This window comes from Brassica napus, chromosome A10 (assembly GCF_020379485.1).
Source record: "Brassica napus cultivar Da-Ae chromosome A10, Da-Ae, whole genome shotgun sequence".
Taxonomy (NCBI): Eukaryota; Viridiplantae; Streptophyta; class Magnoliopsida; order Brassicales; family Brassicaceae; genus Brassica; species Brassica napus.
This window is the reverse complement of record NC_063443.1, coordinates 6961431-7033519: the sequence shown is the minus strand read 5'-3', so window position 1 is coordinate 7033519 and position 72089 is coordinate 6961431. Positions and strand designations below refer to the sequence as shown.

Here is a 72089-nt window from a genome sequence, read left to right as displayed (position 1 = left end):
TACTACAAGTTAATTAACTCGCCTGTCCATAGGGCGGATTTACCCTAGTTTATTTAACATAAACATTCCTTTTTCGCAAGATTTTGTTAGATAAAAATGGAAATCTCGTCTTTATATATATGTTGAATCAGAGAGAACTCTTTTGACCTAGAATAATGAAATAAATATGTATTCCAAAATGAAATTAGAAACTTACCAGACAAAGAGGTTAAAGATAAGGATTTTTGTGAAATATTTAGTCATATTGCATATGAAAAATCTTTGATCCTCTTCAGTTGTGATATGAATGTTATTTATGACATACATAGTTCAGGATGTGGTCTGGTGCGAGTTAGATTACCCTAGCGTTGTTGCAATTGATGAGAGGGTCTGATGAGGACATCGGTTTTGACTTTAAGCCCTCACCTAACCAAAAGAACTCAAGAAAATGGTCATGGAAAACAAACTCAACCAAAAAGAACCATAAACGGAGCAACAACTCGATGTTCATCAACCAAGAAACCAAAAATAATCACTTTGATCAAAGGAGATTGACCCAGAGTTGGTCTTATCAAAAATATGGCTCATAACCTATCTATTTGCCACCCATGAAGCTACAAAGGGCCAAACCTGACCAGAACCCTCTAAATATGATATGCCCTAGTTCGACAAACACTTGGATTATCCATAGGAGCCTCTTTGTTATCCAAACTTGCTATGGATATTCGGTTCTCGGTTTAGTTTCAGGTATGTTCTTTTGGTTCTAGATGTTTATGATCCATTTAGAAACCATCCTATTTTCGGTTTGGATCTGTTCGGTTATTTTGGTTTTTGGATCAGTTCAAGTATTGATAGTGGAAAATTTCCAAAAGCCAAAATAGTTTCAGTTTCTATTCGCTTCATATTTGGTTTAGTTTGTAGTATAATAACCAAACAAAAATCCCAGAAAAGAACAGAAAAACCGTAAAATATAAAAACCAAATAACCTTTTACATTTTTTCGATAAAAAAACAAAAAAAGTAACCAAAAGAACCAAAAAATAAACCTAACCAAAATCGTAAAAACAAACATGAAAACATAAATTATCCAAAGAAAAGTACAAGCATTATCATTCAAGCAAAGTACAAGCAAACAAAAGTTTCAAGTTTCAAACATACGTCTTATTCTCACAATCTGATAACAAACGTAATCTTATACCAAAACTCAAACTCCAGTTCAAACTCCATCTCCAATCTCCAAAGCTTTGAATAAGACTTCAGCGAAAACTCATTAAAAATATAATTCTATACAATTAAACAAATCATGTTTTTCAGTTCAATGGCTTAGAAATGAAAGCATTACCAAAGTCATTCACAAGGAGAAGTCTTCAATCTTAATTCTTCACTAGCTTTTGGCCTGCGCGCCCGCGCGGATGTGTTTCTAAAAATAAATATGATGCTATTTTTTCTATGTCACTATTTAGGGTTGGGAAAAAAATTCGAATTTGAAAAAACGAACCGATACCAATCCGAATAAGTAGTACCAAATCAAAACGGAAATTGATTAAATATCTGAATTATTCAAAATTTTGGTATTTGAAGTACTGAAACCTAATCCGATCCGAACCGAACTATTTTGAGTATCCAAAATAGATTTATATACTTATATATATTAATTGTTTTTAGATTTAATATATATAAAAACATCTAGAAAATATATGATACTTTTAAGTTCATTTAAATACTTGAAAATATATACAAATAATCAAACGTAAATATCTAAAATAGTTAAAATATACTCAACACTCCAAAAATACTTAAATAATTATTAATTTTTATCCAAATTTTTAAACCAAACCAATTTATATGTTAAGTTAGGTACTCTGACATATGTTATTCAAATTTATATGTAATATTATACTGTTTATAGATTTTTCAAAAATTAAAGCATATAATAATTTTTAAATTTTTAAAAATAATTTAAATTGATTATCCAAATCCGAACCGAGTCCTCAAAGATCTGAACCGAACACGAAATCCCAAACAGATCCAAAAACGAACCTAAACGCCCACCATTAATCAATATTATATATCCTATATGTGTCATCATAGGTTACAAAAATATGTGTTGTCATATAATTAATCATATTTTATAGTACCTATAAAATAAGTAATCTTATAATTAATAATATTTTATGCGTACAATCATATAAATAATCACATATATATTTCTTTTAAATTTCAGTGTGAAATATAAAAACCATAATTTAAGTTGGTGTTTGAAGTTGGGCTTTGTATTGTATTTTTCTTATATATATTGAAAATATTTTTATAATGGATACTGAAAATATGTGAGTAAAACTCAATTTTTGAATATATGTGTATTTTTGAATGAATTTTTGATATAAATCAATTTTAAATTATTATTTTGATTTGAATATGTATATCAAGTAAAATAAGCCAATTACTTATTAATACTCCATGTAATGTACTTTAATTTTTTTTAAATAGCATAAACCCATTTTTTTTTTCCCTAACTTACTGCTATCCATGTTTTCAAACAGCAATATATTTATTTTTTACTACTATCCATGTTTCCAAACAAATACTAAACGTACTTCTACTTTAATAAGATACTAGATCTTGACCCGCGCCGGGGCGCAGGTGTTGGATTTAACTTGCGTTCCATGTAAATTTATAAACTATTGATTTTAAAAAATGTCCATTTTTATGTTTTGTAAAATATATTTAGAGTAGAATATATTATATTATAATATAGATGTTTCATAATAATTTTTTATCTGTACGTAATATTATATTTATAATTTTATAATTTGATGCAATTGTAATATTCATATATTAACCTATTTATTTTTTTGTTTATTTATTTAAAATGATTTAATTTTTTACAGTAGGTTTTTATGAATTATTATTAATTTTATGATATTTGGTTATCTTGAAAATTGTATTGTAGCAGATTAATATATACTATATATTACAGTTTGTGTTTTTATTTTCAGCAAAATGAAATAACAATTCATTGTAATTATTTAAGTTTTTTGATTTTAAGTGGAGTGGCAGATTTGTAAATATTAAAGAAATACAATGGCTAAATGTGTAAATAAAAATAATTATTTAATCTGCTATCCGTGTTTCCAAACAATTCTCATTTAATCTGCTATCCAAGTTTCCAAACGACAGAATCTGTAAATGAGAAAGAAATACAGTAACTAAATATGTAAATAAAAAAAATATTTAATCTACTATCCTTGTTTCCAAACAACTTTCATTTAATCTACTATCTAAGTTTCCAAATAGTACCAAAAGGTACTTCAGTTTTAATAATATAAATATGTCCGATTTGTCTCACTGACTCTCACCTCTTACACAAAACACAATAATAAAAATTTGAAATAGTTATTTAGATAAAATGGAACTCAAACTGAAAAAAAAAACGAAGTTATCTTGTTCATCTTGTGATTCAATAAATGAAAGCATTTATTATATACTAACGACTCCTTTCTCATTTAACTGATATTCACACTTCAGCCACTTTTCGATGCACATCAATACCTCAATCATGTAGTGTGTCAAGCAATTTCTACTAGGTTCTAAGATGTGCCCACTTGTGCTAAATGCAGAGACAAAAGCGACAAAAGATACTTACATTGTAAGTACATCCCTTGCCATTTCTGACAAAATAGGGAACTTAGGCCTACTGTCTCTCCACCATCCCAAGATATCATATTCTGTTCGGCATTTTTTTTTTTGATAAAAATGGAAATCTCATCTTTATATATGTTGAATCAAAGAGATAACACTGATCTATATCCGACCTAAAATAATGAAATAAATATGTGATTAAAAACATACCAGACAAAGAGGTTAAAAATATGTTTTCTTGTGAAGTATTTTGTTATATTGCGTATGAAAAATATTTGATCCTCTTCAGTTGAGATGTGAATCTTATTTATGACATACATAGTTCAGGATGTGGTCTGGCGCGTGTTAGACTACCCTAGCCTTGTGGCATTTGATGCGAGGGTCTGATGAGAACATCAGTTTTGACTTGAAGCCCTCACCAAACCAAAAGAACCCAAGAAGACAGTCATGGAGAAAAAACTTAAAACTAAAGGAACCAGAAATGGAGCAACATCTCAATATTCAACGACCAAGTAACCAAAAATAATCACTTTGATCGAAGGAGATTGGCCCAAAATTGGTCTTATCAAAAAGATGGCACATAACCTATCTATTTTCCACATGTGCAGATACCAAGGCCCAAACTTGACCATAACCCTCTAAAGATGATCTGGTCTAGTTCCACAAACACTTGGCTTATCCATAGGAGCCTCTTCACTATCAAAACTAGTCCTGGATATTTGGTTATCGGTTCGGTTAATTTTTTGGTTCTAGATGTATAGGATCAATTTAGAAATCATCCTATTTACAGTTCGGATCAATTCGGTTATTTTGGTTTTTGGATCGGTTCGGATATTAATAATGTGAAACTTCTACAAACAGAACACACCACCTAACTCTCCTGGTTAGAAAGACTTTCGATACAAAAGTCATAGTATATCATGTTGCATAATAACATCCTGAGACATTTCTAATGCCTTTAGATTCTAGACTACCAGAACCTTCATCAGTGTAAGAAGATTTGATTCAAATACAAGATACATGAGAAAGCATTTCTCCACCTGAGACGAGAACTCTAAGTTCCCACCGATTCATTTCAGCAGAATGTCCATGTGTTACAATCAACACAAATCTGCACAGACCATGAATCTTTGATGTTGACATCTTTTCAAAATTCTTACACTTTTTATAACAAGACTCATGCTCTTTCCAGTACACACTCAAGCTCACAAGAGCACACACTTCCTTGCATTGCCTCTAAAAATAGCAAGGAAGTTGAATGTTATCCCTTCTGATTTCACAGAACATTATCAGACTGCAACTAGAGCACAATCTCATTGCATTTCCATCTGAAAACACTAACTTGGTAGCTTCACGTTCCCTAGTGACCAGCCAATTGTAGGCTCTTACAAAGATCTATAAGGTTACCCACAAAGATAAATCTTCAGTAGAAACACCTTTCAAAACTCAAAACCACTGAAATTTCCATGTATGTGTAATGACCCTCCCGAGCCAATGAATTTTTGGTCGAGAAAAATCTCGCTCGACCAGTTTGAAGATTGGTCGATTAGAATTAAAAATAAAAACTGACCCAGTAAATTAATGTCTCGACAGAACAGTCTTGTGGTCGATAGACCTTCCGTTGATAGTTCTGACCGAGTGTTAATTAATATGGACGAGTTTTATTTAAGCTGGACGAGTTTATCCAAAAGTAGGACGAGAACCGAGGGACAGGAAACGTTTAGTCGAGAGCTGGTTGGGAATTATTTCTGCTGTTTGCACCTTCCTAGTTTTCTTGCTGTTGTAATTAATCAGTCTTGTGAGTTGCACCGGCTTGCTTGGTCAGCTGCTCCATTAAAGTCACATGAAAATCACAAGCTGCCTGCTTGCTTCCTTGCTGGACCAGAACATGTGTAGAGCACATGTCTGGTGGGAGATTTCTTCATGGTAAGGAAAGCTCAGATGTGAGAGTGCTAAAGCTGGTCACCACATGTCAGCCCACTGTCTTGTTTTGTATAAGAGAAAACCCTCAGCTGAAGCAACTCCTTATGTTATAAAACATCATCTTCTCTCTTCTGGTCGTCTATAACCTGCAAGAAAAGCCAGAGAAAAATTGTGAGAGACTGAGAGAAAAAATCAGAGAAAAGAAGAGAGAAAATCAGAAGAAAAATCAAGAGAAAATTGTTGGTGATTTAATCTTCAACCTCATACCATAGCTAAGACGTGTTGCCATGATCTGTTCTGTTTGAGATTGAACTGAACCTTACTTCTCTTGTTTGATGTCAACCGGGTGTTAACCTTGAAGAAGAGAATTAACGGAGACCATATAGACCGTTGTTTCATCTCAGTAAGCTCTAGTCTCTTGCCTCAGTCATGTTCTTAATAGGACAGAGTGTTCGATGGTGAACAAAATGTCTGGATCAGTTGTCTAAGTTGTTGTTTGGGTCAGCTTTGTTTAATTTCAGTTTGAATCAGACACTTAGAACCGCTAGCTCAGATGTTATGGACTGGTTGGAGTAAAACCGAATTGAACTCAGTATGATCTTGTCCTGAACTGCTGTGAACTGATTAGAACTGAGCTGAGCTTTCTTGAACTGATTAGAACCAGTCTTAACTGAGCATGAACTTAGCTGTTATGAACCGATTTAGATTATTATAGCTTGAACCGAACTGATCTTGTGATCCAAACCACTCTGTTTCAGGTCAGTGGTTGAGATAAGCTTAAAGGATCAAACCTGTTCATCCAGTAGAGCCATCTCCTGTTTTGGTTCAGTTGGTCAGAAGGAGTGTGAAGATCAGTTTGATTATCACTGGTTTACTTTGATCTCTTGTTGGTCGAAGAGACTGAAATGAACAACCGGATCATGCCTTGTCCTCATTCTTTTTTTGGAGTGATCAGCAACTGGTGAATGTATAGTTGAGCTCAAGTCTAGTCTTCCTTAGCCAATCTCATGGATTCAAAGATGAGTCTAGATAGAGGATTGATGAGTTATGAATGAGTGTTGCTTGACTCAGAGAGAGAGAGAGAGAGAGAGAGAGAGAGAGAGAGAAAACCACATGATAACACTGGCTATATACATAACCAAATCAAGACATTCTCTCTTTTTGAAACGAAAGTTGCATATACATATCAAGGGATAGCGAATATATAAATAAATGTTAGGAAAATATAAACAAATACCCATTGTGATTTTCCACAAAGGTATACTGTCTTTCTTGCTGTATGACGTGGTAATTTCTCACATAAGATGGTTTGAAATGAAAAGTAAGATATATGATTACACTTTCAAAAGTAAAAGGGTAAATGGTGCAGTAATTGTCTTATTGTATGAGTTTTTGAGTGCTCTAATGAAAATGTAACAAGCTTTAATATTTGTGATGTTTTTTGTTTGAGAAATGGCATAAGAATCAGATCATCAAAGAATAATATTTGTGATGCTTGTTAAACTGGTATTAGTTCTTATTTGAAGTAGTTTCATTTATATGTCTGTTTAATCTTCTGAATTCCTTCAGTATGTAACATCTAATCTTATCACAAAATTTTCAGGTATAACTCAAATTAGTATTGAGTTGTATATATATGAATTAAACATATATTTTAGTTTAATGATTTTGAATGATTAATCTATTATATATTAAATACTTTTAAGTGATCATATATAATGATAAAAAAACTGTTATATGTAATGTAATATTACTATATAAACATAATTTGATGGGATGACTGCATATTCCCCTCTGTAGAACCTAAACCCTATGCAATCCTCCCCCAGACTACTAAGCTCATTACTAAACCCCTGAATATATAAATTGCTTTATACTAACCCCTAATAATTTTAGCTATGCTCAATTAAACCTCTGTAATCAAACACGATTATATAGAGTTAAATATTGTTAAAATTATATACTTTAATTAAAATTAAGATAAAAAGAAATGTTTGCAAAAAATGATAAAAAGAAACTACGAAGAACTTGAACTCTAAGATAATCAACTAGGTTCTTATATGTGCCATGTGCAACTTTTTAAATCTTTTTCTTTCCAGTTTAGTTTTTAGGGATTAAAGTTTTTACTGATAGTAATATGTTAAAATAATTTCTGATTTAATTATATATAGATTGTAGTTTTGTAATGTCAAATATATTCAACGTGTGAATATATGAAGAGTACTTTTTAATAAAAGTTACAAATATCTATTCCCTATTTTGTTATATTATAATATGTACTGCATGGATATAATTTTAAAATAAATATAATATTTTACTTTCACAAGAATAGTAATTGTAAACATTATAATATGTGAGTATTTTGAGTTAGGTTAATAATAAGTATGTGTATAAAATTTACGGATTAATTAAAATATAAATTAGTTATTTTAGTTACCCGAAGAGAATTATATCAACTGTCAATATTCAAAATTTGTATAACGTATGTAATATCAAGGCGAATTTTCTACAATCCGAAAAATTGATTTGATATAAATCTAATAAAAAAATTAAATTCTAAATATTATATAATATATTTTTAATATTTTGATTATGTATCTAATTTAAATTTCATGTAAATGTTATTAATAAATGATATCATGTAAGAGTTAATTTAAGTGATAGTGAGAGAGTGCGTATAAATGAGAAATAGTTTATGATCACTAGAGAGTTTTTCTGCATACATCTTTTAACTTTATTTGTTTTTATTTTATTTTTTCTTAGTTGCTTAATTATTTTTAATTTAATACTTCAATAATTTTTGTACTTTATTTTTTATGAAAGGATAATATTTTATTTTAATGCTATTTGTTCAATATATCAAATCAAATTTTTAATTTTAAAATAGGATTATATTTTATGAAACAAAAAAAAACCACGACAATACGGATTATGAAGGTAGAGAAAGATATTTTTTTCTTCTCTTTCGCAAAATTCTGCTTGTTTCTCATGTGGGATGATGTAATATTTTTTTTTTATATTCTAATATTTAATTTCTATTTTTAACTTCTAACAATTTTTATAAATTTAATTGTATTATATGAAAAAAATGAAATTCCAATAATTTTTGTAATTCTTATAGATCCACCAATATGTTAATTATTTTACTTAAATTCTTAGCTAATTTAAAATCTAGGAATTGTTCATTTAGAAATTCTAGGAATTTATTTTATTTTATTATGACATATTTTAAGTGATCATTTGGATAATTTATGATCAATACCTTTAAGAATGTTAATAATATATATTCCAAGTTTATTTGTAATTTTTTGTTTAATTCAATTTTTGTAAATCATCAATTTATTTGTGTCACATTGAGTTAGAAACTTTGTATATTTTATTTCTATATTTTTCTTCAATATATGTGAGAGTTTAAATAAAATTTAAGATAACAGTAATTTAAGATAACAATAATTTTTGATAGGGAAAATCACTTTTTTAAACGGAAGCTTTGAAAATTAGTTTCTGCTATTTTACTTAGTTAATTGTTCATAATTTTTATTATTTTGTTTTTAAATTATATCATACAACTAATGTATGATGATGACTCTTGTTTCTATCAAGTCTTGAAGTTAATCACTATACTTCTTTATCATTAATAGAGAATCAAAATAAAAGAGTAACATTTATTTCAATACTTATTTACATCAGTGCCATGCTGACATGGCGGCTTGACATCTCTTCACGAGCCATATTTAAAAGTACCATTCACTTACTAGATTTATTACAGATTTTGCCATTGGTACTACTCATAGATATTGAAATACAATAGGTTACAATCATGTTAATAAATATTGCCATTTGGTCCATGGTTAATAAATATTGCTATTTGGCCCATAGATTTATTACAGATTTTGCCATTTGGCCCATGGTTAAACTATTTTGTTTATAATTTTTTAGGCCCATAATCATTATACAACTACTATTAATTAATTCAAATTTGGCATGAAGCCATAAACATACAACGAACAACATTTGTTTTTTCTGCTAGCAACAAACATCAAGAATGCATGCATTTAGTTTTTTTTCTTATAAAATCTAACCTGTCATCCCCCATATATTACACAAACAAGTAACCATTTTCTTATAGTCATTGGTTAATTTTCGTATATTAGTAAAGCAAACAACTTTAAAATAATAATGAAGGTTATATAATTGTCTTTTACTGTTTCTAAATATTTTTAAAAATAGTTTGCATAAAAATAAGTAATTTATATTTTGGTTAATAGTATCCAAATGGAATACAAAACTTGTAGAATTTTGATGATTGATACCTATATGTACACTATGGAAAGATGATTAATAAATTTTTAAGATTATGTGGTGCGAGAAGTTCTCCATCAGCTATGCTTTATGTCGATTCCATCCCACATGTTTAGTTTTCTGAACCAGTTGGACCAGCAGAGTAGTTTAGATGTTGTTGTCAATTTTTTTTTTTAAAAGATTATGTAACACTTACTCCTTTCATTCCACCAAGATTGTAGTTCTAGAATTTTCATTTCACATATTTTAAAAATAAAATTTTGTATTCCCAAAATAACCATACTTTGATACATAAATTTTTAAATATAGTATTATATGTAGTAATTGTTTTAAGAAAAATGTTTTACCCTGCACAAAGTGCAAGTTTTAACCTAGTAAGAAGATTATATGAAAAGAAAAAAAACGTAACATGGCCTTTAAAATTTTTCTCCAACTTCAAATATGAGATGCTTTTCACTATAACTATCTTAAACCCATGATATTTTTTAATTGATAAACTGGAAGGTAGAAGATCAGATATGTTTACTTAATTTTCTTTTTATCTGTAATAATATTCGATTATCTGAATTTTAACTACAATGCTTTTTGTACATATCACAGAAGAATTTTAAAGAATTTACACATACAATAGTGGCTTTCTTTAAAGTCTTAGAAATTTATAACCAGTGACAAATCTAGAATCCATTTCATTCTTGACATCAGAGTATAAAATACATAAATTACACTTTATAACCACAAAAATAAATCAAATTTGTTAAGTAACCGAAAGCTATCTCTTTCTTCCTTTCTCTTTCTATCTCTTTCTGTCCTCTTTTTACAATTTGTTTTGTTATTTCACCATTCATTCTATAAAATAACATATAAATAGAGCAAACATAAAAAGTCTTTAAACAACTTTCATAAAATCATTGGTCGCAGCTGCTCCTCCCAAAACCTATGCAGATTTGCCATTAGTTACAGCTAGAAAATGTTTATAAGGTTAATAACCACCTTCTATTCCAAAATTTTATAAAATTTTATAATAAGTCAACTGCTTTGTATTTTTAACATCTTTCTCTTTATGGAGTGATTCTACAGACCAATAAAACAAATTATATATATATATATATATATATATATATTTAATATTATATTATATGTTTATAGTATTACCAACTATTTTGTGTGTTATGCATTAGCCTTATCAAACAATGTTAGAAATTTATTTGTTGGGGGATTTGCCAAAAATGACTCAAAACGTTTTTTTGAATACAAAAGTGTACCCCAAATTCAATCAAATGCAAAATTAACCCAAAAGTCTAGTAAAATTACAACAGCCCCCTTGTGAACAAACAAAAAACATGTATTCAGTTTTACCATTATAACCATCCGTTAGAGAAGACTTCTTTGTAAGTCTTCTATAGGATGACTTCTTTGTAAGTCTTCTCGTTCAGTAGATCTTAAAAATAATTTTATAATTTTATAAAAAAATATTTTGATGGGTAAAAAATTGAAATCATGTAATAATAAACATTTCTTAATGATGTAAATTTAGTTCATCTGAAATTGAATTATTTTCAACATAGATGAGTGAATGTATATTGGCTCATGAGTCATTGATTTAGGGTTTGGTAAAATATATTATAGTATTGTATGTATCTTTAGGGTTAGATTCTGAAATCTTACCTTCATTTTTTTTTCCTTTTCAAATTGACCCATATATGTTTAGTAACTATCCAATAACTTGATTTAAACACTTTCTAAGTTTTTTTTTAAAGTTTAAGAAAGTGTTTTTTTTGCATAGTTAATTGATTTAAGGTCTGGAAGACTCACATAAGACTTAAAAAGAAGTCTCACACATCCTGCATAAATTTTAATATAATATATGGTTTCCGCCTAAATTTTGGAATAATTTAGGTTTCACGCCTAAATCAAAGTCTTCCATAAGTCTTCCAGAGAAAGTCTTCGAGAGAAAGTCTTCTCATAGATTAGATCTTAAAAATCATTTAAAAATTTTATGAAAAATATTTTCATGGGTTAAAATTTGAAATCATATAATAATAAACATATTTCAATGATGTAAATTTAGTTTATCTCAAATTGAATTATTTTCAACATAGATGAGTGAATGTAGATTGGTTCATGAGTCATTTGATTTAGGGTTTGGTAAAATATTTTATAGTATTGTTGGTATCTTTAGGGTTAGATTTGAAATATTGTCTTCTTTTTTTTTTCCTTTTTCAAATTGACCTATATATGTTTAATAACTATCTAATAATTTGATTTAAGCACTTTCTAAGTTTTTTTTAAGTTTAAAAAGGTTTTTTTGCATAGTTTTTTATTTTATTTTAGAGTCTAGAAGACTCACATAAAACTTAAAAAGAAGTCTTCCGACACATCCCGCCTAAATTTAAGTAAAATTTAGGGTTCCCGCCTAAATTTCGGAATAATTTAGGTTTTCCGCCTAAATCAAAGTCTTCCATGAGTCTTACATAAATCTTCCATGAGTCTTCCATAAGTCTTCCAGAAGTCGTCTGGGTCAAAAATATTTAACCTAATTGAAATTTTTGTCTCCATATATAAAAAAATATTTACACATTCTCTTTCTTCCTCTCAAATGACTGCAACAAAAATATAATGTTTTTCACTCTAAAACTCTTCAACCTCTCTCTAATCTCAACTTTATATTCATTTCTCACTTTTTATTATGTCTTCTCACTAATTTATCTTCTTCTTGCAGATTTTTCATTACATGATTCTCATTTTTTTTTTTTGCTAAATAATGATTGATTCTCATCTTTCACTCTTTCAAAGGTAGATCTCTAAATTTTGGATATGAATGTATGTGTGTTTATATGTTATATTCTAAAAAGCTATAGATTAAACATAGTGTGACTGTTTTTGTTTATTTTGTAAGCATAAAATTTTCATTTTTGAAGTTTTCTCTGTTTTGAAGTTATTTGAATGTTTTTGAATTTGCAGATTTTTCCACAGATCTGAGAGACTTTGAAAGACTTCTCAGAAGACTCTCGGAAGACTTCGCAGAAGCCTTCTTAGTAAGTCTTCTAATGCATTTTATGCTAGAAGACTTCCTATGAAGTCTTCAGGAAGTCTTCCGAAGTCTTCTGCCTAAAGTGGTATAAATTTTGGATATGTATTTTGTGTGTTTTATATATTAGATTCTTAAAAATTATAGATCCAACCTAATGTGACTGTTTTGTTTATTATCTAAAATTTTATTTTGAAGTCTTCTCTATTTTGAAGTCATTTGAATGCTTTTGAATATGCAGATTTTTTTTCAGATCTGAGACAGATTTTAGAAGACTTCTAGGATAATTTTTGGAAGACTCTCGGAAGACTCTAGGAAGACTTCTTGGGAAATCTTCTCTATTTTATGCTAGAAGACTTACCACGAAGTCTTTAGAAAGTCTTCCAAAGTCTTCTGCCTAAAGTGGTACAAAGAGATGATGTGAAGTGGAGTCCAAGCTTATCTAAGTTGAGGAATAATATTTAGCTGTATAATAATTTTGTTTATGGTCTTTGTATTATTTGTATGTGTAATATTTTAGTTGTGAATTATTTTGTAAGCTTTAAGAGATGTTAATCAAAAGAATGGTAAATATGTTCATGTTTTGCCAAAAGTACTCGACTTCATTAAAGTTATTGATTCAACATACTAAAAAATATTTTAATCATTCTACCAACACATAACAAAACACAACAACACAAAAACTAAGTAAAATTTTATAAAATTAAGAGAAAAGACTTCTCAAAAAACCTTAGTCAAATTCACAAAAGATTTAAAATTTCAAGTGAAAGTTGAAATTTTAAATCTCATGGAAGTTACAATTTACGTGAAAGTTGAAATTTTAAATCTCATGGAAGTTAAAAATTGTATCTTATAAGGAAGACAACACAAACACAGAACATCAACTTAATAAAACAAAATCATCGGAGAAGACTTCTTATGAAGTCTTCTACAAGTCTTCTATGAAGAAGACTTAAGAAGACTTCTCCGTTTAGCTAGAAACATTATTAAACATCAATGTTTGTAACTTCATAATTATCACCAATTAAGTTATAAATTCGATTCAGTAGTCCCAATATTGACTAATAAACATGAATTAGCAAGAAGATATTAAAAATTCATTTTAATTTTGGATAAATTTAAAGTTTAATAAAAATTTACGTAGAAGACTTCTTTTGAAGTCATCCACGGAAGACTTCAAAAGAAGTCTACTCTGTGTAGACTTCAAAAGAAGTCTTCTATTTAGGTCATTTTTGCAAATGCAAATTTACGAAGGAAGACTTCTTAAGAAGTCTACTCTACATAAGACATCTTCGGAAGTCTTCCTTAGTAAATATTGACTTACTTTTGAAATTGAAACTTTTTTGAAATTCCCAAAGAAAGACTTCTTTAGAAGTCTTCTCGGATAAACAGGTTACTTTTGAATTTGACTAAAGTTCATCAGAATTTTGACTTTTTGTTGAGGCCTTCTAGGGAAGGTTACCTGGAGAATACTTCAAAAGAAGTCTTCTCTAAGTTTGCCGGAAGTCTTCTCAATGTCGCAAGAAGTCTACTGGATTACTTTTGCAATTTACTATATTTGACTTTTCGAGAGAAGACTTCTTTTAGAAGTCTTCCTTCAGATGACTTCTCTAGAAGTCTTCTCTCGCGATCAAAACCCATAATTAAACTCGAGAAGATTTCAAATGAAGTCTTCTTATAGAAGATTTCTTTAGAAGTCTTCTCATTGATATTAAATGTTTTACCATTATTTTTCAATTGCAAAAGTAATCCAAGAAGACATCTTCCGGCATTGAGAAGACTTAGGGAAGGCTTTCAGAAGACTTTTGTAGAAGTTTTCTCCAGAAAGACTTCCTTAGAAGTCTTCTACAAAAAGTCAAATTTCTGACCAACTTCGGTCAAATATAAACGTAACATGTTTATCCGAAAAGACTTCTTTAGAAGTCAGCCCTGGAAATTTCGAAATTTTTTGTTTACAAAGGAAAGTTAGAAGACTTCTAGGGAAGTCACACAAAAGGTCAATTGCAAAACTCACCTATGCATTGACCAGAAGACTTCTAAAGATGTCTTCTCGATGAAGAAGACTTCTAAAGAAGCCTTCTTCGTCGAACAGATCTGAAAAATAAAATGTAGTTTGTGATTTCATTCCTTGAACTCGTGAGATGACTTGCATGGTTTCTCCAATCACCTATAACTTCACCACAACAGCTACCTACTGGTTAATCACCAAGAATCGTGAGCTTTTCAACCTTACATAATTTGTAATCAAAATCTTCAGTTTTTTTTGATGAATTTTGAGAGAAAGTGTAAGATATGTGGTTAGTGTGGATAGGAAATGAGAAAGGATGAGAAAAAAATCAAAACTTTAGGGCATTAACACTCTCAATTTGGTAGTTCATGGTGGTTGAGGTATTGATGTCATGCAAGATGAGGATGGTAAGGTAAAAGCCTTATTTTCAAAAAGAAAGAAAAAAGAAAAAAGTAATGGCATTTTCGTGAATAAGTAGAACTTCATTTTCTGTAAATAATACGACAACACACACAAATAAAAATTAATTATAAATTTTTATCAAATACACCAAGTGTTTGTGTATTCTTGTGAGGAGTTCAATTTCCGTCTTGAATTCATTGAGTCATTCTATTCTCTCAGCATTTCAGTAACCTTCTGTTAACAGCCCATGTAAGAGATGTCATGCATAGTTCAAAATGAGCATACTGGTCGTCCATAATGTTATAGAGATTGCAGATGCTATATTAAAGACATATAACATGAGAAGTATGTGATACATTAAGAGAGCATAGGAAAAAAAAAGTGAAGGATAATACCCCTTCAATCAAAGTGAAGCTCTGCCGTGAGAAGCACTCTTAACTGGAGAAAGACATTGATCAAAAACGACACCAGGAGATGATGATGAAATTTTTTTAAGCTCACGCTATATGAATTGTCATTTGAGGGAACCTCTTTGATTGTTGCATCATTTCCCATTCCATAGTCCTCCAACACAGCTTCTTATTCGTTTATTGAAATGTATCTGCACTAAAGCTTTGATCAAAAGCAAAGGTTTCAGAATCGTACTTATTCATATGACGGTAAAGAAGGAAAGAGCCGAGAAGAAATGTGTTGTTTACCCGTTACTGTCTTTGTCAAATTCTGGAAGGCTTTGTGAAGATTCTCAATACTTTCAAGCAATGTTGCAGTAATGAACTCGATGCAGTCAGATTAGCCCGTCCCTGTCAACATAAGCCAAAATCAGAATTCCCTGGACACATTAGTTTTTATAGCAAAATAAGGGAATAGAAAATTAGTTTCAACCAACTTACAGCATTCATGAGCTGCTTCACTTCTGCCTCTGTGAGTCTAGATCCAAATTTGGATAGCCCTTACTTCAGTTCTTCATATGTGATTGTTCACTGTTGTCTGTGTCTATGTTAGCAAGCATTGTTTCTTAAATATATCAAGGATTGAATCTTAATCTCAGTCTAAAACTTCTTCGGATCTAACCTCTCCGTCTCGTAATGAAAGGTTTCCATCCTCTTTCGCCAATTATTGATCCTGTACTCTACTTTCTTTGCACCCGAATGTGGACCATGTTTTATTTTATTTTTGGCTGAGATCAATTTTGATAGCTAACTAATTTGATTCAAGCAGAAAGGGAAAGAATATGGCATACACAAAGGTGTCAGTAGAGACTCCAATATTATTCTGTCATTGTGTAGAAATTCTAACATTTTGTATGCGAACAATCCGTACATACGGACAAAATGATACTGGAATCTCTACTGACCAAACTCACTTGGTAAGGTTATGTGAACAAAGTCAGCTATGTTGAGAGTTATCACTCGACCTTTGATCACTTGCCCCAAGATTCCCGTATAAGCACACTCTCTCCGTCCTTGACACCAAGTTGAGACATTTACAATGTTACATTCAGGGAGAAACAAAAAACAAAAAAATAAAAAAATATTATTTATATTGGTATTACTAAAGAAGAGACGTTTAACATAGTAGCAAGAAGACTTTTGATAGAAGTCGGAAGGTGTTCATATGATTGAAACTGCAATAACTAACCTGGTCATTGGGATCTTCAGTCAGATTTGTCAAGTGTTTCATCAATTGCCTCTGACATCATATCTATTTGTAAACATACAAAACACAAAACAAAAATGACACGACCAATCTTTACCTTTACACTAGGAATTAAGTATTACACTCATAGAAATGAAAAAATATTTTTTTACCATCATGTCCATTGTGCAGACTGCTTCTTGAAATCCTTGATTACTTTAGGTTGTTTTGCCGATAATGAAAAGACAAAGGGCTAATCGGGTCGCTCAGGGTACGATTCAATTCCTCCGCCCCGCAACCCTAACAGCCACAATCAAACTACAAATACCACATTTTGGTAAATAATTCTCTCAAAAAGCTAATCGCACCCACAAAATCAATATTGACAGGGGAAAGAGAGAAGAAGTGCAGGAACCCATCACTCAATGTTTCCTTCGATACGATCCCAGGAGTGATCCATTCAAGTGATGGGTCCAAAGGCTAACTTCTTCACTGGTGCGACTGGACCGCTCCATTATTCACCCAAAAGCTCTCTTTCTTTCTAGCAGCCAAACAGAACCCAACAATGACACCAAGAAACAAACACAACAACATTGTTTCAGATTAGTCTGTTTGTGGTGATTTAAACGTCGAGAATCATTGAAATTTCCATCGGGGCTCTATTTGTTCATCATATATAACCTGAATTTATAGAACCAATGTTCAATGTTCACATGTCTGACGATAAATTGAGCAGTGGAGACTCGCCGAAGGATCAAACAGATTTCATGGCCATAGCTTTATATTCTTCCACATAAGTTTTAGATTTTGGTTGAAAGTACGATTTACAAAGGGAATTTTATAGGAGGAGAAACAAAGGAAGGTGGAATGATAACATATCTCACAAATAAATGGGTAAAAAACAGGATTGAATGATTTAGAGGGGATATATATTAATTCACCTTAACAGCGAGTTGCAGATGAATGAACTTACAGTTTTGAACGTTGAGGGTGCATACCAGAGTCATAGCTCGACTGCGATGACTAATCTAGCGTTGAAAGGGCTGTGGGCTTTTCAAAAAATGGGCAACTTTAAATTTTTTAAGCTCAGTCGAAGTGGCCAGGGTTAATTATACGCAATGTAAGCATTTGTATGACGTGTCAAAGTGGAGTCTTCTGATTGGATGATTTCTTTGCAGACGTGGACGGCCTCTCCTTTGAGATTTAAGAACTTTTAGCATTGTTAGATTTGATCAATATAATGTCAGAGAGTACAGATACATGCAGTTAAACTGCTTAACAGATACTTTGATAAATCTTCTTTACTTTTTGGTTAGGGGATCACTGGAAACGTTAGACAGCAGATTAAAGACACATCTGGGATCCAAAATGAAGGGGGAATGGGTTCCTACTTAGGAATCCCATAAGACATTAGTGAATTCAAGTGTAAGTTATTTCGCCGGATATAAAAAAACGAGCAGAAGAAGCCAAGAACCTTACTGTAACCTTATATCATGGAGCATCGACGTAGGCTTCCTTGAATATAAGGTTGATCAACAACATGTCCTTCGCACCGCCCCAGATCTGACGGATCAACTCAGCACACTCCGCTGGTGCGTAAGATAGCGGCGTGTCGCCATCATACTTGAACTCTAAGTGATCGGGGAATTCGACTCGAGCTCTCCTCGCAGCCAAACCATCGCCCCCGACCGACGGTGGTGCAGGGTGAGGGACGCGATCAGCACGTGACCTAGGAGCCTATAAATCATCCTGTTCCTCGACTGCATGAAGATCATGTCGCGCGACAGAGGCAGACGCATCTCGATCAACCGATCGCTTCCTCTTACTCCTCCTTTCCAAAGGAGCGACCTGAGGCTGCTTAACCCGTCATCTTTACGGGCCATGGAATCACGGCTGGAGCCGTCATGAAGAATGATCTCTCGACCTTCCACGGCCTTGTCGAGTGCACCCCGTTTTTCATCAGACTTCTTCTTCTTCTTAGGGAGCTCGTCTGATCACGCCCCGCAGCAGCCTCCAACAAACCTTCTTGACCATCGAGGGACCGGGAACAGCTCTCTTATTTTCATTCTTCTTGGTCCTCTATGGCTCAACGGTCTCTGGAGCAAGGATCCCGTCCGCGAGCTCGGTTTCGACCGAATCAAGGATCGTCGCCTGTTGAAGATCCGGAATTGAAATTTCCTCCCAGACCGCATTGTCGGTAACCGGTGGTGCCGGTTCGCTTCTCGACGAACCCCCAGCCTCTTTCCAATAATCGCGCTCAGATCTGGCAATGCTTTCATCCTCCTAGCTGTGTTTACCTACCTTTGTTCTGCCCTGGTAAACAATGAAAGCTGTCGCTTGTTGCCAACTACGGACGGTAATAGGTCAGGTCGCCAGTCCGCTGCGGAAGATCGATATATAAGCTCGCGACCATAGTGAAAGATATATAAAGCCACAAATATAAGCAAAAGGGATTTAAAAGACTTACTCATCGAGATCCTGTCAATAACTCGCCAAATCCTTTAGACAGTGATGTTTTCCCAACTTTCCTGAGCTAACGATGCAACAACTCGAGCGTTCGCTAAGAACTCCTTGGGATACGCAGATGTGTTCGGATGCTCGACTGCAACAAAAGAAAAAGTTAGTAAGAACAAACGAAAGACGGTAACGAGTTATCGACAACATTCTACCGAGTTTGGGATTCCACAAAAATTGAAAGACATTGCCAGGCGGATCTTCGAAGACAAACTCGTCCGACTTGACGTAAAAGTAGAAACGCTGCCAAAGCTGAGTCTTGTTAGGATGACCGGTAATTACATTGTAGTTTGGCCTCATCTGAATCGAGAACAACCCCTCTTCCATTGATTTGAGGTATGTCAGTTCTTCGAAGACTCGAACACCCATCGACACGTCGATCTCCGCTGCCATCACCATCAGAGTGACTGCTCGACAGAGTGAACCGTTTAAGAACTGGCGGATCGCAGCATCACGACGCCTCGCGTAAGCTGTGATAAGTCGGGGAATCGGGAACCAGAGTCTCGGTTCCTTCTCAAAGTACGATTCATACACGCACTGGTACCCTACCGGCGGAGACCACGGTCTCTGAGCTTTCGTGGGTATGAGGAAGGTCACCTCGACTCCTCGACACTCCCTAAGAAAAATTTTCACGCTGCTTGGACTCGAACGAGTCTCCTAGACGTTCCCCAAGACTGGCCCTCCATAGACGGAGAACGCATCAACCCAGGCACGAGAGCCGGAAGTTCTTCGAAAATTCCCCCGGGATGATAGCAGGTAAGTCGGGAGGGGTAACCTCTCCGTCTCTCGCTCCACCCCGACCGTCTCTCGCGCAATCTCGAGCGTTGGATGCAGCATTCTCCCTCTCTTCACGAAGTTGCCTAGCCGACTCAGCGACCAAAGCCTGCTGGGGTGTGTCCATGTTCACCATGTCCATCATAGCTTCACGGTGAATCGCGTCGCATTCAGCAAGATGATCCCCAGCCCCAACTCTCGCATGACTCGATCCGGTTGCCACCGCTTTCCATTTCTGCTCTCAGTACAGTCTTCCGCCCGATGACATGACAACTATTGAAGGAAATAAGCCCTAAATCTAAGACTAAAAGTTAGAGAGAGAAATAGAGGATAGGAGAGAGAAAGTACCTGAAATCGCAGGAAGAATAGAGGGAAGAGGGGTATTTATAAGAAAAGGGGGTCACATCTCCCCGAGGCGTTATCATTAGGTTAAACGGGCCTAGATGGCCCATTAAAGCGCGATATCCACGCAGTCTCGCGACGGTTTGACTTCTCGAGGTGGACTGGAGCCGGTTTAGACAAAAACCAGTGGTTACGTTCATAACCGGGAAAAATCATCGGTTCGACCAAATGATGGATCCCGACGATTCGACGCGCGAGCGCAGCATGCATCGATCGGTCGCAAGAAGATGCACGACGCATCTAGCCAAGAAACAGACAGGAGTACAACTCCATAACAACTATCCCTCAGGCCTCACTTCCAAATTCACTTAGTCGGCTACGCTATTCACCAGTGAACTGGGGGGACTTGCTGTTGGGTATGGATCCAATCCTCCCAAAAAGGCCCACAGAATAGTTGGTATGGCCCATAACAATTGGGAAGGGGCTCGGCTCGGTGGCTTACGAGCTCTCGATCGGCTCGACTCAAGACTGATTTTAGTCGATCAAATGAGCGACTGAACGCACTCGACTCGACGGCTTGACACAAGGGCTCGATAGCTCGGCCCAACGAATGTAAAGCCCACCGAATGGAGAAAAATTAGGTCATCGACTGGTCGCCTATATAAGGAGAGCAAGAGGCAACAAAAAGGGGATCCGCAAATCAGCACACACACTTACTTTCGGCTTGAACTATGGTTTTCATCTCTTTCTCGCCGACTTGTACAATCCGGCGAACTAGCTTTCGCCGGTTTGCTTTCTACCGCTTATTTCCTTATTTGTAAACCGACCGGACGATTCTCTGATCTAATAAACGCTTTTGTCTCAAACCACCGACGAGTTCTCGTCTTCTTTTCTCTAGTTTCCCGACAGATCTTGGTTCAAACATATCTCCCCTCTATTCTCTATTATGCATCTGATTTTGTTTTGTTTTTGCTAAAGATAGGTGGAGGAGGCAAGGTTCATGGTAGTTGGAGGAGGTAAGGCCCATTGTGGCTTGAAGACGCAAGTCTCGTGGCGGCTGGAGGAGGCAAGGCTCCTGGCTGTTGGAAGAGGGGCAAGGCTATGGAGAAGGCGGCTGGAGTCTCTTTTTTTGTTAGGTTTAGATTTGGATTAGTGTAAACCAGGTTAGAAAAATTGTACTGGTTTGAGTTTATTTTTAATTTCTGGTTTAGCTTTGTAAAATATAATTAATTTGTAAGCCAATTTTAATTTATAAATAAAATTTATTTTATTACAATATAAAACAATTTTTGGTTTCATTTTCAGTTTTTTTTTTAAATTATATTTATTTTTTGGTTTATCGTAGAAAGATTTATTATAACATGAAATATGGATCGTTATTGAAGTTAATAATAGCATTCAAATATTGCTATCATATCTCTATTTTTCGTAGCATTACAAAAATGTTATCGTAGAAGGGATACTTACGATGACTGCGATTACGTAGCATTTATGAATTTGCTATGAAACCCCTACTATAACATATATCATGTGCTAAAAATGTACATATTTCTTGTAGTGTGTCAAGAAAAAAAAATAAAAGAGATGAAGTATGCCAGTTGTGATGATGGAGTAATGAAAGAGATGGCTAAGAAAATGAGAGTCAAGTTTTCTAAGTATTGGGATGACTACAATCTCATTCTAGCTATGGGAGCTGTTTTAGATCCAACATTGAAGCTGCAAATACTTAGAACAACTTATGACAAAGTGGATTCGAGAACTTCTGAGAAAAAAAGTTGAAGTCGTTCAGAATAGTCTGAAAATACTTTATGAATTATGTAACCAAGTTTCAGAGTTCTTCTTCAACCGCTTCAGCAACACCAACTCCACATGATTTCTTACTACATCACCATCAGAAGATGATCTGAATTATGTAGTCTTTTCCAATCTATAAATTCATATATCATAATTATGTTATCTATCTAATGTGATGCTTCTTTGATACAATAGCGTAGGATCTGTTTGAACCTGAGCGGAGCATCCAGCCTGGTCTAGAAAATAAGAAGACGAATCTGAAGATGTATTTAGAAGATCCTAGGCTAGATACGAGGTTCTTTACCGACACAAAGGTTTTAGGTTATTGGAAAGATCAAGGATAACACTATGGCAATTTAGATTCTCTTGCATGTGATTTTCTTAGCATCGGAATCAGCCTTTAGCATTGGAGAACGGGTGATAAGTCCTTACAGAAACAATTTTCTTCCAAAAAATGTCCAAGCACTACTTTGTATTCGAAACTGGTTAATAAGAGGTTTTTCTGAGTTCGAAGGTAAATTATTAGTTTTGAAATTGTATTTGCTTGTTTCATATATATCCTTTTTATGTAACTAAAGATTATATTTTATAATTTCAGGTGATGTTAAAGATTATTTTGATGACGACAAGGATACTACAACCACATCAAGTAGTTCTGGAATGAGTTAAAAAGTTATGAGTGATTTTGAATATGTTTCTTTAAATTGACACTCTGTGTTTCTGGATTCTGAGTTTGTTTCTTTAAGTTGGTTTGTTTCTTCTTTTGAATTTTGTTTATGCTTAAGTTCTGAACTTTGTTTATGCTTTTGAACTTGTTTAACAACATATCATGAGGCTCTTTGCTATGTTTGTCGTCATTATCTTCTCTGTTTTGGATTTATTTCTCTTGGATTTATGTATTCTATGGTCACGCTTCTATATTAGAACACTAGGGGTATTCCGGCGCTACGCACCGGGTTCGGATGTTGTTTTCTTTTTTGAATTCATTTAGTTTTATTTTTCATTTGTTAGTTGTTAGTCCAATCGAGATAGAATTATTAGTTCTTGACAATTAGGAATTGAGAGTCTAGACCTAATAATGGATTTTGTGAGTGCATGTTAGGAGATCTCAGGCATGGAATCCTTAGCTTTCGAAGGCATGTGAATGCATTTTTGATTCCTGCTGAGTGAAAATGTTAAAAGTTTTTGGTAATGTGGGCGATGCATTTTTTTGGTTTACGGTTTCTATGTATAAGGGATTTCTTTTTTCTTTTTTGAGGTTCGTATGTATAGGAAATTTGTTTTTTCTTTTTTGAAGTTTATTGGTTTATCCTAAACGGAAAGTTGATGGTTTATTGGTTTATTGTTTTGTGTATAAGTTTGACTGAATTTATTTTATGAAGGCGACAATGGTTACAAATTTACAATTCAATTATTAAATGTTTTCCAAGCGTAAGCGGCGTAGAGAGTTGAGTACTTGTTTTGGTTGGATTTGTTGGAGCTTGGGGTGCAAGTTATTGTAATAAAAGGACGTGTTGTAATAGGAAAATTCATGTAACATTTATGTCGTGATACTGGGTTAAAGCAGGGGAAGATGTACTGTTTTTTTTGTTAGAGCAAATAAGTAGTTTTTTATTTTTTTAATGAAACGAAACAGGATACAAAGCATCTTCCTCACAATTACCTAAGTTGAATTCTATTTCTAGCTTCTTTTTTTGTCACCATAATGCAATTTGCAATGACTCTTTCTTACAGCTTCTAAGCTGCTGAATGCATGGCACAGCTCGCTGCAATAGAGACACATGAAGTCTCTCTTGACATGAATCATAATCCATGGTATAAGAGTAAATAAAAGTTACGAAAATTCAAAGCTTTACAACAATGCTTAACTGACGAGTCCGAACCTTAAGACCGAGGTAAGTGAGAAGCCTTCTGGATCTTTTAGATACTCATCATTCGGAACAAAGAAACCATGGTGCTTATGCATGTCTGCATCATCTTCCCACCAGCTCCCGACTCATTCACATTCACTTAGACAAAGAATCCGAGGCCTCTTCTTCTTCCGCATCAGCCAGTTCCTCATCTGAATCTGCCTCCACCTACCTTGGTTCGAAAAGGCGTGTGGCGAGAAGAAGCGAGGAGACTGGCGCTTAGCGCCTAGCGCCACGGCGCCACAAAGCGAGCGCTTCATGTATCCTGCAAAAAGAAGGTAAGTTCCTAGACCATCTATATGTATATCATGCTGCACAACTAAAAAAACCAAATCCATATAATAAAATTCAAAGGTTCATAGAGCAAAACACAACTGAAAATACCAAATGCAAACACCAAATTAAAAAAACCAAATTCAAAAGCAAATGAAACACCAGTAGACAAAGCTCTACTCCGATTCAGAATCCTCATACTCCAATTCCCTGTCATAGCCAACACCTTCCTCGCCTTCAATGTCATCCTCTTCATCAACCAACTCCAACTGAGAAGGTGATGGACCATAGCGTTTCTTCTGAGTTGAAGAGCTTGCTATTCCTTTTCCTTTGTCGTTCTTAGCTGAAGTAGGAGTCTTTGCTCCTCTAGTAGTGTAGTTTGGCTCTTCAGCTCCTACTGCCTCACTCACCATGGTCCAAGTCAGGTCCTCATCATCATGGACGAAATCATCATCTTCATCGTTGGAAGAGTTTCCATCCATCTTTCCCATCAACCACTCGTTGCTATCATCTATTTCATCCAATAGAATTGGATCCTTTGCATCGTTTCTCTTCATCCTCAGCTGCAAAGCACGATTGTACTTGACAAACACCATGTCATTCAATCGGCTTTGAGCTAATATGTTCCTCCTCTTGGTATGAAGCTGCATATGATCAAACAAAGTCAAACATACATATGAATATAGCATGCAGTTCACGTAAAGCTAGAGATTCTAAAAGACTTACATGCTGAAAGACTCCCCAGTTTCTTTCACAGCCTGATGCACTACACATTAGGCTTAGGACCTTAACAGCAAAATCTCTAAGATTAGGAGCTGAACTCCCGTAGCTTGACCACCACTCAGCTAGTAACACAAAAAAAAAACACAGCCATTTTTAAATGCTTCAAGCTCAAAATAAAACATAGATAGCAGAAAACAGAGAATTCTTACCTGGTGACTTCAACTCTCTCTGCCTAATGGCCATGGGAAGACCGAAGAGTCCACTAGCATTCTTAAACACTTCAAGCTCTACCATGATTCGGTCTTGAGTCACACTGTCTCGAACCAACCTTGTGATGCACTGGTACAGTCCAGTTTCCACTTCCTCACAACAAACATCAGCAACATGTCCGTAATGAATAGCTGGATTGAGGAAATAACCTGCAGCGTGAAGTGGTTGATGAAGCTGACAGTCCCATCGCTTGTCTATCATCTCAAACACCTTCTCATACTTCTCTTTCTTCCCTTTGAAGCTTTTAGCAATAGCTTCTTTCGCCCTATCCATAGCAGCGTAGATGTACCCCATCGGTGGCTTCCTCTCACCATCAACCATCCGAAGCACCTTCACCAATGGAGAGCTTATCTTCAACGCATAAGCAATGTTCCTCCAGAAGCTCTCTTGAAGAATATACTGCTTCAGCTTCCTTGCTCCTGCTTCCTTAGGCCACTTCGATTCGTCCCACTCCTCCGAGGTCACCATCTTCTTCAAATTAGCTTGCTGACGATGATACTGAGACAGAGTGATGAAAGATGTTGCGAATCTTGTTACAGCGGGCCTATGCAAGTTCCTTTGATCTGTGAACCTCCTCATCATGTTCACAAGTGGGACACGGCAATAGATGTAAGCATTGATGAACATGCACTTCTTCATCGCACTCTTCACTGCCTCTATCTTGCCAATATCCTCCAGCATCAAATCAAGGCAGTGTGCAGCACAAGGAGTCCAAAACAGATGTGGACGTTTTGCTTCCAAAAGTCTCCCAGCCTTCACGTAGTTGGAGGCATTATCAGTAACAACCTGAACCACATTCTTCTCTGCAACTTCTTCAACCATATCATCAAGTAGCTTGAACAGCAGCGTAGCATCTTTGACGACTTCAGAAACTTCTTTTGACCTGATGAACACAGAGCCTTTTGGTGAGTTAACCAGAAAGTTCACTATGTCTTTCTGCACCACGGAATCGCGCCATCCATCAGACATGATCGAGCATCCTTTCACTGCCCACTCCTCTCTGTTAGGAACCAGCTCAGCTTCAACATTGGCTACTTCATTTTGAAGCAGCGGGAACCGTAGCTCATACATCGAAGGAGGCTTTAACCCCATCCCATACTGCCCAATTAGATTTGTCATCTGCTTGAAACTGTCATGTGAGGCAGCATTGAAAGCAATCCCAGCATCGTAAAACCACCTTGCTATGCCTCCACACACTTTGTCTCTTAAATCTTTGTCAGAAGCTCCAAACACTGCTTTCCTATCCTTTCTTCCTTTCAGGATGTCTGGAGGCAATGACATCACGAACTTGTCCAAAGGACCACGGTTCTTCCTCTTGGCAACCTTACGAACTGGCTGATCACCATCCACCTCTTCCACATCATCTTCATTCACTGCAGCTTCGTACCTCATTGACTGAGCAGCTCTTTCTGCAGCTCTTACGGCCATGTAGTTCCCCAGCTCAGCTCTGACATGTTCTGGACAGACCGGACACTTCTTTGCATTCTTGTGCCCGCCAACAAGGTGTTGTTTCAACCGTGAAACTCCAGCAGTTAACACCTTGTTGCAGAAGATACACTTCCAGTGGTTGATGTTGTTGTTAACCATGATTCCATACTTCCTTCCCGGATCCGCTTGTTGTCCTCCTTGAGACCCTCCCCGAGATGTTCCAGCTCCAGCGTCAGACATTATCACTGCAAGATAACAAACATAGAATGAGAAGAAGCTATTGAATATAAACAAAACGATCATAAACTTGCATTAAAGAAACTGACTTAACAAGAGACGCTATGAAAAACAAGACACGATCATATACTTATATTTAAGAAAAAGCTACTGATTTAAGAACTAAGGACAATTAGCTACTATGGTTACTAATGAGCTAACAACCTTGCAAAGAATAAGCTACTGCCGTGTGTTTAAGAGAAGAGAAGCTTATGATTTTAACTTAAGGTTAGAAGGGTTATTATATAGGAGAAGAAGTAGGGTTAGTGGGATTGTATCCTAGGTTAGTGGGGTTGTGGAAACCCTCCTCTACACGCTTAATACGTTGTTGGGGCCAAAATCGGTCACGACGGAATCAATGTCTGAAAGTCCATAAAAATCAGCATAAACGTTTTTACGAAAAGTAATCTTCATAAAGAAATCTTTACGAAGAGCCTTGCAATAAAATATCGTCCAAATCTCAATCGAACCACTAAATACCGATTGTCCGAAGGCAGCAGACATGTATCCAAATCGGCCGCGGACAAGCTCGAGTATGGAAATCAGACCGCGGACAAGCCAAGCTCGATCGATACGCGGCGACCAAGCATGCACACAGCTCGGTCGCTACGTAGCGACCGAACTCAAGCCAAAGCTCGGTCGCTACGTAGCGACCGAGCGATCGTCCCGCTCGGTCGCTACGTAGCGACCGAGCTCGAGCCAAATCTCGGTCGCTACGTAGCGACCGAGCGATTGTCCCGCTCGGTCGCTACGTAGCGACCGAGCGATTGTCCCGCTCGGTCGCTACGTAGCGATCGTCCCGCTCGGTCGCTACATAGCGATCGTCCCGCTCGGTCGCTACGTAGCGATCGTCCCGCTCGGTCGCTACGTAGCGACCGAGCTCGAGCCAAAGCTCGGTCGCTACATAGCGACCGAGCGATCGTCCCGCTCGGTCGCTACGTAGCGACCGAGCGATCGTCCCGCTCGGTCGCTACGTAGCGACCGAGCTCGAGCCAAAGCTCGGTCGCTACGTAGCGACCGAGCTCGAGCCAAAGCTCGGTCGCTACGTAACGACCGAGCGATCGTCCCGCTCGGTCGCTACGTAGCGACCGAGCTCAAGCCAAAGCTCGGTCGCTACGTAGCGACCGAGCGATCGTCCCGCTCGGTCGCTACGTAGCGACCGAGCTCAAGCCAAAGCTCGGTCGCTACATAGCGACCGAGCGCTCACCCCGCTCGGTCGCTACGTAGCGACCGGGCTCGAGCCAAAGTTCGGTCGCTGTGTAGCGATTGAATCTTTCCGAACATCGATACGATATCAATCCTTCCATTCTCGTCAAACCTTCGAATGCTATCTCCCGAAGACCGTAGCAAGCTCAGTCCATGTTTCCCGATATTCTAATTCGTCAATCAAACTTCACGGATTAGAAACCGCGGAAAACTTGCAGTAAACATGTCGAGTCGGAAGACGGCCCAAAGAGACCTAGAACACGACTCGAGGCCCATCCTACGATTTTCCTAACCAAAAGCCCGTAAACCATAGCATAGTTTACGCTTGGCCCACAAGGAAGGATAAATGTCAAGTTTCCGCGGATAAATACGGAAGTTTTGAAGATAATTGTGAAGATCGGGAAAAATGGAATATCTCCATTTTTATGCTATGACGGCTTAAGGGCAGAAGAGTAAAAGCGTAAACCGACCTTGGAGCTAGTATATAAGGAGTCCTAGGCGAGGAGCAGAGAAAAACTTTTAGATTCAGAATTCTTTTGCACTTAGAAACTTTAGGCTTTATTCTCGACAAGTTCGGTTTCTATGATTGGCACTCAATTACTAGACGAACTCGCCCAGGCAGTTCGATCTCTTGTCCAGCTCTATCAATTGAACTACGTTCGGCTTGATCCTCGAAAGGGGTACGTAGGCAGCCTTTAACAAGGTTCAGTCCGAAATCAATCTAAGCCTTTTAGATATCTTTTTCTTCCTTCGTTATCGAGTTGCGACTCAACTAGGATTAGGGTTTTATGTTGCTAGAACTAGGTAACTCGCTGACGGCCCCTGCGGCCAAAGCCTTTGTATTCTCTTGTAATGATCGCAACGCTCTTACGCGGATTCGAAATAAGATCTACTTTCTTTGTAAATTCGTTTTATCATGTTTTCTCATATTTTCCGCATTTGTTTGGTTACTTGTCGTTGGCTCTCGCAGAGATCCGGGTCCTCTGGGAAATTAGGGTTTTCCTAGTTTTCTTATTTAAACGGAAATCGACAGTGCGAATTTCGGTTCCCACATACGTGAAAAGAGTATATACTTTTAGATATACTAAATATTCTTCTTAAACAGTTTTGTTAATTTCACAAATTTGAATAAAATCTACTTTTTTTAACAGTTACAACAAATCGCCGTTTTTAGCGCTTTAGAAAAATCTCAAAAGCGATGAAAAACGAGGGAAATCGAAGGATTTATGTACCTCGCCTGGCAATGAGGTCCCTAAGCGATGAGGTCCTCGCTCTGTAGCGCTTAGCGCCTTGGCGCTCGAAGCGCTCGCTTTCTCGAACCAAGCCACCTACTCATTATCACTCTCCTCGTTATCCTTGTTCTTGAAACGGCGAGGAAGTGGCGTGACTATCGCTACATCCACATCTCCGTTGCTTGTTGTCCCTTGTGAAACGCGCAAATCGTGGCTCCAAGACTTGCAATGCTGTTCATGAGCCTTGGAACTCCTGTAACCTTTACCGCAGACTCTGCAGGTGTAAAGCATAAGCCTTTCATCTGATTTGCCTTTCTCCATAGCAAGAGCAGATTGTCTAGCCTCAAACAACTCTTCTGTAACCCCAGGAGCTCCAGCTTCCTAGACGTATTCAAAACCTCAACGATTGAGATGCCACACATCAAGAACAATGATAAAGTAAAACCATTTTGATGAAAAAATGATGAAAGTTTTTATTTTTTTCTCAGAAATTTTCATCTTATCTAAGCAAAACCGTTAGAGTAGAATTTTCCGACGAACAAATAATAAAATCGACAAAATATTGACCTTGCGCTTGATATTGTAACTGTGCCAATCGGAGCTGTAATGAAGCTTTCGTTCTCAAACTACATGTTACACGCGTTACATGTTAAGCCCGGCATCTCAAGCCCTCTCAATTGATTCCAATGGCAAAAAAAAAAGAGTAATGAACAGATCAGTCGATTCCAAATATAATCGTAGAACATACTTAAAACATACAAACCCGGCTGAAGCTTCTAAATATTGTTTGAGTCAAACTGTAGATCGGATCATCACTCTAACCTTCTGTGTGCTCTCATTGTGAAGGCCGCCGCTCAAGAGAAAGACAGAGGAAGGAACCCTAATCCCCTGTGGGTTTGTAACGGGTCTGCAAAATTTTGGGCTTAAATTAATAAAAGTCCAGTTAAAATAAGGATGTAAAAACCCGGCAGAAAGCAAAAATCGAGAGTACCTTAATGTGTCGACACGTGGCGCAGAATGCCCCTATCTCCAACGTGGAGGGCTAAGGTGAGAGAAAATCCTGCTTTATTATTATAGATTATAGTTAGATAAGTTTTATCTTGAACGGGATCATGCTAGCTAACGATGGATGTTTTTGCATTATGTATTTGTTTATAATAGCATTTGGACTTCTTGATATTACACCAATTCTTAGTCTAGTGTTTCACTTCTTTAGTGTTTAGAAAGCAAAGCATCAATACTCTGTGAGGTTGTGCAGACACCTCACGGTACGGGATGATATATTTTTTAATCATTATTTCTCTGAAGCTCAAAACTTAGTTTAAAACTATAAAGCTCAAAACATGATTAAAATTAAATATTCAATACATATAAATTTAGTCTAAAACTAAAAAGCTAACTAAAAACCCTCAAAACTTTTTTTTTAAATAGAGACAAGGTTTTTCATGGATATCCATGGGTAATCCTAAAGTTTTCAGATTTTTCACGGGTTACCCTAACGATAGCATTTTTTTGGGTTTTTTAGTTAGGATATTTTCTGAGCGGGTTAATTTAGGGTTCGGGCGGCCTAGGTAATTTTGCCCATCACAACATCTCTACCTACAACTGACACACGACTGCTGAAACAAGAGAATCACCTTTATAACAACCTGTCTAACAGTTCAAACCTTGAAAGCTTTGCTTGTTCAATCATCCTATTAAAAAAAAGAACCACTTCTTCACGTCTCAGATCTCCATTTCCTGAACCATCAAAGAGAATATAGGCATTTAGAGATCAAATCACATGTAACTAGTAGAGGGAGCATTTGAAGCAAAGGGCTTCACAATACCCTTTTGTAGGCAAGTGTTCAGATATATTATATTCCGAAGCCAATACAACTCGAGATTTTTATTATAACATTACTCAACACATCACACATGGGTTTTTACTCATCTCCTGAAGGATAGAAAGATCTACCAAGGCGTGACTACTTCATCAAACACAGATCATGCTGTGGAATGATCCAAACAAATAAATAGGAAGATTCTTTTTTTTTAATAGGAGGGTGAAGATGATTCTCATTCCAAACAAAAACATCATGACAGAGCAGCTATAATGGATAACCGATCACCTGACTTTCGGGAGTTTCCTTGAAACAATAAAGAGGGTGTAACACCTGTATTTTCCAAAATAACTTGAAAAAAATAAAAAGTCTAAAAAGTCTGAAGTGAACTCCAAAATCGTAAATTCCTTAATAAATATAAATCCAACAAATGCCATAAATCCTGAAAATAAAAATAAAAACATAAAAACCGCAATTCTAAAAAAAAGAGAAATAAAATGCCTAAAAGCACCAATCCAATAGTAATCAATCTTGCTCGTTAGTCTCACCTGAAAGGAGGAAGAAATGAGGGGTGAGTAATAGAGAAGTCAATACTGAGTTATGAGATGCTAAACATGCAAACCACTGACTTGACTAAATTGAACTCCCTATGAAAGTTTAGCTCTAACATGAACAAGCAAGATGCCTAAAGCCTCACACACAACACACAATGCGCTGATAGTGCATAACTAGATCACACACCCCAATTCTCCTCATACGGATATATAAATACACAGGTGTCGCTAGTACAATATGTCTATGTACCTCCGCCAATCCAAGTAGCGTCGATGGTACAAATGTTTCTGCACCACACGCCCATCACAAGTAGCATCGCTAGCCCAGACGTCTCTGAAACTCCGCCCGCACAATCACATTAGCATCGCCAGCCCAGACATCTCTAAGCCCCCGCCCGCGCACATAGTCCCTACTCATAACTATGTATACTTATATATACATAACGGTATTGTGTGATGTGTGTGAACCCTAGTTCCGGTTGAATCCTCTAAACCAGAATAGACCTCTAGTTCCGGTCCCGGTTTAGACCCCTAATGACACCAATCAACGCTTGAATCCTCTAGACCCCTATTTCTGGTTTACAATGAATGAACTAATTACCAATCAAAACTCAAACAGACAGATCATGACTCGAAATCTAAACTAGGATAGAGAGAAGTGTACACTGGTATAGATTTACGGGATAAACCCTCACTTTAGTAATGTGGAAATGTAGTAGCTATGAACTCCTACTTCTCAAATAGACTCCAAATCTGAAATCAGGGCGAAAAATCGAGTCAGAACGTGATGTGCCCTGGATCGTAGACTCGTGCCAGGATGGTGCACAACTCGACCCAACCGAGGTTTCCACATCGGATGATGCAACCATGGTCGAACCAGAAGCTAACTTGAAAAAGAAAGGACTTAGGGAGTGGATGCAACCCCGTGGATGCATATATGTGGATGCTACACCTATGGAAGGAACTAAGTGGAAGCAACGATCAATTGACCTTAAAGATATCATGGAGCTAGACACACATGAACACTTTGGACGAGCTGGACGAAGTGACACTTACTTGGGCGAGCTGGTCGAGCTGAATCAAAGTGACACCTACATATCTGAGCTGGATTAGCTGAGTGAGCTAAGTGACACTAGCTTGGAGCTGAGTGAGCTAAGTGACACTGAAGATGGAGCTGGTTTAGCTGCTGGGCGAAATGGGCCTTGTTCAGCCCAAGGAAAAGTTCATAAAAAGTGCAATACGGGTTTGTTTCTTGCCAAATTCGACCAGCCCTTTCTTCAGTCCATTTGAAACCCATTCTTATCAAGAAATATCTGAACAGAGTCAACAAACAAGTCCGGGTCGTGGGTTGCATTGATTTCTTCAAAGTCAAGTCAAAATTCAACATCTCGGTTCTACAAAAGTCTTTAGTCTTAGTCTTTGTTTGTGTTTTCTAAGTTTCTAGTTTTTCACAATTTCTTTATGTCTTTCTTTGACCATTTCTACTATAAATATGTAATCTCATTCCATGACTAACACAATTTAATTATCCCTTTTTTATGAGATTTTTTTCTTTGTAGAACACTTTTCATTTCTTGGTGAGGTTATCTTCGAGTAAAAAAAAATCTATTTCATTGAACTTGAGCGTCATATCAATCAACGTATGGAAACCCTTCTTTTTATGGACTTGTGCGTCATATCAAGCAACAACTGAAGTCTGGTAGTATCAAGAGACTTTCCGCCCCTCTTGTGTCACAATTCATTCCACCAGTTCTCCCTTTTGGCAAGTTCATATCCCTTTAGTCTGATTGAGTGATCCTTCCCTAATTTAGGGCGTATCAGAATGCCTTTCAAACGGCTAAAAAATGATAACCGGCAATCGGGTCAAAAAGTCAACCTGATGGTCAAAGGTCAACTCAGTCAACTCTGACCAAAGTCTTTCAACCCTTGACCAAATTGAAATCAAATTGAACCAACTGGTTTTCCTTAACCAGATTTGATTTCAATTAAATAAGATTTAAATCGATTTCAAACCGGTTTAATCATAACCGAAAATTAATTCTCAATAACCAGTCAAACCAAAAAAATCAATTGACAAAACCGAAAATCAATTGACAAAACCGAAAATCAATTGAACAAACCGAACCAGCTGACTATTCAACGACTTGACTCGCTGAGTCGACTCCGTTGAGTCACCGAGTTACCGGCGAGTCAGCGAGTCATCGGAAATCGGTCGCCGGCGGCGGCCAACGAAGGTGGTGACTTACCAGAAAATAACTGGTGGCGGCGGAGGCACGATGGCGATGGCGGATGGACGGTGGCCCCACGAATGTCTAGCAGAGACAGTGGATCTTGAATATCACGCGCGGGACTTCTAGCCGTGCGTGAGGGCGCGTGACGGTGGCTCCCTGGCTGGTCTTCTTGATCTGGACTCGTCTCGCGCGTCACGAACACGATGGTGGCCTTGGATTCGCGAAATACCACACGGTTAGAGAGATATGATCAATTTATCAACCGAAAAACATGAACCTAGGCCATGGCGGTTAACGGTGGTGAGATGTCCGATCTCGACGTATGCGACGGTGTCTGCGGCTAGTCGATTTCAGATCTACTTGACGGCTCAATTTTATCAGAGTTTCGAGGCTTTAGACTTTTCTGAATAAAATAATAGGCTAGCACTATTTAAATAGGAACTCACCTTGGGTTTACTGCAACCCTACTGAGCCTTGATGGGCCAAAATTACTGGGCCGGGAAATGGTTCGTTAGAGAGGGACACCTCGAGAATCAGATCATCAAAGAATCATAAGAGAGGGACACGGGAACGAAAATGCATACTTGACAGAGTTCCGAATAATCCAGACGCAAACTTAGAAGTTTATGTCGGGAGACAGAGAAGGGTTCGCCGCTTACCACTGGTTTCTAAATCGAATTGAACCATAAAATATAGGGGAAAATGCAAAAAATGACTCAAAACTTGATTTTGAATACAAAATTGTACCCCAAATTCAATCAAATACAAAAATAACCCAAAAGGCTAGTGAAATAAAAAAAAATGATTTTTGAAGCTTTCTCTGTTTTGAAGCCATTTGAATGCTTTTGAATATGCAGATTTTTTTCAGATCTGAGTTAGACTTTTGAAGACTTCTCTGAAGACTCTTGGAAGACTCTCGGAAGACTTTTGGAAGACGTCTTATGAAGTCTTCTAATGTATTTTATGCTAGAAGACTTCCCACAAAGACTTCAGTAAATCTTCCAAAGTCTTCTGCCCAAAGTGGTACAAAGGAATGATGTCAAGTGGAGTCCAAGCTTATATATGTTGAAGAACACTCTAGAAAATCTAACATAGAAGACTTCTCCAGAAGTCTTCTAAGTCTTCTAAGAGAAAATGAAATTTTATTAAGCATTGACGTAGAAGACTCAGAGAAAACTTCTACATAAGACTTCTTAAGAAGTCTTCTATTTAGGTCATTTTTGCAATTGCAAATTTACTAAGGAAGACTTCTTAGGAAATCTACTCTACATAAGACATCTTGAGAAGTCCTCGTTTGTATATATTTTCTTACTTTTGAATTTAAAAAATTCTCGAAAATGCCAGAGATGACTTCTCGAGAAGTCTTTGCGGATAAACATGTTAGTTTTGCAATTGACCGAAATTTGTCAAAAAATAGACTTTTTAAAGAAGACTTCTATAGAAGTCTTCTCTCGTAACCAAAGGTTTTACCAAAACCCGGAATAAAATTTGAGAAGACTTCTCGAGAAATCTTCTATAAAAAGTCAACTTTTTGACAAACTTTGATCAATTGCAAAACTAACATGTTTATCCGAAAAGATTTCTCGAGACTTCTTATGTGAGATTTTTTTGTTTGTTTTCTTAATAAAAGAAAGATATAAGACTTCTAGGGAAATTTTTTCATGGTGAACACATTTAGCAAAGTCTTCTGAAAGTCTTCCCGAAGTCTTCTGAAAAGTCTTCGCGAACAGATATGAGAAAAAAACGATTTCATACTTTGAACCTTTGAGATGATTTGTTTAGCTTCTCCAAGCACCCATAACTTCACTACAAAAGCTACCAAGTCGTTAATGACCACGAATCATGAGCTTCAATGTCTCTATGAACCTTAAAAAGCTTAGAATCAAAATCTTGATTTTTTTGGATGATTTTGAAGAAAGAGTGAAAGAGATGTACTGATTTGTGTGCATAACTAATGAGATAGGAAAAGTAAAAAATCAAAATTTTGGTGCATTAAGAGCTTCAAATTGGCTGTTCATGGTGGTTACTGTATTGATGACAATGACAATATTGTAAATACTTGGTGAAGATGAGAATAATAAGGTAAAAGTTTCATTTTCGAAAGAAAGAAAAAAAAATTAATGGCATTTTCGTGAATAACTCGAATTTTTAGGGTGAATAGGAAAAAAGAAAGTTAAAAAAATTGGGTAACTTTTGTGTTTGACTTGAAATTTTAGGTCATATTTGAAAAAAAAAACCCTAAAATATATTTGGTTTTGCATTTAACTTTTTTGTGTTTTATTCGGGATGTTATAGCTGTTTTTTCTTCTACATTTAATTATTTGGTTAAATTAAGTGTAATGCCTAGCATAAATATCATTGATTATTTTATTTTATTTTCTTTCTACAATAAATAAACAAAATAGCAATTTTCTTTAATATTTTTTCCATTCACTAATTTTATTACGCAGATAGATCTTACATCATATATTTTTTTCAACACAATAAAACATTAAGGGGAAGAAAAATGAAAAGAAACACATTGAAAAAATAAAGAGGGGGGGGGGGGATGAAAAACAAGACAAAGATCATTCGTTCATTTTAATATACTAATTATCTTCCATCTCCTTGTCTTCTCGTTTGCGTTTTCTTCATCTGAACACAAAGTAAAGAAACACCATCAGCGAACACGTCGCAACAAAGATAGCACACATTCGCAGTAGACGAAACACCAGGTTGATCAACCGCATCAGGACGGCCATCCATACGTACTGCACTACATAGATAAACCAGTAAGCAACAGCCAAAAAAAGAGCTAAGAAAAATAGAACTTTCCACATCTCTCTCTAAACTTTAATCCTAAGTTTTCTGTGCTCCACCGAAGACTCATATAATGCAAATATATATATATATATATATATATCTAAACCTTGAGTAGGTGACCAGTGTTTAATAGTACTGAATTTTCACTCAAAATAAGAACTTGGCGTCTCCAAGTTTACAAAGTGTTTTTAGCATCTGCTTTTATTTCCATACCATTTTCTATATAATTCAGTGATAAGACTCACAGAGTATACTTTCCTTATTTAACTACTGAAGTCTGAACAAGCTTTATGGCATGCATATCTCTCTCTATCCCTCTCCTTTTCGGTTCTACAGCTCGGTCCAGTTCTACATTATGTATTTGGTGTTGTGGACGAACAAACCCACCATATATATAAAATTTGGGAAAGGGCATTTACCTCCATCATTATGGCTAATGTACTACCATCGCCCTCCCCCCAATATATATAATTGCATCCTAGAAAACTGTATTAGAAAGTTAAGTTATAATATAATTGTACTTTAATAGTTCAAACTTATAATTAGTTATATTTTACTTAAAACCAAATTTGAATGGTTGTGTTCATTAAATTAGATCATTTAAAATAGAGTAACTATTTTTATGTTATATATGTACGTGTTAAATTATATCATTCATTTGATTCACATAATTTAATATTTTTATACTAACCAACCATATAAGTATAAGTAGTTGATGAAACAATTAGATTTATGTGTCTGGAACAATATTGTCGGATACAGGACTGGCTCTTACTCATGGTAACATGGGCATTTGCCATGGATCTATGAATCCACAAAATTTTTTAATGTTATTTTATGAGTTATAAAAGCCTATTTCACTATATTAGTTTATTAAATAGTTGGTGAAATTATAATAAAAAGGTCCATAATAAGTTAAACATAATACAAAGACAACAAAACAAATTATGTATGGTTTACCATTCTCAATTTTTAAATTTGTAAAGCCTAATTTTCATATAAAAACTTATTTTTCTATAAAAAAGTTCTATTAATACTAAAAGGTTTTTGTGGTTCAATTTTTTTAAAATGCAATAAAAAATGTTAGATGAAAATGTATGTAGAAGGGTTATTTTATGTTTTGTCCAAGGTTATTAAATTGCTTAAGAAGTTCGTATATAGCTCTTGCAACAATATGATCAGAGGAATAGTGTAGAATAAGAGCTCCATCCTCTTGAGAGGAAACAATACCAAAGCCTACGAGCATTTTGGTCTTTTGGAGCTACAAATCTACAATCTTCGGGTAGATAGACAAAAATAACCCTAGAGAGATGAAATGTGCAATAAAACAGAGCGGAATGCTACGTTATTTTCTCTATAAGCACAAAGACGTACTTGAGCCAGATCATTAATTAGAGCACTGATTCCACTTTAAAAGCAGCAGAATAAGATAAAAAAGATATATCCAACAGCTTTATTTATAACCAAACACCTGAGCAATTGATTAATCTCTTGTTCACACCAAGTAGGTAATTCATTTGCCTAACCTCTTTCTTCTCTTTTTAAAGAAAAAAATAAAAAATAAAAAACCTCTTTCTTTTTCTGTCTTTTCCTTTTAATTATAGTTTACTCAGTTTAAACTAAACTTGGTACATATTTCAGAACAAGAGACAAATTTTACACTGATTCCTTGGTTGAAGCAACCAAAACATTCCGCAAAACTGATATATCTTTTTTTTGTTTTGGGTATAACTAATATACGAGTTATTCCTGGATTCACCAACCAATAAATTTTTTGTTATTTCATGTTCGATTCTTTTTTTTAAAATGAAACGAAATATTCTCATGTTATATTATGTTTTTAAAATAAAAAGGTAAAAAATAAATAAAAATAGTAGTATTTCCAAAAAAAGAATTGTTTTCTAAACATATTTTAACCGTCCTCAGCAGAACACTAACCCCTAAACCCTAAATCCTAATAGTGTTTTTAAGATTTAGTGTTTAGTGTTTTTGATTTCGAGTTTAGGATTTATCCAAGGGTTTATAATTTATCCAAAGATTTAGGATTTAGGATTTAGGATTTAGTATTTTGCTGACAAAGTTAAAAATACTACGACTATGGTTTTTACCTTTTAATTTTAAAAAATAATATAACTTGACAATATTTTGTTTCTTTTTTCTAAAAAATATTGAATATGAAATAAAAAAAACTATTGCTTGAGTTATTAATATACTTAACATACAATATTTGGTAATATTCCTTTGTGAGAGAGACATTTAGTTGACTTATGGAATGTCGTATAGGTGAGCAGACGATTTGTTTTTTTTAGCAGACGTATTCTTAATTTACTGTATCATAAACGGTTTCGAAATTATTAATAAAAGGGACTAAATTTCCAATGATTATTGAAAATTAGGCTTGGGCATTTTTTCCGACCATAAAAACTGAACCGGAGACGACCGAAAAATACCTGATTGGAAACCAAACCGAAAATTTATAATTACCTAGTTAGGTCCAAAATTCCTATACCCAAAAGAACCTGAACCAAAAAGAACCGCAACCAAAAAGAACCGAACCAGAGATACCTGGACCCAAAAAGAACCGACTCGAATAGATCTAACCCGAATACGAACTGACTCGAATAGACCCAACCTAAAAATATGAATATCCAAAACTTTTATTTTTTTGGTTTTATAATTTATATTCTAGTTTATAATTTAGTTGAAATGTCTTTTTATTAAAAAATTCATTATTATTTTGTAACATTTTCAAGTAATATGAAACTTTAAATGTCAAATTTAGAATTTAAAAATGTTTAATTACAGTTATTAATAGTTTATTTTTGTTTATTTTATAAAATTTAAAATAAATATGACGGATTCGGGCAAAATTTTGACGGAATTTGGATATTCGGATATTTCAGATTCTAAATACTCGAACATGACTCGAACCCTCTACGGACCCAAAAATTACAGATATTTTACATGTATTTTAATTATAGATTTAAACCGACTCGGACCCAAAAGAAACCGACCCAAAAGGAACCGCCCCAAACCCGAACCAAAGTTTTTCAAGTATCTAATTGGGTCCAAATGTGTAGAATCCGAAGGATACGGACTCAAACCAACCCGAACTCGACCCGAACGCCCGAACCTATTGAAAAAAAAAAGCGAAGAAAAGACAGAAGCTGCTTAGTTGCAAAGTAAACTATTTCTTCTTAACAGAAAAATTTCCCTTGTCTGAAAATGACAGCTTCTTTCGAGCGATGATGGTGTGTTTCGTCTAAATCTCAAAAGAAAATCAGGAGGATGCTGATATCCTGTTGACTCTGTGCTCGTCTCTACATACTTGGTGACTTTCTCAGTGTTCATAAGTTTGTGTGTTTTCCACGAAGAGCACATACTTCAACTCTATATCAAAACCTTGGGTAAGTGACCAGTGTTTAATACTAATGAATATTCACACAAAATAAGAAGTTGGGTTCTCCAAGTTTCCAAAGAGTTTTTATGAGTAACTGCTTAATTCAGTGGTATATAGACTCAGAGATCCTTTCCTCAATTAACTACTGTAGATTTATGTTACGCATATCTCTATCCATCTCCTTTTCGTTTCTACATTCCGGGCTAGTTCTGCATTATACATTTGGTATTATGGACGAATAACCAACCAACTATAAAATTCCGGGAAATGGCATTTACCTCCATCGTTATGGCTAATAAATACTTAAAAAATATATAAAATTTTTTTAAAAAATAATTTTTTTTCAAAAAGAAATTTGAAAAACTAAAATAAAAAAATTCGAAAAAAAAATTTCAAAAAAAAAATTTATAAAAAAGTTCGAATTTGAAAAAGTATAATTCGAAAACATTATTTTTTTTCTTATTTTATTATTTATTTAATCTATTTAATTTTTATTTTTTTATTTAAATTATAATTTATTATATATATATAAATAACAAGGACATAAGAGTCTTTTGCCACTTAATGAAGAATATATTTTTAAAATGTCTCCTTAGTGGTGGTAAAAATGAAAATTGGTACACATGTAATTTCCCCATCTTTAATTGGCTAGAAATAGTTTATAATTAGTAATATTGAAATGTTTTAATTATTTTTCATATATTTAGTTGACTATAATATCTTTCAATTGCAGCAAAAAAATCTATAAATTATATATTTTTGTTATATAATATGATTTTTAAAATACAATCACACAAAAATTTTAAACTGCTTTTTTTAAAGAGATAATAAAAAAAAATTAACAATAAACATCTTTTGATCAAATAATTACAATATATTTTTAAATAACATAACACTATATACTTTAACGAGGTAGATATATTATATTTTTATCATTATTAAAATTATTTGTTTTCAAAATATTAAATTTGCTTTTAAATTTACAATAATTTTTTATATTTGTTGAACTTAATATGACTATAATTAAAACACCAAAACAAATTTGAATTCTCATTTTTAAGATTAATTAAAACAAATTTCAGTTTACCATTTCAGTTTAATTATTGTAAATATTTATATGTGTTTATGAGGTTCCAAAAATGTATTTGTTATTTATATATGTAATTTCATATTGATCATCGCTTTATTTTCTAATCTTTTTTTAAAACAAATCACCATATAATTTGATAAATATTATGAAACTACATTCACATTTAAACAATAAATAAAATTAATTTGATTTTACTTCTAATAATAAAAACAATTATACTTCAGTTTGAATTTGAAAAAATATATATAACTTAATATACTCACAACATGAGTTACTCGACTAATCCAAATTATATCTAAAATCACATATTTAACTGCAATAAGAATAAATAATTTTATAATAGTAATTTATTTTATAAATATAATTTATAGGATGACCCAAAACATATTAACAAATGAAAATAAAATAATTTAGTTATTTTGTAAAATTTATATATATGCATGAGACTATAGAATATTATCGTTATATTAATTTACATAATTTGGAATCAGACACTTTAGTTTATTTTCTATTTCATTCTAAGACCAATATATCTTAAGTTATACATAATCTTCCTCAAATATATTTACATATTTAAGCCAACAACCAACGTAAATAAAAATAAGAAAATTAATCATAACTGTAATATAGTATTATTAATACAAATTATGCATACAAATTATAAATTAATTTAAAATTAAAATAAATAACAATTAATTATTATAGTGTATTTATTTTGTAAATATTTATACCCGTGCATGAGCACGGGAAAATTTATATAATATATAATTTTGTTTCATTATGCAAAATGAAATTTTCATGTCAGAACTTCAAAACCCAAAAATAAAGTTTTTCTGCTGAGCGCAAATTTGATTTTTTTTGCCAGAATTGAAATCAAATTTCGCAGCTGAAACTGAAAAATTGAGGTTTCCTGCCGAAGTCGCAAAATTAAGTTTTCCGTCATAACCGAAAAAACCAAGTTCTCTCGCCAACTCCAAAAACAAAGTTTTCCTGCCAAAAATTAGAAATCAAGTTTTTCGTCAAAACCGCAAAAATTTAGTTTTCCCGCCAGAACTACAAACTTGAGTTTTCCCGTCAAAACTGGAAAAAATAAATTTTCCCGTCAAAACCAAAAAAATCAATTTTTTCCGCCAAAATTGAAAAACAAATCGAGCTTTTCCCACCGAAATAAAAAATAGGTTTTTCCCGCCGAAATCAAAAATAGGTTTTTCCCGCCGAAACCAAAAATAAAATTTTACCGCCAAAAAATCAAAATCGAGCTTTCCCGCCAAAAACACAAAATCGATTTTTTGTCAAAATCAAAAATCAAGTTTTCCCGCCAAAACTACAAAATCTCCGGAAAACTCGATTTTTCGATTTTGGTGGGAAAACTTGATTTTTTGGTTTTGGTGGAAAACTCAATTTTCGATATTTACGGAAAAACTTGATTTTAGCAATTTTAGCAATTTTTGCGAGCAAACTTGTTTTTTGTGGTTTAACGAGAAAACTTAACTATAGGTTTCCGGAGGAAAACTCAATCGTGATGATCAACAAGTTTTCAGGAGAGCAATGAGTTATGATTATTTCTTTTCTTTTTTTTGAATAAAATGTTAAATTTGATTCAAAGAAAAAATATACTTTTTTCCAGCAAGAGCCACTTTAGCATATTAAAAATTGCAAGCAAAAAAACCTAATAAAGAATCAAGCTTGTACAGCTTCAATCCAAAGTTGGAAAGCACAATCAAGCCTCCTGTCTTGTGCTCTAATGGACATAATTCTGTTCTTAACCAGTCTGTCAATCATGGCAAAGAGAACTTCAGGAGATCGCGGCCTCTCACCATGCCTGCGGCAATTTTTCTCACGCCAAATCATGTAGATTGTAGCTTGAAAAACGTAACGAACAAGGAAGCTCCTGGTTCGATCCAGGTTTGGTTTCTGTATGAAGAGCACTACATCAATCCACTCTTTTGAGTAACTATTACCCATAAAAACATTCATCAGCTTGTACCATAGTGATGAGGAGTAATCGCAGCCGAAAAATAGATGGTTTCTCGTTTCCAGCTGCTGCATACATAGAACACAGGTCCCATCAATCCCAGCGTTCCACGAGACCATCCTATCTCCCATAGTGAGCCGATTACGAATAGCTAGCCAAGTACCGAACCTGTGCTTTGGGTAGCATGAGTGAACCAGATTCCTCTGTGCCAAGAGACCTTTTCTTTTTAAGTTCTGATGTGATTCCAAGTTTCTGAAGTAAGAAACTGATCTTTGTAAGTATCTTGTTTCCCTTTCCAAAGGACAACATCCTCCTCTTCAGAACGAGATAAAGACTGGAGCTGGTTCTCAATTTGAATCAGACCCGCTGAGCGGTGGACTCTTCTTCTATGTTTTGTCCTCGCAGTATGCACCGTATCATGTTGCCGTATTCCCGTATCGATCTGACCCCTTGTTCCCAACATATCCATCAAGCAGCCTAAAGGAGACCACTGGTCATACCAGAAAGATGTCCCTTTCCCATTATAAACTTCAACTTTACAGGACTCCCGAGCCAGCCCTCGAACTTTCAAAAAATTTCGCCACATCCATGAACCCTTTTGATCATTATCTTTGACAGACCAAATAGACTCATTCTTAAGGCGTGTGGAGTGAACCCATCTGATCCAGAGTGATGATTTGTTAGAGATTAACCTCTAGAAGAGCTTTAGGATGGTAACATTGTTCATATCTTATATTGAACGGAGACCAAGCCCACCTTCTTCTCTAGGGCGACAAACCTCTTCCCAACACAACTTTGCTTTCCGAGGGTTAAGTTCACTACCTGACCATAGGAAGGCCGAACAGATCTTGTCGATTTCTCGAATACACGCCTTCGGTAGACGAAAAGCTGATAACCAGAACTGGAGATGCTCCATAGAACTGAGCCAAGAAGCTCAAGTCTACCGGCATATGATTATTTCACCATCTAGTTTTAAAGTTTATGCTTAGAATTTGAGATAGAAATGAAAAAAATAGATTTTTTCCATTTATATGATCATATCTTGAGTTGTTAAAACATATAAACTTTGGTTAAAATTGATATACAAACATTTGTTAACCTGCATGAAAATTAAATAGGCTAACCGTGGTACCAGCCCTAATCCTTGATTAAAATAAGATTAAAATAAGTTTGGGTTAAAATATTGATGAGCTTTTATATTAAACAAAAGAGGGTTAGTCCCTGCCCTGGATCTAACATCCCTAACTACATACATTCTCATACGATTTCATTAAAATAAATTGATGATGTCGTAGTCTCATCTTAAACAAAATTGTACCCATTAGTTTATATTTTGAGGATAAACAGAACTGTTGGATGTTAATTTTTTTCCTTCAAAATGATGACATCAGCGGTTGAAGAAAACATCTTTGCTATTATATATAGATTTTTCTTAATTTGAAATAAACTTGGTACATATTTCAAATGAAGATATGAATTTATCACTGATTCCTTGGTTGAAGCAACCAAGCCAGTTGTAATTAATCTTTTATGTTTTGGATGTAACTGATAGAGCAAATTTTCAAAAAAAAAAAAAATATTTGACCAAAAGAACACACAAAAATGACTAAAATAAATTTTATTAAAAAAATAACTGACAATTGTACCTTACTCTATAGATTTGTAAATAAATAACTATTTAAATCAATAATTAAAAGTAAAAACAGTTTTTTCGACAAAAACTTTATTCAAGATTCAAACCTTTTCCAATTTTTTCAAATTTTGTTTTTCAAATTTTATTTTGAAATTCAAAAAAAATATTTTTTGAAAATATTTAAAATTATTATTTTAAATCTTAAATCCCATCCTTGAATTTAAATCTTAAATATATATTAGTATATAATATGGATGTACTTTTTTCCACGAGATATTAATAATAGGATTTTTAACTTTAAAACCCCTCAATTAAGTTTGTTTTGGGTAAAAACCCTCAAACTAAGTATTTAACGAAAAACCCCTCAAACTAACTTTATTTAATGAATTAAACTCTAACATGTCATCATTATTATTACTACCGGTAAATATTTAGTTTAGGGGTTTCTACATAAAGTAAACAAAGTTGATTGTTTTACCATTAAAAATTCAAAAAAAAATTTAAAAAATCAAAATTTTATAATATTATCTAAAAATTAGTAACTTAAATTTTCAAAATTAGCACTTTTAATTTTGTTTTTGTAAATATATTAGTTTGATATGTTTTTAACATCAATATCATATATGTATAAATTAAAAATGTAAAAATTCAGAAAATTCAGAAAATATAGTAAGAAATTATCTAAATATTTACCTGTAATAAAATTACTAAAAGGTTAAAAATGTAAAAACAAGAAAATATAATAAAAATTATATCTTATCTAATAAAAATGCAATAAAGATTTACCTGTAATAAAATTACTAAGAGGTTAAAAATTGAAGAAACAAGAAAATATAATAAAAATTATATCTTATCTAATAAAAATGTAATAATGAATCTTTAGATAATTTTTAGTGTATTTTCTGGGTTTTAGATTTTTAATTTATACATATATAATGTTGATGTTAAAAATACGTCAAACTCATATATTTACAAAAAAGTGCTAATTTTGAAAAGTTAAGTTACTAATTTTTAGATAATACTATAAAATTTTGAATTTTATTTTTTGATTTTTAATAATAAAACCCTTCAACTATATTTAATGTAGAAATTCCCAAAATAAAGATTTACTGGTAGTAATGGTAATTATGACATGCTAGGGTTTAATTCATTAAATAAAGTTAGTTTGATGGTTTTTTTGTTAAATACTTAATTTTAAGTTTTTACCCAAAACAAACTTAGTTGAAGAGTTTTAACGTTAAAAATTCTTAATAATATACCATTCCGCGAACTGATTTATCCTTTTTCGTTTTGAGTGTAACTAATTACCTTTTTCCAAGCGTTATTAACATACTTGACATAACAGATTTGGTAATATTCCTTCTGTGAGAGAGACATTTTAGTTGACATATGGAAAATCATGTAGGTGAGCAGACATATTTTTAAATAACTGTATCATAAAGGGTTTTGAAAGCATATATATAAGGGAATAAAAGACAGAAGCTGCTTTGTTGCAGAGGTAAACTAATTGTGAAGCCTATCTATTCTTCTTCTTTTTCTTCCTAGTTAACATAAAAATCTTCCTTGTCTGAAAAGTACAGGTTCTTTCGAGCGATGATGGTGTCTTTCGTTGAAACCTTAAAGAAGCAGGAGGAAGCTGTTGATGTTGTGATCGTCTCCGCATACTTGGTGACTTTCTTTGTATTCATAATTTCTTTCTTCCCTTACAAGCAACGTATCCACGATTGGCAACTTAATGAATTCCGAGTCGCTGTGTCAGATCACAAAACCGTCCTATGTTTGTTCTTATTCCTCTGTGGCGCAATAACATATAACGACGGTTGCGCTCACTATGAAACCGAACCGGTCGATGTTGTGTTAAGATTTCTGACCAAAAGTTTGTGGGGCATCTTCTCTTATGTGGTGCTTTTCAAGATTTGTGTTATTTTTCGCTCCAAGCCTTTGGAATCAACCATCAAGACAAAAGCCGATGAGCAATGACGGATCTTTTAGCTGGGTTTCATGCTTGAACTATAAGTTCTAATTACGTGTTCATTCTACTTTGTTTTACTTAATTAGCATCTTCATATGTAATCACTATTTCTATTCTTCTTCTTTTTTTTTGTGATAAATGTGAATTTCATTGATAATCAATATGCAACTGATACCCATTCTGCTTGTTAAAGCCATTTGGGTGGCTAAATATCCCCAAAAAAATATAAAAAGACACATAGACCACACTTCAGCTTTAATCAAGCCCCAAGAACCATGATTAGAGCTGTGACAAACTGACGAAATAAAAAAACAATTTCATCCTAGTTGATCGAAGCACCAGGGGAAACGATGGAACCCTAGGATCAGAGACCATTAAAGGTTTAGCCAGGGAATAACAAAGAGATAACAGAGAGGCTGCCCCGAAGGTGATTCCAAAGGACTTTGGAGGAGGTTAGGTAAGTCCCTGCCCAAAACAAGACCGGAGAAGCCCAATCCAGACGCCAATAACTCTAGAAGACAACGAATACAAGCCCTATGGAACTCAAACTGAAGAGATACGAAGCCAGTAAGTAGAGCACTGGAGCGTCACTGACGGAAGGAAGCCGATGTTCATGGCTCTCGATTCCGGTCCCTTCACGCAAGCAGACAACTCAAAGGATTCCGGAGATGATAGCTTCAGAGAGGCAAGGCACAAACCAGGTTGTCTTCCTTCTAGGGCTGTGAAGAACTGAAGAACCATAGCGATCTTCCAAACTATAGAATTCAAAGATTGTATAAACAATGACTGTATTTATTCCTTAAGAAAATAACTCAAAACATAAGCTGTCAAACATTCAATCTCTAAACTCATAACATATGACACAACTTGACATCTCATTATATAGAGATTAATAGTTCATAATCCTATTAGGTAATATATTTAGATAACTTCTAACTCGGTAGGATTAGGTTATTAACTTGTATCTCAAGATTCCTTTTCTTTCAAGCTTTATCCAACATTCTCCTACTTAAGCTTGAAATCCTTTCTTGACAAATCTTGTTGAATATCGATGAGGTTTCTCATTTAAGTGAACTTGATCTTTCATAACGCTTTGGTCAATATGTCTGCCTTTTGTTTATCACCTGAGACGTGATCCACACTCACTTGACCATTCTCCACAGACACTCTTATAAAATGATACCTTGAATGTATGTGTTTGCTTCTACTGTGGAACACCGGGTCGATCTTGATGACCACTCTCTCACATGGTTGTTCGGTGCCTTCACAATAGCTCTTGTAACCATATAGCTTGTTTAACCGCTTTAGTTTCTGCCATAAACTCAGCCTCATACGGCGCTAATGCAATTTTTTCTTGTTTTGTGAGCACCATGTGATTCTTTTCGTCGTTGCATATAGCGACTCAGTACTCCCACTGCAAACAAAAGATCCTGACTGGTGTGAAGAAGGTACCTAAAACACCCAACATTCCTCCTATATACCGTAGCAACGATATCTCTTTCATCGTTGGCTTTTGATAGCTTCATCCTGGACTCCATTGGCGTATGATTTATATTGCAGTTCTTCATTCCACCTTCTTCGAGGATTCTTAACGCATAACGTATTTGGTTTAGAGTTATTCCTCCCTCATATTGGCCAACCTCGATTCTGAGATAGTATGTTAACTTACCAAGATCGCTCATGCCAATTTTCGATGCCATCTCCCTATTGAACTTTCCAATGATCTTTTTGTTTGCTCCTGTGAAAAATATGCCATCTACATACACCGCAACAAATATTAGAGCATTTTCACGACCTTTCTATAGACTGATGGCTCTTTGGAACATTTTTTAAAAACTTAAATCGAGAAGAATCCGATTTATTTTGTTGTTCTAGGCTCTTGTTGCATGTCTTAATCCATATAGAGCCTTATGAAATTTATAGACCTTTCCTTTACTTCCCTTTACCTCAAAACCTTTAGGCTGCATTACATGGACATTCTCTTTTAATTTATCCATGTAGAAACACAGTCTTGACGTCTAAAGGATGCACTTCCCATCCATTTGTTGCTGCAATACTGATGAGTAGTCGTATAGTCTCTATTCAAACCACAGGCGCAAATACTTCCTCGAAATCTATTCCACAGGCACATATCCTTTAGCAACTAACCAAGCTTTGTACTTGTTAACGGTTCCGTCAGAATTACGTTTAATCTTGAAGATCCATCTTAGACCAATCGGCTTTACACCATACGGGAGATCTATTAAACTCCAAATCTTGTTTTTATGATAGAGTGAATCTCGTCTTCACACACTATGTCCACTCTTTGAGTTCACTTGATTCTCGAAAATTCATGGGCTCATTATTCAGGCACATTAGCAATATTTCTCCTTCTTCTTCTGCAAGTAACACCTAGTTTTCTATGTATTTTGGTTTTGCAGGTTTGTCTTACTCCTTCTCAGTATTCTTTGATCACTTGTATCTTCTATCTCATATCCATGTGGTGCCGTGCTCTTTTCCTCAAAACCGATGATATTGTCGTCAGTTTGATCACTCCTTCCTTTGTGTTGGTCATCCTCGACGTTCTCTATGCTATTTTGAATGTTGTGATTCCTCAAATCTCCCAGCGTGACCACGAAATCTCTATCGCTTTCTGGCTCCGTATTATATCTCTTCCAGTTCCATTCCGACTCATCAATCATGACATCCCTGCTTACCACTATTTTCGAGTCTCAGGATCTAACATCCGATATGCTTTTGAGCCTGGTTCTCTTCATATATGAACGTGCATACGCGATATATCATCCAATTTCTTTAGTTGTATGTTTTATATTTGCGCATAACCAATGCACCCAAAGATCCGCAAGTGACTGAGGTTCGGTTTCCTCGCTTGAGATACTTCATACGGGGTCTTACCTGTGAGAGATCGTGTGGCTATACTGTTGATCAAGCATGCCGCGTGTTGTATTGCTTCTCCCCAAAAGTAGTTTGGCATATGCATGTGATTTAGTATGCTTATCGCCATCTCCATTAAGGTTCTATTCCTTCTCTCCACCACTTCGTTTTATTGTAGAGTGTATGGAGCTGTGAGGTGTCTCTTTATTCTTCACAGAATGAGTTGAACTCTTGGGACACAAACTCTCCGCATCTATCGGTCCTGAAGGTGGCTATCCTTTGACATGTCTCTCACTCTACAATACCCTTTAGCTTCTTAAACTTTCAGAATGCATCACTCTTCTCCACTAGCAAGATGGTCCACATATATCTCGAGTGGTCATCAATAAGTACAAAGACATATCTATTTCCAGCCACCATGCTTGGTGTTATAGGACCGCATAGATCCCCATGTATGAGCTCGAGAGTTTTGGTTGCTCAATATGCAGTGTCTTGAGGGAACACTTTCCTTGTTTGCTTCCCAAGCAAGCAAGATGAGCAGACTTCCTTAGTAACTTTAACAATCGGGATACAACTAACGAGCTCCTTTTGTATCATCATTTTCATTGTGGAGAGGTTGACGTGTCCAAGTTTTGCATGCCACCGATTTGATTCACTTATCTTTGTTAGGTATAGATGTGTAGTGTGTCGAATTCCCATACAAACCTTGTACAAGAAATTCTTCGATCTATTTTCCTTGACAAATAATCTTCCATTGTGATCATGCATAGTTTGATATTCTCCTCTCAGTCGTACATCACAACCCGACTCTGTTGATTGACCTAGACTAATGATATTACTTCTAAAATTGGGTATGAAGTATACATCAGTCATTTTTCTCGGTTCACCATTCATATCTATGAATGATATAGTGCCTTTCCCTTTGATGTCGATTCATGAATCATCTCTAAATCTTACTATTCCAGTGACTGAGCTATCGAATTTATAAAAGTATCTCCGGTCTCCTGTCATATGATTACTTGCTCAGTTATCTAGGTACCAAATATCTCCCTTGTCGGCGTTTGTCTCATATTTGCCAAGGATTAAATTCTTCTCATTCAGAAAAAATATTTCATGCATCATTAGTTCATCTGCATCTTGTGTATCACTACCCTCATTCTCTTGAGCTTCTTGCAATTTGAGTAAACGATCATGGCAATCCGACGCATAATGACCTATTTTATCACAGCGAGATAGCATGTAATTTTTGATGCATCTATTGGTCCACAGAAGCATCATCGGCCCTGTCCTCTGTAATAGAACCTTCCTCTACGTCCTCTGCTTTGAAAATCCCTGTTATAGTCACGATTTGATTGTGTTGTCTGTGATTCCATATTTGTATACATCAACTTGTTCTGATCGTCTTGTGATTCTTCTTCCTCGAGGATTCTCTCTTCATATGCTTTGAGTCGACCAATAATGTCATCGACACTGGTATTATTAAGATCCAACACTTGGTCAAGCGACACCACAATATGTATATATTTTTCCGTGGAAGGATTTTTTAACCAATTTTGGTTCCTCCGTACTTTCAGGGCTGCCAATTTTGAAGATATTTCAGCTAGCTTTCCTCAAAAGTCATCAATTGTATCAGTATCTTTCATCTTCAGGCTATCGAACTCATTCATTAATGTTTGTAGTCTCGCTTCTTTAACTCTTTCTGCCCCAACATGCCTTGCTTTGATTGCTTCCCATAAATGTTTTGCAGTGTCAAGCTCTCTGGCTTGCAAAATTAGCAGTTTGAGTATTGATTGAAACAACAAAGCAATGGCCATATCATTTTTATCCCCTACGGTCGAATCTTCTTCTATAACATCCCAAAATTTATTAACTTTAAGTGAAATCTTCATACTTATAGCTCATACCATGTAGTTGAGTTAAGCGTAGGACATTGAATAGAAGATAATACTCCACCTTCTTTTGGTTTTCCGGCCGCTATAACAATCTCACTCATATCTTATTAAGGCTCTGATACTAAATATATAATTCAAAGATTGTATAAAGAATAACTCTTTATTGCTTAAGAAAATAACTCAAAACTTAAGCTCTCAAATACTCAATCTTTAAACTCATAAGTTATGTCACAACTTGACATCTCCTTATATAGAGATTAATAGTTCCTAATCCTATTAGGTAATATATCTAGATAACTCTTGAACATATTATAAATCCTGACTTCCATAATTCGGTAGGATTAGGTCATTAACTTCTATCTCAAGTTTCCATTTCTTTTAAGCTTAATCCGACACAAACAAAACAGGCAGCATTGAAATGAAACCGCCAAGTTATGTTGTTTCAAAATAAAACCAGGAGATGTCCTTGGCAGTTTCCTCACATTGTTCAACTTTGATCTCAATATGAGCAGAGAAGCTCTACGAAATTTTAGAAAACAGAGATAGTGAGGGGGCAGAGAAAGACGATCCGAACATGGAACACAGAGGTATGCCTGGGCATTCGGTTCCTTGGGTTCGGGTCGGGTTCTTGTCGGGTCTGGGTCTTAGATATTTAGACCCAATAAGGTAATTATAATTTGTCGGTTCGGGTTCGGTTCAGTTTCAGATCGGGTTCGGTTCGGGTCATGTTGCTTCCGGCCCAAAACAAATACTCAAACACACAAAAAATACCTATAAATATTTAAATACTCGAAAAATATCCAAACTTTTATCTAAAATCTGACCCAAAGACATGAAAAATACCTAAAATGTTATCTGTTTATCCGAATTATATTTTTGAAAATCTTAATTTTTACCTGAAATCCAAATTCATATCCAAAAATTCAAATCTGAAACTTAAAAAATACCCATAATGCCAAACATATACTGAAACACCCATATATACCTAACATATACTAGAAGTTTCGGGTATTTCGGGTACCCCATCGGTTCTCGGGTTCGGATCAGGTCAGGTCTAAGACCCGCGGGTCCTCCACAACAAGACCCAATAGGGTAAAAAGATCGGTTAGGGTTCCTACCCGAACCGTGATTTTTTGGGTCGGTTTCTGGTCGGGTCCTCGGGTCCGGGTAAAATACCCAAGCCTACACAGAGGCAGCGACGCTCATAGACATGGGCGAACTCTTCAATACCAAACCTGATCCAGATTTAGTCAGTACTAAAACTCAGATCTGCCATGGATCAAAGCAAATCTAAAAGAGATCAGTTACATACGTCCTCGCCAACACTCTAGGGAGGTCGAAGACACCCTCAAACTCCGATTTGGTCCTCCAAGCCCGACTGCGACCAGAGGAGATATAGAAATAATGAAGCAAAGAGAGAGATGAAACTGAGTTAACTCATAGACATAAAACAGAAAACTGGGTGGTGACTGACGGAGAGAAACAGAGCCACCGGCCACCATATAGTACTCTGCAAGTGACAGTGGAGAGAAGAGAGGTGAAGGGGGAGAGAGTTTTCTCTCACCTTTATCTATTTTTTTATCTTTTATAGTCACTATTTCTTTCTTCATTGTTTTAATTAGTTTATTATCATTTATAGTGAGCTATGCTAATTATAGGAAAAATCGCATAAAAATCTTGAAAGTGGTATTTACTGACAATTTAAACCTTAAAGTTTTTCGACTAGCACTTTTAACATTCAAAGCGATATTTATATTATAAAAAAAAATCTTCAATCTGAGTCAAGTAAAAACTGACATGTTGTACAGATAAAAACGATGATGTGTCGATTTTTTTCTCCCAAAAACAATGACTTAATTAATAAAATCAAAAAAAATCAAAAAATAAAATAAAAATAAGAAAACTAAATTAAAAAATCATAAAATTAAAAAAATTTAAAAAAAATTCAGAACACAAAAAAAAAATTAGATTATTCAAAAAGTCAAAACAAAATTTTAAAAATTAAAAATATTTTGAAACAAATTACAAGATTATTTTTAAAAAAAAAACAGACATATCATCGTTGACGTATCAAATATATCATTGTTAACGATGATGGTTTTTTACATAACCATTAACAATGGTTTTTGACGTATTTTCCAACGATAGTTTCCGACATCATCGTTGAAAATGGTAGGTATGTCAATAATGACATTTTTAACAACCATCATTGTCAATGATGATATGCATAATGCATGTGTTACACTAATTTTTAAACGATTAAATGTCACTTTGATGGTGGTCAAAACATCGTTATTTACATATCTAAGTTTTAAATGATGGTTTTCAAAAATATCCTTACTGACATATCTACCGTCATTTTCAAAGATGATGTTGGCAACTATGGTTGAAGATATGTTAGACACCGTCATTGTTAATGGTTATGTGAGAAACGATTATCATCATCAATGATATGTTTAAAATGTTATTGTCAACGATGATAGTTATTTTTCTTACAAATAATCTATTAATATGCCCTTTTTCAAAAAAAAAAATTAATCTGGTAATAAAAAATATATTTTGATTTTTTTTAATTTTCTAATTTTTATGAATTTTGTGATTTTATCTTTAATTTTTGTTTAATTTTCTGAATTTTTTGTTTAATGAATTTATTTTAATGCAATCTTATTTTGTATTGAATTTTTATTAGTTATCTTAATTTAATTTATATTTTGATTTTTTATTTATTTATCTGATTTTTTTTAAACGTGAATTTTTATTTCCTACATTAATTAAATAATTTCTTTTTGAAAAAAAATTGACACATCATTGGTTTTACCTGTAGTATATATCAGTTTCTTACCTGATGAACAAGTTAATCAGGCTGAAGCTTTTTTTATGATACAAATGTCCATTTGAAGTTTAAAGGTGCTAGTCGAAAAACTTCAAGCGTTTAAAGTGTAAATCAGTGTCACTTTCAGGGTTTTTATGTAATTTTCCAGTTAATTATATGAACTGATAAGAAAATTTATTATGGTTCTAGTCTCTTCTCCTTCATTCTATTTTTCTTCTCTCAACCCTAGTGGTCACCAAGAAAAAAAAAACCGGTTCACCTTCTCTGGCTTCCGGTGAGTCTTGTCGGAGCTGTGAGAGGGTCCGTAAACTAGGTATGTATAGGCTTTAACGGTGTTGAGGAGATCCTTTGATGTTATGGGAATATTATGTGCTGCTGTCTAAGTCTGTCATTGCTCTGGTGTTTTGATTGATTGGCTTCACCAAATCTCAATCTTTTTTCTGGTGTGCGGTGCAAGTTCAAGCCGGCTCTGATGTCGATTGTTAATTCTTCCGTTGGATTTGGTGTGGCAAGTTTCATGAGAGTCAGTGGTGGTCTGTGATTTGGTCCTTTGGGTTCATATCTTCCCTGTTTCTAGCTTGTCCAAGAACATTTGTGTTTGTCTTTTCCATTGGCTCTTACGCGGGTATTACTGTCTTCTCGTTCTCTTTAGTGTGGATCATGTCTCTTGATTCATTCGGTTTTGAGAATCTATGGGACTTTGTGGCTGTCATTTTTGTATTTTATTATGTCGTCGATGGTTTTCTTTCGGATTTTCTACGGAAGCAACATATATTTGCTCAAGTATTCACCCAATGGTTTTAGTTGTGTATCTGTGGTGCTTATATCTTCAGTTTTCATTTTCCACTTTGGCCCTGTTCGTTTGTACATCTGGAAGATGCATCCCGATGGTCCATCTAGATGTCTTATCCAGATGCTTCATCTGGGTGTTGTTCGTTTCTTCATTTCGTCCATGCATCCAGATGAATCATCTGAATGCAACTATGTTTGTTTGCTTTTCATTTTTTAACTTCCATCAGCATCCCGGTGGACTTGTTAATAAAATGACTAAAATATAATTTTTTACGTTTCGGAGGAAAAATAGCATTTTTACGGTTTTGGCCAAAAATATTTTTGCGGTTTTGGAGGAAATATGTGTTTTTTCCGAAAAAGTGCATTTTTATGGTTTTCGCGGAAAAATACGTTATATGGGTTCGGCAAAAAAATACGTTTTTTGCGGTTAGGACGGAAAAAAATGTGTTTTGAAGTTTTGGCGGGAAAAGTGATTGTAGGAGATGGATCTAACCATCCCTCAAGGCCCAAGGAATAGAAGGCCTGGCCCGAACCAATGAAAGCGATGGCTCGGATAGTCGGCTCAGAAGGTCAGTCTCTCGGCTCACTTCTAGAGTACCTCGAGTCGATCATCGTCGACTAAGAGGCATCCGGCTCGGCGATCGCTCGGATTAATGCGGGCCTTTCGGCCCAATAAGGAAGGCCCACGAAGACGACTTAAACTAGGTCAAGAACGACACATCGGAGAACTATATAAGGAGAAGGAAGAGGAACGAGAAAGGGATCCGAAATCATCTGACTAACACTTGGCGGCTAGATTAGGGTTTTCACCTTTACTTCATCTTGCCGGTATCTGTACTTTTCCGGTAACCCATCGAGTTGCCGGCTTCCCTTCTGTCGCATTCTCTTTACTTCTCTTGTAACCGACTGAACGTCTCTTCCGACCATAATAAAACGTCTTTGTTAAACCCACATCTTCTTATCACCGTTTTCCGATCAAACAGTTGGCGCCCACCGTGGGACTCCTTTTAGCAAAGTAACGTTAGTACTATGGTCGTCAGCAACGACAGTTCATCATCAGGCGAGGAGCGCGAAGCTCTCGAGGTGATGCCGGCTCCCGAGGTAACACCTACGCCTACACCGGTGACTCCGCTCCCCCCTCCTGCGTCTATGGAAACCATCTTGGCACGCCTCGCTCTGCAAGAAGCGGCGCAGAAGGCGGCGGTAGACCAAATCACAGCGATAGCAAAAATACTCGCCCCTATCGCTGCAAACGCCGAAGCTTCAACGGCGCAGTACCGTCGACATCTATTCGCCACTGAACGGACCACCAACGTAGCACCTGCACGGGACAATAACAACCAGAGCGCCGGTAACGATAACCAGAGCGCCGGTAACAACTTCAACGCAGACACCGCAAGCGAACTAGCCGCGTTGAAACAGTCGGTCCTTGACATCAACTCAAAGATCCATCAGGTGACGACCTCGGCGCCCCAAATCGAGCACGTACTCGCGGAATCCCTCCGTACGCCCTTCACGCAAAAGGTCACCGCCGTACGACTCCAGAAGATGGAGAAACTTCGCCTCCCAACCTTCAAAGGTCTCTCTGACCCTTCTACTCATGTCACGTCCTTCAACATAGCGATGCGACGCGCAAATCTGACCGACGAAGACAAAGACGCTGGCTTTTGCCAACTCTTCGTCGAAACCCTAGAAGGACCGGCCCTTACTTGGTTCACAGGCCTCAGAGAAAACTCCGTCGATTGTTTCCACGACCTCTCGACGGCCTTCCTGAAAAATTATATCATGTTCACCAACCAAGAAACGACCGTGTCAGATTTGTGGAACCTCACCCATACCAGCGGCCAAAGCCTCCGCGACTTCATGGAGAAGTTTAAGGCTATCGTCTCGAAAGTTGATATTCCTGACCCCATCGCTGTCGAGTCTCTGATGAACACGTTGCACGTTGACTCCACGTTCCGTCAGGATCTTTACCGATACCCGACGAAATCTGTGTCCGACGCCATCGCTCGCTCGAACAATTTCATCCGCATGGAAGAAGACACAAGAGCAAAGTTCGCAAAAGAAGCGGCAGCGAAACAACGACCAGCCCGAACAAACGACACCCGCCCTGAGCCCCGCCAACACTCCTCCGGTGGGAATACAACTCAGAAGCGAGGCTACGTTAGCTCGGTCGACGACGAGGAATCGCCAAAAACAGCAGCCGTCACGCGAGAGAAAGCCTGGAACCACTGGGATCGAGACTCCGCCTCGAAGCCCTCAAAGTCCTCCAAACCAATGAGTTCAAACTCCGAGGAGCCAAAGAAATGGTGCCTCTACCACAAAAGGGATTCCCACGATACAAAAGAATGCAAAGTCCTCATCGGGCAATTCTTCGATGGGATCACTAACGGAACGATTCAAATGCCCACTTCTCCAACAACACCGAAAAACACCAAGAGTTGGAGTAAGAACAAGGAGAAGAAGGCACAGAAGTCTCAACAAAACACGGCACCGAGCGAGGAAAGAGCGAGCCCTGAGCGCACTCCTGTAAACAATATTGGCCCCGCCAACGACTCGTCAGAAGACGAACATCCGCGTCGCCGGCGGAGAGTGGAAGTCATACTCTCTCGTCCTTGCGACTCCTCTGACGACGACTCCTCGACAATACAGCCAGATTTACGCGAAAAACTGAACAGCAAAGTCGAGCAGTCTCTCACTACCCCGACAACAGATAAAGACCTGCGCACCCTATTGAAGCGAAAGAGCGCTACAAACGAACACGTAGCAAGCGCCGACCTCCGCACAACCACCTCCAAATTCAGCGCCAGGAGAATAGGTCAAGACGGCGACCTTCGCGATCTGCTCAATTCAAAGGCCGACGACCTGCGAATCCAACTCAACCGTTCGAAAGAGTCCGATCTGCGACGACGTCTCGAGTCAAAAAAGAAAAAGCCCGCGGAAGCTCCTCAGTTCGAGAACACGACCGACGATTTAAGGAAGCAACTCGAATCAATGCGAGCTACCCGCACGCCAAACATTAGCGTCATAATGGGAGGATCGCCTCCTTGCGGCGACTCAGTTCGAGCCGTCAAAGACTACAAGCGACAAGCCACCACCTCCAAGAAGTGGCCACTTCCAGTCGAAAATGATCACCAGATCACTTTTTCGGCACTCGACACCAAGGGTATCCACATGCCGCACAACGATCCTCTCCTCGTCGACCTCGACATCGGGGAGTGCCTAGTCGCGAAAGTCCTTATCGATACCGGCAGCTCAGTTGATCTCATCTTCCGCGACACACTCGACAAAATGGGAGTCGATTTAAGAGATATGAAGCCTTCCTCTCGCACGCTCACTGGCTTCAACGGAGCCTCGGAGCAAATGATCGGAACAATTCGTCTCCCAGTATACGCAGGTGGTATAACCCGTACCGTCAAGTTCTCCGTCATCCGAGCCAAAGCACCATACAATGCCATCCTCGGAACACCATGGTTGCATTCCATGAAAGCCGTTCCCTCGACGTACCATCAATGCGTCAAGTTTCCCGGCAAAGACGGAAAAACACAGACGATACGAGGAGATCAACAAGCCGCGAGAGAACTGCTGATTGCAACTGTAAAGATGCAGCAACAGGCTTCCCTCGTCAACTCCGTCAGCAAACCACTCCACAAGATATACCCCCAGAAAGAGGAAGTTCGCGAAGTCGCAATTGATGAATCCGACCCAACGAAAATCATCCGAGTGGGCGTCTACCTGTCCGACGACTTATGTTCAAGGATCATCTCTTTCATCAAAGACAACGCTTCAACGTTCGCCTGGAAGACCTCCGACATGAAGGGGATCGACCCCGCAGTTACTTCCCATGAACTGCACGTCGACCCGACATTCAAACCCATCCGACAGAAGCGACGGAAACTCGGTCCAGAAAGATCTAAAGCAGTGAACGACGAAGTCGACAGGCTCCTCGACGCGGGTTTTATTACTGAAGTCCGATACCCCGAGTGGTTAGCCAACCCGGTCGTCGTCAAGAAGAAGAACGGCAAATGGCGCATATGCGTCGATTTCACGGACCTCAACAAGGCATGCCCAAAGGATAGTTACCCACTCCCTCACATCGATCGTCTCGTCGAGTCAACCGCTGGCAACGAACTCCTAACCTTCATGGACGCTTTCTCAGGCTACAACCAGATCCTGATGCACCCCGACGATCGCGAGAAGACGGCATTCATCACCGACAGAGGGACTTATTGCTACAAGGTGATGCCCTTCGGGCTAAAAAACGCCGGTGCGACCTATCAGCGACTCGTCAATCGAATGTTCGCTGATCAGCTTGGCAATACCATGGAAGTGTATATCGACGATATGCTAGTCAAATAGCTCAAGGCCGACGACCACCTCAATAACTTGCGCGACTGCTTCAAGATCTTGAACGACTACGGGATGAAGCTCAACCCGGCCAAATGTACCTTCGGTGTCACTTCCGGAGAATTCCTCGGCTACATCGTTACTCAGCGAGGAATAGAAGCCAACCCCAAGCAGATCTCAGCGATTCTCGACCTTCCAAGCCCGAAAAACAGCCGCGAAGTGCAGCGACTAACAGGACGCATTGCAGCTCTCAACAGGTTCATCTCGCGATCGACCGACAAGTGTCTCCCCTTTTACGAGCTACTAAGGGGAAACAAGAGGTTCCTCTGGGATGAAAAATGCGAAGAGGCGTTCAATCAACTCAAGCATTATCTCACGACCCCACCCGTTCTATCGAAGCCAGAAGCCGGCGACACACTATCTCTCTACATCGCCGTTACATCCTCCGCCGTCAGCAGCGTATTGATTCGAGAAGACAGGGCAGAACAGAAACCAATCTTTTACACAAGCAAAAGAATGACGGAGCCCGAGACGAGATATCCAACACTAGAAAAAATGGCCCTGGCCGTCGTCACCTCGGCAAGGAAACTGCGACCCTACTTCCAATCGCACACGATCGAAGTACTGTCCAACCAACCACTCAGAACGGTTATGCAAAATACTAACCAATCGGGACGGTTGACCAAATGGGCGATGGAGCTAAGCGAACATGATATCGTTTACAAAAATCGCACAGCAGCAAAGTCACAAGTCCTTGCCGACTTCTTGATCGAGTTGACGCCAGAGCTGGAACAAGACCTCATCCTACCAAGCGTAAACTGGATCCTCCACGTCGACGGTTCATCCACGAGTAAAGGATCAGGAGCAGGAGTGCAATTGCAATCACCAACAGGAGAGCTAATCCGGCAATCATTCAGTTTTGGTTTCGCGGCATCAAACAACGAAGCTGAGTACGAATCCCTCATCGCGGGGCTCCGTCTCGCCAAGGCGGTGAAAGCCAAACGAATCAGCGCTTATTGCGACTCTCAACTCGTCGTAAGCCAGTACCTCGGTGATTACGACGTCCGCAACGACAGGATGGACGCCTACCTCAAACTCGTCCAAGACCTCACGCGAGACTTCGAGTTCTTCGAACTCACGAAGGTTCCTCGCGGAGAAAATGTTTGTGCCGACGCCCTCGCCGCTCTGGGAAGCAAGCTACACGACCAGGTCAAAAGGACAATCCCGATCCATAAAATCGAGAAACCAAGCATCGATACGAAGGCAGAACAGGACGCGATTATAGCAGCGATCAACGACGCGATGGACATTGACGAAGTGGAATCCCCCTCGCCAGATGATCACTCAACAGATTGGCGTAAAGAACTCATTGATTACCTCGCGGAAGGTTTACTGCCCGTCGAAAAATGGGATGCCCGGCGACTGAAACGGCGCAACACGCACTACGTCGTCCTGGATGGGGAACTACACCGATGGACTGCATCAAAGGTACTACTCAAGTGTATCGCCGGCGACGAGACGAGACTCGTCATGGCCGAGACACACGAAGGAGCGGCAGGCAACCACTCGGGCGGGCGAGCTCTCGCACTAAAAGTTAAAAACCTCGGATTCTACTGGCCAACCATGAACGCCGACTGCGAGACATACGCGCGCAAATGCGATAAGTGCCAGCGTCACGCCAAAACCATACACAGCCCAACGGAGTTTCTCCACACCTTGACTGCTCCATATCCATTTATGAGATGGGGAATGGACATCATTGGTCCGATGCCGGCATCCCGACAAAAGAAGTTCATCCTGGTCCTCACTGATTACTTCACCAAATGGGTTGAAGCGGAAGCCTACGCCAGCATAACCGACAAGGAGGTACAACACTTCGTCTGGAAGAACATAATCTGCCGACACGGGATCCCATACGAGATAATCACGGACAACGGTTCGCAATTCATCTCGCATCACTTCAAGGGCTTCTGCGACAGATGGCGCATACGACTCAACATGTCGACACCAAGAAACCCGCAAAGTAATGGTCAAGCCGAATCGACGAACAAGACCATCATAGACGGTCTGAAGAAACGACTCGACTTAAAGAAAGGATGCTGGGCAGACGAACTAGATGGTGTCCTGTGGTCCCATAGAACCACTCCTCGCGGAGCGACGAGAACTACACCCTTCTCAATGGCCTACGGCATCGAGGCGATGGCTCCTGCAGAAGTGAACGTGACGAGTCTATGCAGGTCGCGAATGCCACAAAACACTGAACTCAACCGCGACATGCTCCTAGATGCACTCGACGATATCAAGGAAAAGCGCGACCAAGCGTTACTCCGCATCCAGAATTACCAGCATCAAATCGAGCGCTATTACAACAAAAAGGTCAAGTCGCGTCCTCTCGAAATGGGCAACCTCGTCTTAAGAAAGGTCTTCGAAAACACTAAGGAGTGGAAGGCCGGCAAGCTCGGAGCCAACTGGGAGGGACCATACAAGATAGTCGAAGTCATCAAGCCAGGAGTATACCGCCTCGAGACTTCGACAGGTGAAGCAGTACCGAGAGCCTGGAACTCCAAACATCTCCGCCTTTTCCATCCTTAGCCTGGAAACACCAACCCGAGTGAATGCGCCACAAAGGCCACTTTCACTCGCAATCTACTGATCGAGTAAAAGCGCCACAAAGGCCACTTTTACTCAAAAAAAAAAAAAAAAAAAAAAAAAAAAAAAAAAAATCGAGTGAATGCGCCACAAAGGCCGCTTTCACTCGCAATCTCAGAACTACGAATGGCTTGATTCCCGCAAAGGGATACGTAGGCAGCCCAAAGAAAAAGGGTCCAGCCGAAATAAAAAAAAAATATAAACCCTCCCCGAGGAATCGATCTCCGAAGCAGACGATCACTTAAGCGATGCCTACTCGAGCACGCCCCGGCTCCTCGAACAAACGTATCGGCACTCGCATCCCACGATTGAATACGTCCTGATCAGACACGTATTCACGGGAATCGACCGCGTTGCGACCTAAACCAACACGGCCGAGACAATGACTCCGATTCATCCTATAATTAACTAAGTAAGGTCTGGCCAACCAAACGCTTGAATATTACATTAGGATCGACTCGGAACCGTCAAAGTCGAAAACTCTTAATTAACGACTTAAACTTAAAAGTGGCAAACGGTCGCGACTCAAAGAGGTCAATCGAGACAAAGTCATAACAAGTTTAAAATTATAATGATTCGACATCTCGAACAACATTTACACCGAACGAACAGAGTCACTTCAAATCTTGAGGAATCGCGATTTTGATAGACAAATCTAAAGTAAATCAGTCCAAATCACCAAAAGAGTTCGAGATAGCGAGAAAACAACAAAATAAAAGCCTCGAAGGCAAAGGTTCAAAAAAAAACTACAACAATGAGTCGTATAAGACTCGAAAGAAAACAACATACAAGAGACGCTAATCCTCTCGGTCGCTCTCACGATCGTTGAGGGCAGAAAGCTCCGAAGCCCTGACACTCGACTCGCGAGCAACCTCCTCATTACCTCGACGAGATCCTTCAGCCGAAGTGTCCGAGAGCACGAGGACAGGACCACCGTCTTCAGCAGCGTTGGTTCCCCGATTAGGCGTCTCCCCCTCAAACGCAGCCGAAGAACCCTCTACAAAAGGCGTCGGCTCGTCGCGGCGTCCATCGATTGGATCAGAGGGCGGAGTAACAAGATTTGCTGCGGTCTCTGGGTCGATCAGACCGGCATTGGACCCGTAAGGATCAAGACTCGCCAAAATACGAGCATCTACAAACTGGGAATCCAGTATAAGGGGAGAAAGCGTGAGATCCCCCTCGGGTATCTCGCCAACCTTGAGCTCCTCGGCCTCCTGCTCGTATTTCTTCTCTTGCTCCGCGAAAAGATCGATCGTGGCTTGCAAGATGTCGCTCCCAGCCCTCTTCAAGGCTTCAAGGCATTTTCTGGTCCCAAAAGCTTGGCTATGAAGCAGCCGAGTCTTGTCGTAAAGACTTCGACGTTCCTCTCGAGAGCGAATCCTGGCGAAGCGACGGTTAGCCTTTGCAGACATCTCAGCCTCAACCCTTCCTCTTTCCTTAGTCACTTCCAAGATCCTGGAATCCCTAAGGCGCTTCATCTCTCTTTCATGAGATGCAGCGAGCGAAGCTTTCTCGCTCTCGAGCTCGGCGTTCTTCTGCTCGAGTTCATGGATAACCCCGCGAGATGCCACCAAGTCGGCCTTGAGTTCGTCCCTTCGAGCCATCGCACGAGTAACCATCCCGTTGAGCCTCTCGACGTTAGCCTTCGATGTACTCAGCTGACGAGCAAAAGCTTCCTCTTTCTCCGCGTGCTCCTTCTTGGCCAGCTCAAGTTCAGTCGAGACTCCTTTCAGGGCAATGTCGTACTTATCGATTACGACGTTCATCGCGCCGTCTCCCTAAACGAACAAGAAGATGAAAATCGTAAAAAAAATCAAGTAATGAAACAAGAAGGGGGAGAGATCGAAGCGTTTACCAGCAGCTTTGCCCTCGCAGCCTCCTCGTATTCATTCCCAAAGACGAGGTCCCTCACGGCAGGAAGAGGTTTCGCCCTCCCCCTGAGTTGGCGAAGAAGCTCCCCGCACTTCTCGAGAACGTACGCCAGAGGGGCCGGCCCCTCGTAGTGGAAAGAGACCTTATCCGGAAAGTTAATCCCGGGAGCCCTCCTTAAGACAGCAGAGCCGCGAGGAGACGTGCCGGTCTGAACGGCCCCCGCCCCAGTAATAGCCGGAGTTTCCTCGCTAGGAAGCGTCAGAACAGGAGATCGTACTTCATCGTCGATCTCGTCGTTGTGCCTTCTCATCAAAAGCGGCGACTCACCACTATCCTCGTCGGAACCGTCCGGGATGGCGGCGTTAAGGGAAGCCTCAGATCCATCTGCTTCCCCCGTATCATCTCGCTCTCTCGAGGCTTCAGCCGCAGAAACCTCCTCTTCAGGATGAGTTTCTTCCTCTTCCTCTTCAGTACCAGTTGGCTCCTCGGGACCCTCCGACTGAGCCTCAACAGACCTCTTGGTCTTCTTCCTCTTCTTCTTCTTCTTCTGAAGATCACCGGAAAGGGGGACGCCGCTCGCTTCCTCGGCACTCTCCTCGACTCCCGAGTTACCCCTCTTCCTCTTCCTACTTTTCTTCGTATTCGCAGCACCGGAAGGAGGAACCTCGCCAGCGCGAGGGACAGCCGTCGAGGGCCCGCCCCCGCTAGTCAGTCCCAGTTGAACGGCTAGCATCGCGCTCAAGTCTGGAAGAGTTCCCATTCTCTTTGCCTCGTTGACTTGTTTCTGGATTTCTCTCGGAAAAATTTCTAGTCTCTTCGCGCGAATAGGAAGAGCTGTCGGAAGATCTGATCTCCACCCTCCTGAAAACACAAGGCAGAGAGGTTAGCACGCGACAAGCGAGCCATACGGCCAAAAAAAAAATATATACAAGAAACGGCGAGAGAACGCACTTCGAGCAATCCGGTCTTTAAGCTCGTAGGTCTTCTCGACGGTGATCTCAGACCAACGGTAGATTCTAAGCAAAGCGACGGCTTGAACGCTCTTCAGGAAATCTTCGGGATAGACGGGAGACGTAGGATGGCCAACTGCGAACAAAAGAAAAGGAGAATCTCATTAGGAACAACAAAGTCAGACGTAGTTCGCGACAAGATACTCTACCACAGGATCGGTTCCAAAGAACCCGATAGTCCTCCTGAGGAGGCTCCTCGAAAGCCGAGTCGTCGGATTTAAGGAAGAAGTAAGAGCGCTGCCAATTCTGCGTCTTGTTCGGATGACCGGCGCATACGTTACAGTTTGGTCGCATCTTCACCGAGTAGGTCCCGTCCTTCATGTCGGTTATCGAGGTCATCTCCTCGAAAGATCTGACGCTCATCGGCATATCGATCTGCTCCGCTAAAACCGATAAGGTGACGGCCAGTCGCAACGAGCCATTCAATAGTTGGCTAAGCGCGATGTCTCGCCGCCTAGCGTACGCAGTGATTAGTCGCGGGATCGGGAACCAACAGCGAGTGTCCTCCTGGAAGTAAGATTCGTATACCGTCTGATATCCGATCGGAGGAGACCAAGGTCTCTGCTCTTTCGTGGGGATAAGGAAAGTTACGCCCGTAGCGCCCTTGGATCGAAGAACCTTCTTCACGCTCCTCGGGGTCGATTTAGTCTCTTCTACACCCTCCCAGTCTTGACCAGCCACGAAGGCAGGGCGAAGCAGGTCGGGTAGAAGCCTCGGAAGCTCCTCGAAAATCCCGTCAGGATAGAATGTCGTCGGGACTAACTCAGCTTCGGGATCGTCATTCTCAGGAGGATCGCCCTCCATAGGGCGAGCTCTCAAAGTAACCGAGTCGACAGGCATCGCCCCGCTCTGCCCGTCTCTCGCGCACTCCGTCGCGTCTCTAACAGCAACGTTCTCATTCCCTTCCCTCGCAAGCCTCGTGGCATCTGCGACCAGGAGCCTTTGGGAACGAGACAAATTGGCGGTGTCCATCATCGCCGCATGGTGGGTAGATTCAAGATCCCCGAGACGACCTCCGTCGGGATTCCTTGCCGGCGTCGACGTCGCTTCGACCGATTTCCCTTTCTGTTGCCTCGATAATCTCGGAACCGACGACATAGTGAAGATCGCGTCGAATGAAGGTTACAACACTTAGAAAGATAAAGGAAGGAGAGAGAAAGTACCTTTGATCGCGGAGGAAACTTGAAGAAATGAGGGGGGGATCTGCGTATTTATAAGGAAAAGAGAGGGGGGAACTCGAGGCGTCATCATTAGGCCTATCCGGGCCTAAATGGGCCTCGAAATTCTCCCTAAAAACCCAGCCGACTCTCGCGGCGTTTCAACTTCTCGATGCATTTATGAAGGAAAAAGGGGGAAAAATTCGAGGTGTCATTATTAAGCCTAAACGGGCCTAAATGGGCCTCGAAATTCTCCCTAAGATCCCGATGGCTCCCGCGACCTTCCGGCTCTTCGTCTTAATTAATCGACAATTAGCCAAGACGAGCTGGTCAAAATCCGGAGCCCGCGACTCAACGACTCCGAGAGAAGACGTTACCACGGCCTTTTATGCGACTCATCGATCCCTCGCTTTAACCTCCCGACAGGATTCCTACTCCTTTGAACCTCCATATTCTAGAATCCATCATGAGCTAAGCGACTCTTCGCTCACTGATGGACTGGGGGGACTTACTGTAGGAGATGGATCTAACCATCCCTCAAGGCCCAAGGAATAGAAGGCCTGGCCCGAACCAATGAAAGCGATGGCTCGGATAGTCGGCTCAGAAGGTCAGTCTCTCGGCTCACTTCTAGAGTACCTCGAGTCGATCATCGTCGACTAAGAGGCATCCGGCTCGGCGATCGCTCGGATTAATGCGGGCCTTTCGGCCCAATAAGGAAGGCCCACGAAGACGACTTAAACTAGGTCAAGAACGACACATCGGAGAACTATATAAGGAGAAGGAAGAGGAACGAGAAAGGGATCCGAAATCATCTGACTAACACTTGGCGGCTAGATTAGGGTTTTCACCTTTACTTCATCTTGCCGGTATCTGTACTTTTCCGGTAACCCATCGAGTTGCCGGCTTCCCTTCTGTCGCATTCTCTTTACTTCTCTTGTAACCGACTGAACGTCTCTTCCGACCATAATAAAACGTCTTTGTTAAATCCACATCTTCTTATCACCGTTTTCCGATCAAACAGTGATTTTGACGGGAAAAGTTTTTTTTCTTGATTTTGGCGGGAAAATTTTTTTCACGATTTTGGCGGGAAAAGTTTTTTCGCGATTTTGGCGGAAAAAAACATTTTTACGGTTTTGGCAGGAAAATACATTTTTCCGATTTTGGCGAGAAAATATATTTTTTCCGGTCATGGCGGGAAAGTGCGTTTTTCCGGGTTTTGCGGAAAAATGCGTTTTTTTTGGTTTTGGCGGGAAAGTGCATGATACCACTCAAATTACCCTAAAGAGTGTTACTCTCATCAAAAGAGGTCGAGTTATAGTACTTAGGGATCGAATCCACAAGGAGCTAGGAAACCGATTAGATCCAAACAATTTATAATAAACTAGGCTAATAGATTATAAAGCAGTAAAATAGCAATTAAATAAACAAAGCAGTAAACAAGTTGAACAAGTCAATTGTTCAGCTTGGCAAGGGTTGTTCGATGGAAGGATGGTTGCTAGATCTAGGGCTTCTATTCAGGTGTTGGAGATTATAATTCCTATAGGTACCTATTTGTAGCATGCATGATATGTTAGAGCTTAACCGCTTAACTCAGTGATCAGCTGTCGCATGTTTTACTGGTTAACTCGCTAGATCTCGTGTCTCAATGGTTAGTATCTTGATCACGAAAGAGTGTCGACCGATGGTCCTATTGGGACATCGACCGATACACCTTTACCTACGTCGACCGGTAGTCAGTTGAGGACATCGATCGACGGGTTCTAGCCAGGCCTAGGCGCGAGATGATTTGCCCTATTAGGATGCTAAATTGGCGGTTAGCCCTCTCTAACAATCCTAATATGTTAGATAGATGTCAGGATGGAATAACAAGGATGCTTGTGTATGCAATCCTATGATCAATATTCTAGTTAATTACTCTAGAACAAGCAATAAGTATAGATCTATCATGAATATCACAACAAGGCAGATCTATAGTTTGGGGCTAATCCCACAAACCTATATGAACCCTGGATCTAATAGGTGGATCTACTCAGATATGAAAATAGAAATCATAGATGAATAGATAGAAAAGCTGAAATGAATAGATAAGAAAACCAATGGAGTTCCAGGAGGACTCTGATAGGAGTTCCTCCCTTCTCTTCTCTCAGAGAAACAATGAAACAGAAAGCGTGTAAAAAGCGTAGCCGTCAACAATGGCTTAGAAATAACATAAATAGGGTTTCTGGTCGTCCAAGGGCATTCTGGTAATTTGTAGTTACTTCTGGGCTTCACGCAGTCATAAAATATACAAGGCCCACGATCTGGGATCTCCATCGATCGACGTGCAGAGTGCTGCATCGATCGACGTGGCTTTCTCTTCTCGGCAGCTTCCTCTCGCGAGGCAGACTGACCACTCTTCAGTAAAACGGGCATAACTTCATCTACAGGATGCTTATTGACCTGAGACCGGTGGCACTGGAAAGCTAACTCAAAGCTCTATCTTGTGTCAAAATATAGGCTCAATCTAACGGTCGGAAGGTTTCCAGCCATAGCTAAACATCTGACGCGTCTGTGCAACTCTGCACCTCCAAACGCTCCAAAAGACTCCAAAATCACTATATTTCTCCTAAACGTCTCTGAACCTGTAAATACTCTAAATAGACTCCAAAACATAATAATTGTATCTTAAAACACTTTAAAGCACTTATAGACCATGATTAAAAATGGGTAAAATATATGGTCTATCAGTGCATTTTCCGGTTTTAACGGGAAAATACGTTTTTCCGGGTTTGGCGGGAAAATGCGTTTTTCCGGTTTTAGCGGGAAAATTCGTTTTTCAGATTTTGGCGGGAAAATTTCATTTTCCGGTTTGTGTTTTTCAGTTTTGGCAGAAAAATGCGTTTTTCCGGTTTTGGCGGGAAATTCTGTATTATAGTTTTGGCGGGAAAATTGTGTTTTCCGGTTTTGGCGAGAAAATGCGTTTTTCTGTTTTGGCGGGAAAATTATGTTTTCCGGTTTTGGCGAGAAAATGCTTTTTGCGGTTTTGGCCGGAAAATGCTTTTTGGAGTTTTGGTGGGAATATGCACTTTTTGGGTTTTGGCGGGAAAATGCGTTTTTTTGTTTTGACAAGAAAATGCATTTTTCGGTTTTGGTTGAAAAGTGTGGTTTTACCAGTTTAGCCAAAAAAATGTGTTTTTATGAAAATGTGTGTTTTATGTTTTTTTGCGGAAAAACGCATCGTGTGGTTTTGGCAGGAAAGTGTTCAGTTTTTGTGAGAAAATGCATTTTTTAGTTATAGCGGAAAAATGTATATGCAAAAAATAGATTTACGGTTTGAAAATAATATTTTGATTTTAAAAGGTCATTTTTGTCATTTATCATTTTGGACTGAATTAGATGCATCTGCATCCAGATGCACCATCAAGACTCACCTTCATTTGAGTGAGAATTTGAGATGAGTTTTTAAAAATTCAGCTGGGTAATCCATCTGGATGTATCATTATAATGCACAAAACGAACATCAATTTGCATCTTCACCCAGATGGATCACCTGGGTGAGCAAACGAACAGGGCCTCTATCAGCTTAGGAGTCTTGTTTTTGACACTTCGGTTGTCTCTCTCCGGTTTTCTGTCGCTCCATCTTTTCATCGATGGTCTCCTTCTTAGTGGTAGAAGTGGTTTTACACGACAAGGTTTCATCCTTTTGTATTGGTTCCGGTGTGGGTAAGTGGTTCTGTTCATCGCCACCGGTTTTGATGTTATTATTATTGATGCAGTCACGGTATGTGTTGATTAGGGGTTGGTTTAGTTTGCCCTCTTTTGAAGTCGTTTTACAAATCTTGATGCTAGCTTCCGACTTTAATGAATACTTATGATGGTTCTTTTTTGACGCTTTGCTTCACTGGTAGATGTTTTATGCTCCATTATTGAAATGTGATATTTTGTAAAGTTTTTCTCTTTTAAGTTAAAGGTCTAGTTTATGGTTTCAATGTTTTCGGAATGTTTGGCTTATGGCTCCGATTTCTATCCGACATAGGTTTTCTTAAGGGTTTTTGTTAGCTTTGTTTGATGATCAATCCATCCTTGTATAGGATGTCATGATGGTGTGTAATGAACTCATGATCTTTTAATGTTTAATATTAATCTTTAGATGACAAAATAATAAGAAAAATTTATGTTCTCTGAACTTCAAAAGTATATCCTGTTTCTATGGCCACAAATATACTAATTAAGTAAAACACTCAAATAAATTATGTTAAAGACTAAGAATTTATATTCATTTAGTTGATTATATATCATTGACACCCAGCGCCAAATACGGCTGGAAACGACCCACCCGCATAATACATCTTATCCTTGATGGAGAGAATGTTCAAGTGTGATTAAAAGATCAACCAATAGAGATGTTTCTTTTTTTCCACGTCAGGTCAGAAGTTGAAACTCGAAAAAATTGAATACAGTGTTTTTTCGTTCCCGTTAAATCTCAGAAAAATAGATTCACATTCCTTTCTACATCCACGACGATCTATTTTTCATCTTCTGATCTTCCTCTTCCCAATTATCACCAAAAAGACTAAGGTTAGCCGTTGAGAAGCTCCTTGTAACGATTATCATCCTCTACATTTATCCATCAAAATGATTACTTAACACTTGAATAAATACAACTCTTCCTATTCTCTCTGGCTCACCATATATAACATCCTCACCGCTTTCACTGCTCGCTTGGATATTAGTTCATCCACCATCAAAACAAATCTCACCGCTTGGCTTCAACAACATCCACCCGTACCCTTTGATTGATGAACATGTACGCCCAAAGCTTTATATTTCCATGTTTTAGTTTGCAATTCATGTATACTCACTAATCCATACACCATACAGGGTCAGTGTCATACAGAAGTTTAGAAGCTTCCCATCAGCTGAAGCCATAAAACGAAGATAGCGGTGATGGTAGTGATTGTGATGAGGTTGGAGAAGCTGAGTATCATGTTGTGGCATAGGATGCAGCTCTGGTGATTTGTTCATCTTCTTTCCCGTGAAGATCAGAGAAAAATGTTTCTTCAGTGTCGGAGGTCAGGAGGTGAAAAAACAAGACATGATTTGGATCTTGGTTTGTTGCTATGTATGAATAAATGGTATTGATTACACTATTTAATATATGGGTTTTTAGTCTGCAATTAATTATGCTCCAGATTTAAGTTCAAATCATCAACACAATAATGAAGCAAGGTTCTCTCCAGCGACTGACACATCAGCTTTTTAGATTCATATTAGTGTGACATGTCATTAACTGAAAAAAGTTGAATTATCAATGAAAACATATGGTTTCTCAACGCATTATACACCCAAGCTTTCTGACTTTCCAACTGCATAAGTCATTGATTTTCTTCATGTTGTTGTGTTTCATAGCTTCGTTCATATCACAACCGCAAAAATACACAGAAACCGTTAGGTTTCGACAAGACACAGAAGAAGCGTCATTGTAGTGAACGCAGATCAACTACAGCAGAGACTCGAATTTCGGTATAGGTTTTTTCATTCTCA

General features: G+C 37.8%; 2 protein-coding genes and 1 pseudogene across 2 annotated transcripts; all 3 read right to left on the bottom strand.

Annotated features, from left to right (window-relative positions):
- Positions 1-23984: 23984 nt before the first annotated feature.
- Positions 23985-30322, bottom strand: LOC125579022 (annotated as a pseudogene).
- Positions 24573-27363, bottom strand: LOC125579021. Its single transcript, XM_048742220.1, has 3 exons — positions 25458-27363; positions 25252-25370; positions 24573-25169 (listed from the first exon to the last, which is right to left on the bottom strand). Exons 1-3 carry the CDS (start codon positions 27247-27249, stop codon positions 24702-24704), a joined length of 2379 nt encoding a protein of 792 aa, XP_048598177.1. The 5' UTR covers positions 27250-27363; the 3' UTR covers positions 24573-24701.
- A 12918-nt stretch (positions 30323-43240) lies between the features above and the next one.
- Positions 43241-43666, bottom strand: LOC125578965. Its single transcript, XM_048742124.1, has one exon. It carries the CDS (start codon positions 43664-43666, stop codon positions 43241-43243), a length of 426 nt encoding a protein of 141 aa, XP_048598081.1.
- Between the last annotated feature and the right edge of the window lie 28423 nt (positions 43667-72089).

Excerpts from the sequence above, each read along its gene's own strand:
- LOC125579021 (XM_048742220.1), bottom strand. The coding sequence starts at position 27,249 with ATGATCGTTTTGTTTATATTCAATAGCTTCTTCTCATTCTATGTTTGT. Across the intron at positions 25,371-25,457 it reads GAGAGAGTTGAAGTCACCAG|CTGAGTGGTGGTCAAGCTAC; the intron begins GTAAGAATTCTC and ends TTGTGTTACTAG. Across the intron at positions 25,170-25,251 it reads ACTGGGGAGTCTTTCAGCAT|CTTCATACCAAGAGGAGGAA; the intron begins GTAAGTCTTTTA and ends GATCATATGCAG.
- LOC125578965 (XM_048742124.1), bottom strand. The coding sequence starts at position 43,666 with ATGGGAGATAGGATGGTCTCGTGGAACGCTGGGATTGATGGGACCTGT.